A 70,323-nucleotide genomic window follows, 5' to 3' on the forward strand; every position below is an offset into this window, starting at 1 on the left:
GCTAAAACATATTTTCTCAAAATACTATTGTAACTCAATTACTAACAATGTGGATTAGATTCATGTTCATTCCATGGGAGAAACCCACCATAAAGTGAAGTGAGCATCTCAATGAAAAACAAATTCACTATTATTAGTGACTTTCAGTAACAAACAATCCGCAAAATCATACTTTATAAAAGTTTGAGTTTATAATGCATGAATGGATATAATCATTTATAATCACTATGCAGCATGTATATAACCATGTCAGGAATTGAGTTTACTGTCAAAATATATCATAAACAAACTAAATTAGAACACAATTACCTTGAACTTTGTGTCAATTCTTCCATGAGATGGTGACTGAAGACCCGATAAACGGCAACCTTAATTCACAAGAATAATCACAGATGCTAGAGCCCAAGATGTGCAATTGAAAGGACTTCGATTCCCAAATTTCACAGAAAGAGAGAGAGATCTATCTCTTTAGCTGAAACAAATTAACATGCAGAAGAAATCGATTCCAATCAAATAATTGCTTAACAAATCGTTATAATTGCATAACTAATCTCAATCGAACTAGGATTCAGAAATCCTAATCTCTCTCTCTCTGAATGAAGCAGGTGACAGATCTTGATCTGATATTGTTGAAGATCGTAGAGGGGTGGTTCTGTCAATTGTTATCTAACAGAAAAATTAATAAAAAATAAAGAAAATGCCCGCACGGGCTTTAATGGTCCGCATGGGCCTTATGGCCACTCCGCATGGGAAAACAGCCATTGGGCTTTGCGGATGGTAAATAATTGATTAAAATTGTAGTTATAGGTAATTTGCTATAAATGTTTTTGGTTCTAATACCCATTTCTATGATTCCCTTATCCATACAACGGTTGACCATACTATTAAGAAACCAAAGAAAAGCGGTTAATTAGTAAGAAACCAATACTCGAGTAAAGAAGATTAAATTACACACCTATAATAGAAATGCCGAGCACTTTAAAAGCACTTCATCAACAGGAGGCTTTCCCCGGCCACCTGAGCAATCCAAATCCATGTTGAGCACTCTCTACTACTATAAGCCGAATAAGGAAATAAAATAAAATAAAAAGCATTTTACCAAATTCATATCAATCTCATGGATTTAGATCACGCAATGAAAGATACAGTCACATAATTTTATTTTCTGTTGCTAACTAAGGCTGTCAATGGGTCGCGTCGGGTTGGGTTCGTGTCGGGTCAAGGTATTTCTCGTGTCGTAAGAAACAAACCCAAACCCAACCCATTTAATAATCGTGTTAAAAATTTAAACCCAAACCCAACTTATTTATTAAACGGGTTACCCGTTTCCAACCCGCTTAACCCATTTAATAAATAGGTCATGTCATGTTAGACAAAATGACCCATTTAAGGGTTAACAATGCGACCCATTTAACTAAAAAAATGCATAAATTGACGAAGAATATAAATAATTATATATAATTCATAAATAATTAAATCCAATAATTATAAAGCTGTTTAAGGATATCTCTATTTGTGTTTGGCCCAACCTCTAGGTTACTTGACCTAGTGGTAATAGGGTTAAATTAGAAGGATCTAGATTCCTATTCAATGTACGATTACTTTCCTTGTACGATTGAGATTCTATGAATTGTAATCCTCTATATAAAGAGGCCCCTATTATCAATAAGAAGACAAAGCAAATTTCTCTCAAATTCAGTTTCTCTACAACACGTTATCAGCACGAGCCCTAACCCTAGCTTTAGAAACCAAAACCCCAGAAATTGATCAAGCTACACCAGATTTGCCTTGCCTACGCTACTACTGCCCCCGCGTCGCAACTCATCGCTAACCCTACCAGGTTAGCCTCGCTGCCCCTGTGGCGCCCGCAAGCACTGCTTGCCTTCTACCTTCGCGCGCGCTCGCCTGCCCTCGCGACCGCGACTCACGCAGCGGCCCCACAACTGTCCTCGCGGCCTCACGACATCCCAGCAGCAGTCGCATCCCCGCAGGGGCCCCACAACTGTCCTCGCGGCATCCCCGCAGCTTCCTCGCTACCCCGCGGCATCTCCGCAGCGTCCTCGCAGCCCCGCTGCATCTCTGTAGTTTCCTCGCGGCCCCGCGACATCTCTGCAGCGGCCTCGCGGCATCCCCACAGCATATCTGCAACGACCCCCGCGACTCCGCATTCCCGTGACTCGCCCGCGACCGCGCGACCACAGCAACCCTAAGCTCGCTTGCTGCCCCCGCAGCCCTACGCTCACCCGCTGCCCCAGCAGCTCCTACAAGCCCCTGCGTTTGCTGCTCCCTCCTGCGCGCATTGTATCTGCTGCCCCCGCGGCCCTGCAGCACCAGCAGCCTGTTTTTCCAACATGCGCGTGTTCTCAAGCCCTGAATCAACAAGTAAGTCTCTGAGATTAAAGTTCCCGTTTTTGAGTTTTTCTCCTTTTTCTCTTCTTTTCTCGGGGACTTGCAACATCCCTTCTTCTACCCCCCTTTCTTCTTCATAGGGGAGACCAATAGCCGAACTGTGGGGGTTTGTGCTCACTCCAAGCTTGGAGCTTGTAGAGTCCTCCAAACTTAGAGTTTGTTGAGAAGAAAACGATCGACAACATACATCGTCGTTTCGATCTAATCCAAAAACCCCTCTTGGAATCGGATTTTCTTGGAAGCGACTACGCTCAGAAAATCCCTAATTTCTTGGAAGCGACTCCGCTCAGAAATTTTATATGTTTTCGTGGTAGCCTTACACGCTCCGAAACTAACCCTAATTTCTTGTTCTCTTTCAGGATGAGTAACCTGAACAAATTGGACTTTGCTCCATTGGGAACAACTGGCTCTGACTATCACAGGTGGGTTCGTGATGTCCGCCAGCATCTCAAGGCCGATGGAATCCTGGATACGATTCTTGAGCCTAGCCAGGACGTGCTAACTGTTGAGCAAGCTCAAGCTTTGGAAGCAAATAGAGCAGCCTTAGAGGCAAATAAGGCGAAAGCCATCATCCTAATGACTCGTCATATGAATGATTCGCTCCAGTACGAGTGTATGAATGAAGAAGACCCCAGAAGGCTGTGGGCCTCACTCGAAGAAAGATTTGGCAACGTCCGTGACTCCTTCCTTGCTTCCTGACCTAGAAGTGAGATGGCATAGCCTCCGCTCCTATGATTTCAAGTCAGTTCTTGACTACAACTCGGAAGCACTTCGCATTAAATCCTTAATGAAATTCTGTGGTAAAGAGATCACAAATGCGATGTTGATTGAGAAGACTCTCTCTACCTTCCCCGTTTCTGCATTGATGGTTGCTAAGAACTATTGAATTGATGTTACTGCAGGACGGATCACAAGGTTTCATGAGCTCATTGGAGCTATGAATATCACTGAAAAGTATGACAACATCCTTGTGAAGAACTATAATTCGAGATCAGTGGAAATAGAGCATATTCCGGAATCCAATTATAGTCGTGCCCCTAAGAGAAGGCGCCAAGAGCAAAACCCTAACATTAGGGATACTTCTGGACTTTCTGGTCAACGTGGGAAGTCAACGCCTACTTGGGAAGGTAATCGCCAAAATAGGCGAACACGGAACCGAAGAGGTCAAGGTGGAAAGAGAGAGGGAGGCAACGCCTCTGGCCATGTTGGTGGCTCCACCAACACTAAGAGCCATCCTAATGACGCTTTCAAAGCGCCTCAATCAATGGAGTTTGAGCAAAGAGATGTATGTTCTCAATGTGGAGTGTCTGATCATTGGGCACACATTTGTAGAGCTCGTGAAGAAATTGTCACCGCCTACAAAACATATTGTGAAGCAAGAGAAGCTCACTATGTAGAACAAGAAGATCAAGAAGATGATCTAGAGTGAAGGGTTGAAGACTACGAATCTGGCTGGGATCAATAGATCGCCAATTCTGTTTAAGTCTTTATTTTCCAAGAGATGTAGGCAATTGCCATATTATTTTTGTAGTAGATGCCTATGGTTTAGTCTTTCTTCAAAGTAGGCGTACTCAATGTAAATGTGATGTCTAGGAAGGTTTTGAGATAAGTGGTAATTAAGCGAGCTTTGCTCCATCGACATCTCCCTACTCACCTGGTCACATTTGCGTTGGAATTACCGAAAGAAGTTAGACGACTACCATTGTTTTGCATTAGCTAAGCATTTGGATTACATTCTCCTAATGGTTAAGAGACAATGATGTACTCCGTTGGCTTATGAACAAAATTTTGAGTTCTTTTCATTATGACTCCATTTTGATTCATGAGCATGTTACTTTGTGACTACGATGGCTGGGCCATCAGTATTAATTCAAGGACATGGAATAGCCCAAGTTCTCTTTGCCAAATGGCACCTTGATTAATGTCACAGAAACTCTCTACGCTCCTAGGGCAACTCGCACCTATGGATAGCCAACGGATTCCATGCGAAAACGCATGTAGAGAACAGAAATGAGTTCCTTTGTAATGCCTCTAATGATTGCGAACGAAGGCGCATCTTAGAGAAGTTTATGTGTCTCTCTAGTGGACTCTATGTCACTATTCGAGCTATTAAATCCAATAAAGTTATGAGAGAAGATCTCTTGGATTTAGACACATATTGGCTTTGTCTCGACAGGATAAGTCACCCTGGTCATGATATGGTGATCCGTCTACTAAAGACTTCACATGGACACCCTCGAGCGAAATGAAGCAAGAATCAAAAATTGGTTCCTGGACTTAGCAAGACCGCAACAATTGCAGCATCTGGCGCTGCAGCTGTCTTGGAGCGCCATGTGGCCGCCCAAGTCCCTTGTGACAACGCCATATATGGCGCTACCCATGGCCATGACGCCATGGATGTCAATCCCCATGGTTATAACGCCATGGATGCCACTTCCCATGGTCATGACACCATGATGGGTGATGTAGTCACAAACTTTGCTTCAATATGCGTCTCAAACGCTCAGGCCCAACCAAAACTCTCCTTGGTTGATTCTAAGGCCTCTCGCTCATTTTACAAAGCCACTTCCTTAGGAAAATTAGGACTGAGACCGTCCTATGCAAAGGATATGAAAATACTCATTATGTTCTTACATAGAATCCGTATGGATTCTGTGGACTGATTCCACCAACTTGCGGACGTTTAAATATCTCATGATGTTGGTTGATATGCAAACACGCTGGTCACGTGTTGTGCCATTGTCCACTTGTAATGCTGCTTATGAAACACTCCTAGCACACATCATATGACAACGGACTCACTCCCCGAATCATCCTATTCAGTCAATTGGATTTGACTATGCTAGTGAGTTTACATCGAAGACTTTCGATAGTTATTGCATTTGGGACTGATGTTGGACATCATATTCCCATGAGCACACCCCAATGGTCTCGCGGAAACGACTACGATGGTAGTCCGGACATTGGTAATGCGCACCAATATCCGTCTGGGGTGATGCAATATCGCATGCAGCTATGCTAATTCGTCTACGACCTACCGCCACTCAATGTCTCTCTGCGTTACAGCTAGTGACTGGGTACAAGTATTTTGTACTTACGCACATTTGAGTGAGCCATTTATGTGCCAATTGCGCCGCCACAGCGCTCTATAATGGGTCCTTACAGACGAATGAGCAACTCAGTTGGATTTGAGACTCCAACAATCGTCCGCCACTTAATGCCCTTGCTAGGCGATTTCCTTACCGCTAGATTTGCGGATGTCACTTTGATGAGACAGTCTTCCCGTCGTTAGGGGGAGATACGCACACAGATGTTCAGCAGGAACGACAGGAATTGTCGTGGCCTGTCCCTACTATGTCTCATCTCGATCCCTACTAAAGTGACGAGATCACACAAATATGCTGCAAACACGCCCGCAAGGATGGAAGTCCCTACGAGAGGACGTAGCACCACCCTACACAGAGGTAGGCATGGCGCCAATGCCAAAGAGAGTGGTACTCTGGCGTTATAGGCCATGGCCCCAGCTAGGATGCGTGGGAGGCCCGTGAGTTCGAATGATACTTTGGCACATTCCAACCCTTTGATCATCGACACTCAAAAATTCGTCTCATGAGAATCTTCCGGGTTATGGTTATCGTTGGGGGACGCCTCAACGTTAGAACCCTATTCCTGAGAATATAGAGCTCTATGAAACTTACACTAGTGTACATGAGATGTGGGATAGAAACTCCATCATAATTGATGATGTAGTCACGCATTTCGTTGCGCATGAGTTTGTTGAGTCTGATGATATCGAACCACGCTCCGTTGATGAATGAATGCCAACGTAGAGAGATTTGGCCCAAATGGAAAGATGCGATCCAGGTTAAGATGGATTCTCTAACGAAGAGGAAGGTTTTCTGAGCTAGTGATGCCAACACCTCCTGACATAAAACCTATTGACTAATGGGTCTTCGTTAGAAAGCGTGATGAGAAAAAGAGATGGCAATCTCGCCTTATGGCGCAAGGCTTCTCACAAAACGTCCTGGAATCGACTACGATGAGACATATTCTCTCGTAATGGATGTCATTGCACTCCACTACCTTGTCAGTTTGGTAGTTTCCAAATAACTGATCATGCAGCTTACAAATGTGGCCACTACGTATCTCTATGGGGATCTAGATACGGAATATACATGAAGGTTCATGGTGAACTTCATTTACCCAAGTCAAGTGGCTCTAGACCACGGAGCGCGTTTACAAAGAGGTTGAAACGCTCACTAAAGTGACTACTTAATTGGGAAGGGATATGCCCACGCGTTTCCATAACAAGTTTCGGATTCTATCGCGGTTCATGTTGGACATGATCTTCATTGGAAGCCCTTAAAGAGTTAAGGGAAACCGCTGAACACTAGAAATCCGAGTTTGAGATGAAGGATTTTGGGAGAACACGATTATGTCTCGGTTTGGAACTTAAGCATCGTGTTGATAGATGCTTAGGCATTTTGACAAGGTCAAGCCTTCAAGCACCCCCATGATCGTTCGTAGTCTTGATCCTGAAAAGGATTCTCTTCGTTCGAAGGATGATGACGAAGATGCGCTAGGGGCAGAAATGCCTTAGTTAAGTACAATAGGCGCATTATTGTACATAGCTCAATGCACAAGACCGGACATCTCATTTACCATAAACTTGTTAGCTAAGATATAGCTCTGCGCCAACGCGACGCCATTAGATTGGTGTAAAAGATATCTTTCAGTACTTGAGATGTACGATTGATATAGGCTTGTTCTATCCCTACAGAGAGATGATGGATTCAGTCCCATCACACACCAGGAACGCCGCCAACACTGGCCTGCGTCCTCTATCTTCATCCCAAAACAACATGTGTTTTGGAAGGTTTTGCTGATGTTGGGTATCTCTCTGACCCACACAAAAGTCTTCCCAAACTGGTTAAGTGTTCACCATGGGTAAAGACCGTGATAACTTGGAGGTCTACAGAAATAGACCCTAGTCGCTATATCTTCGAACAATGCAGAGATCATTGCTCTTCACGAAGAGATTCGTGAATGTATATGGATTGGATCCATAATTACGCATGTTCGAACAATTGTGGTTTGAAGTCTACCATAGATGAGCCTACGAGCATTTAGGATAATGCAGCTTGTTTTGAACAAATGAAGCAAGGCTACATCAAAGCGACAACACCAAGCTTAATCAGCAACAACAGACTCTCCTCAAGATCAAAATGAACTAGGTTCGATCTGAGGACAGTGTGGCAGACTTGCTCACTAAGTCATTGCCTAAATTCCACTTTCGAGAAACATGTTGGTAGCATCGTTTACGGAAGTTATCCGAACTCCCATGACCGTAGTCATCAGGGGGAGATGCAGACATCAGGGGGAGATGTCTACATGTATGGTCTCGAAACGTGAAGGGTGTGTTGTGCTCTTTTTCCCCTTCGACCGAGGTTATTTTTGTCCCACTGGGTTTTTGTTACTCAGCAAGGTTTTTAACGAGGCAACGAGAGAAGCACCGCGTTTGGACAACACAAGGGGGAGTGTTTAAGGATATCTCTATTTGTGTTTGGCCCAAACTCTAGGTTACTTGACCTAGTGGTAATAGGGTTAAATTAGAAGGATCTAGATTCCTATTCAATGTACGATTACTTTCTTTGTACGATTGAGATTCTATGAATTGTAATCCTCTATATAAAGAGGCCCCTATTATCAATAAGAAGACAAAGCAAATTTCTCTCAAATTCAGTTTCTCTACAACAAAAGCAAAATATTTCAAATTGTCTAATCATATGATCAAATACTCCCAACATCCAAAATTTCAAGAAGTATAGCATAATCGGGTTATACGAGTTCACTTCGTGTTGGCATGTTGACCCGTAGCCGACCCATTTATTAAATGGGTTATGGCAGGCTGACTGTCACACCCCGAACTTGAGGCATGATTAAAGTGATGGATTAAGTCGAAAATGTAAGTTTGCTAGAAATTTTTTTTTTTCAACCTGAAGACAATTAGAAGGAACTAAAGACGTAACCACCAAAATTTTGGTTGGGCTGTCTTTAGAGGAAGAAATATTTTGTTAGCAACAATGAGAAGGAACTTGAGAATTAAAAATCTCATGAAGTTTAAATATATTTCCTTTTCAAAGATCTAGAAGAATATGTACAAAGCTTGAAACACAACTTTAACAGAGCACTACACTTTGTACAAATCAAGTTTAGTTTCAAAATCATCCGTCACTTATAATATCGAAAGCTGCACCAGATTATCACTTCATAGCCAGCCAACTATTCTACCACCTCGCAGCATGATAACCACAACGTCAAACAGCTCCAATCAAATAAGACAAGGCATCCCAGCCAAGAGAACAGAGGTATCTGATCAATAAATAAAGCACGACCAACGCACCAACACAAAGTAAAACCAAGCAATCTTCCACTCAAGAAAGCTCCAGAATATCACTTAAATGTCCACTCATGGACTACCTGAAAACAACAAGAGTATAGGGCATGAGCTTCACAAGCTCAGTAGGTATGACAAAACAATTTTTATAACTAAGTTTCTAACCCAGCATGCACCAGAAAGTGAAAGACAGAAAGCATGCTCTTAATTACTTTTTAGCATCAGAAAAATAACTACAAACTGAGGCTAAAGCTCAACAGTTGCTGCTGCATTTGTGAAAGAAAACCAGAGATCCAAAGTAATATACATTGACAAGGAAACACTACTCAAATATACCATTGCAGCTGAAGATGTCATATATTTATCAACTTGGATAAGTCACTTTGATATAAATAACCAAAAGAGAAGAAGGCTGAAATTAAAGACCACTTGACAGCAAGTCCAGTAGATAAAGAAAACTCATTTGAATTCAGATAGGAATAACGTAAAAACCATAAAGCCTTTTTCTCTTCAAAGAACTCTTTAGGAATCTCTGAAATCCTTTCTTTCTCGGCTGTAACTTTCCAGAACAGAAACTGTTTCCAAAATACTGAAATTTGGATTCTCAAAACCCTTAAAATCCTGGTTAGAGCCCATTGCTCGTATTAAGGCCACCGAGCACACCCCGTACAAGCAGATCCTGATCAGGTTTTGGGTCTTTCACCCTAGGGAGGCACAATCCCTACTTAACTTTTTCCCGGGCCTAACCAAAAAAAAACATTAAGAATTCAATCCTTTCTTTCCATGAAACCTTTCTGTTTCTCCAAACCAAACTGATCGTTCAAAGGATTTTTAATAAGAACTCGAAATCCCTTTTCAAACTGTAATAGGAAGCTGCCCAGAAATGGCACTTTAGCTTAAATCTTCAAGACACAGAACTTTAATAGATCAAGTTCTTTTTGTGAGGATCAAATCAGTAAGTACACATAAGCTTGGAGTTTCAAAGTAATACTTGATCAACATTGCTATAGACAGACCTTTAACAAAAGGAGATATATAGGATTCATAAGACTGTAAGTAAGGTATTTCAAAGAATAAGACTTTGTTTTCAGTAAACCAACAACGGAAAAAGATGGTTAAATTCATGTTTGACCCAAACCTCTATAAGGAATTTCCGCATTTTCAAGGAAAGACTGAACAATGCAGGATCAATATATATATAGCATCGTTGCAGCAACCAAAGCTTTAGAAGGAGAGAACGAGACTACCAATAATAACAATGTCAAAAGACCAGGACAAGAACACGATCAATTAGCAAGAGCCTTTACTAGTTGGAGAATTACTGATCATTCAAAATGATATATTGAAGATCAAGAAGTAATAGTCAAGGACAGCAGACACCGGTTACTTTATAAAAGCTACCAACCATGATTATATAGAAGATTGAGAAGGGAATGAGGCTCCAACAAGAAGCATATGTAAAAGGAATCAGCTTTTCTAGTGTTATAGCGAAACGCTCAAGTTATCTGTATATATAATGATGAGCAAAGATACCAACTGAAAAACAAACAAAGATGTAGAATTTTGCGAATAACAAGGGACATGATCAGGGAGTAAAATTTGATCTCAAGTAAATAATCCATAGAAAATTTAATGAAAAGCCAAATCAGTAAACATATAAACCTTGTATAATGAAGTAATGGTTGGTTTCCATAGGCATAGCTAAACTTTCGACGAGATACAACAAAGGAAAAGTTTACCCATACTTTGATTCGAAAGTATGAGAGATCAACTTTTTCATTAACAAAACTGAAATTGGCATCAACTTAACATGTAAAGTCTCTTTATTGTAAGCAAACTCTTGTAGGAAAAAAAAAGGAAATTTGACTAATTGTGCACAGCTAAAAGATTTTGTTCAGATCAGAAAGTCATTAACAAGGCTGTTGGTAAATGGCTAATTTAATAAGAAGGCGAAAACATCATAAGTACTTACAAGCCAAGAACATCTTTATTCAAACAGGCAGACCCTCATTGAGTGATCTATTTTTGAGTTCGTAAACTTGTAACTTCAATGTAGCTGTAGTCAAAGAACGAAACTTTGATTCAAGTAAATTCCACAATTTGAGAAGCTTTGTTTCAAACGGTGTGCAAGGTAACTCAAAACATCATTCGTAACATTCAAAGGGTGTAGAAAAGAGAAAGAAAAGAACTTTGTTTTAATATAGGCCCAATAATGAAAGTTTTGGTTCCAAGTTTGATTCAACGAACTTGATACAAGAGTGTATTCAAATCAGACTTTTCATACTAAAACACAACGTCATATGTACCAAATTGAGAACTTGATACGAGGAAGCATCTAAGGAAAAGAGTAAAATTGAGGATATAATTTGTTGTGCACAGAGTAGAGAATTTCTGCAAGTATGGCTCAAATGCTAGTTTCAAACAGCTTTTTCATTTGAGCATCAACTTTTAAAAGGCAAAGACATGATGCAGCTTTATTTACCGTAAAGCTTTGTAAGAAGAAAACACAAAGATTACTATAATTTATGTTCATACTTTGAAGAATTCCAGCAGATTATGGCTCAAAGGCTTGTTCCATGGCAATGTCCAAAGACCAAGAAACAAAACAAACAAGTAGTAAGAACGTCAAATATATTGCTGATGGACCATTCCAGAATTTCAGATTATAAACTACACCAACATTCCAAAGAAGAATACTTTTACCCATAGGAATTCGATCAAAACTCAACTTGGTAAATCATTGTCTATACATACAGTAAATCAGTAAATCGGTTGTTAAAATCCTTGTATGAAAAGGAGTGGAACTGTATTGGAGACAAAAAAATGTACTTGAAACCAAGCTTTCCAAAGTTAAGCTCGAATGCAGTCCCACAAATCACCCTTTAAATAAAATCCTTTACTGATTGCAAACAGGACTTAGAAGACCAAGATATCATGATCATAAGAATTTGTTTACCCAACATATAATTGCAGATCAAAAACAAAGTAAGACTCTACATAGAGACATATGTATCTGTACTAAAACAACCAAAGTTCCACCAATTTGTAATCATAACAGAATCTCATAAGAATTCGTAGAGAAAATACCTCATATCAATCACACCCAATACATACGAGATTAGAATCTAAGCTATAAAGAAAGTTTTGTCTTCCCTACCTCAAATCTTACATGTCAGCAGCCAAACGAACCAAGCAAAAGCCAAACCAAGCTCAAATGCAAACACCCAGCTTGTACCGTAGAAATCCAGTCATCTAAACGAAATTTATGATAGAAATCACACCCCAAATCATTGAGAAATAGCTGAAACAGAGAGACTACAGAAAGAAAGAGTATATTGAAACTTACGGAAAGAAGCTCCATATAGAGTCTTGAACAATGAAAACTCACGGTTAATTCTCCTCTCTTTTGTCTTGGTAACTAGCTAGTAGTCGGTTGATTGTCAATGAGAGAGTAGACACATTGGTACCAGAAAAGAAGAGTACGTGCAGAGTAAAGGAGAAGGAGAAGGAGGAGGAGAACACGTGTCTGGTTGGAAGAGAAGAATATAAGGACAGTTTGATGGACGGAGGAGATTAAGCAAAGTGTCTCCTTGCAAATCTGGATGCTTCCAGTACTAAACTAGGTGTGCAAGAAAATTTAACACATGTTCTTAACAAAGATAATAACCCAAACTAAAAATAATAAACCAATTTTAACAACACAAGTAAAACACAAAAACGAAGGAAAACAATTTCCCAATAAATTTAATTAAGACTAGGTCATCACACTGACCCACGGCTGACTCGCTTTTTAATCGTGTGGATTCAACCCGCATTATTTCGTGCGGGTTTCGAGTCGTGTTGGAATTGATAGCCCTATTGCTAACAGTCTGACCAAGAGAGAAATTTCTCCAACGATCAGTATACGCTGTACATATTGCTTAAGCATCCCAATAGAGGACATATGGAAGAGTATGCATTCATATTGAAAGATTACAGCTCATTTTAACCAAAAATTGCCTGGATCTTTCAGCTTTAGACAATTTGGTGCAATATCAAATAAGAGGTACAATGTATGTAACACTGAGAAGCAATGTTAATGCCAGTGTAATGTATTCAATTCAAGGTCCTGGCCAGTATCTACATCTAGGAACCTCCGTATACACTTAACAGAGAAAATAAGTTAAAGGAAAACCTTCAGAACGACCAAACATCATTGCATTGTGATGCATCAATTTGCTGTCACTCATCGTCCTTCAATCGCTGTAATAGTAGCTTCATTCATGGAGGAATTAGTCTGAACATACTGCGGTTGAGGATGAGAAAATGAGTTTTGCATAGTGAATTCAGGCCTCTTAGGTTGTGGACAATCTTTCTCACTATTTAGCATTAAAACAATATCTTTCATGGTTGGCCTATCCGCAGCATTATCCTGTACACAAAGAAGCCCAATGTGCACACATTTCAATACTTCTGATGAGGAATATGAATCACCCAACACTTCATCTACCAATTCCAATCCCTTACCTTCATACCACAAGTTCCATGCCTGAAAAATATCCACAAGTCTCATGTTATTGTCAAGAATTGTTAAGACTGGTTCAATTAGCTCCAAATTGGTCTAAGATATATGAGATAGCTCGACAGCTTATAAAACTCACTATTTTAGATTGAACTTACATGGGCTAGAAAGCCTAGTTGTTGGTCATATAAAAAAAAGTTGTTATTCTTCTTGCTGCTGATAATCTCCAATTCCAAAACCCCGAAACTATAGACATCAGATTTTTCGGAAAATATTCCACCCATGGCATACTTTGGAGACATATAGCCACTATGTAGAAAAATCATTAATCAGTATGAAACTGGTTTTTGGCTTAAAGTAAAATACCATGTAACTGAAAAGAACTGATTCTTACCGTGTTCCCACAACCTTCTGTGTACTTTCTATACATTGTGTTCCTTCAACTATGCGTGCCAGTCCAAAATCTGAAATTTTTGGTTTCATTTTTTCATCCAGGAGAATGTTGCTTATTTTCAGATCTCTATGTATTACCTTCACATAGGAATCATGATGGAGATAAAGAAGCCCTCTAGCAATACCCTGAATAATATTAAAGCGTCTATCCCAATCAAGCTCTCCTCTCCTCATCGGATCTAATTAAATAATAAATCCGACCATTAGAATGTGATCAGCTATGTGATTCATATTGCCATGCAATGCATTCAGTGATTCAGTAATGAACTTGATGAAAATAATTTTCTTCAAAGGACTTATAGACTTCTAACCTTTGTCTTCTGATTAAAACTAGAAATCTAATAAATTAACGCCTTTATTTGTTAGGAAATGCAGATAGTGTAGGAAATGCATCGTGAATAGATAAAATGCATTCAAAGATTGAAGGAGAATATGTGTCCACTACTAGAAATCTGTTCATAGACATCGCATGTTTTAAATCGGTCAGACTTGCACACGATGTAAAAAAGTAATCTAACATCGTTTTACGAAAATACCGATTTAAATGTATATCATTAACATCGGGTCTTAAAATGACCGGTGTTAAAAGTTTTGTTTGAAAATTGCGGGAACCTACTTTTGCAAAAAGCGCTAAGTCTTTTAAGTGAAATGAAGGAGCGGGGACTAAAACTTAAAACTTTCACACTTAGAAAAATTAAAGCCCGATCCCAAAACTGAAACAGAAAACCCTAATCATAGTCTCGCTCGACTCCTTCATTCTGAACTCACCCCAAACTGGAGCTCCTCCCAAACTCGACCTCCATTCTGGACCCTAAGCTCACTCGAACTCGCCGCCATTATTACCCTCATTGCTTCCTTCATCTACGTCCTCTCTCCCTCTCTAGTTTCACAGCTAGCTAACTCACACAAATCGAGCCATGGCTCCTCCCAGTCTTCTCGGTCCTCCCGAGCTCCACAAACCCTCACCCACCACCACCGCTCCGCCGCCACCCGAACCCGAATCCAAATCCCAAGGCCTGGAACTGGAAAGTCCGACAAGGAAGGCTTCCATATGGCGGCGTTTTGGCTCCACAAGCACCACCCCAAAACTCGCCTGCAACCTCGCGTCCTTCTCCGAGATCGGTTACTTGAAGGACCTGCCGGAGATCGTGTACCGGCTTCTGGAGGGCGAGGACGTGAGGAAGAAACAGAAGGCGGAGTGGCGGGAGAGGAAATGCGCCGGAGGCATGAAGCGACGCGAATCCGGATCCGACGGCGAAACCGGGTTGAGCTCCGAGAAGAAGAGAATCAGAAAAAAGAGAGGAAAATGGAGAGAGAAGAAGACGATTCAGTGAGCGAGGTTCTCAGAGATCGATTCAGACTCTCCACCATCTCTATCGCCGATGCCGAAGGTACTAAAATCTTCACACTCACTAATTCGACGGCTTTTGATTTCGTTTCTGGTTTTTCTTTTTCTCAGTTTTCAATTCTAGTTCTCCAAGCAGCGAAGAGAAGGCATGGAGATATCGGAACCCGTGGTGGCTTGCATTTCCGACTTGGCCTTCAAATTTACTGGTATTTTACGTAAGCTTTGCTGGTTTGCTTTGAAATTGAGAATCGAAAGTAATTTGGTCATAAATTTTTACAATTCTTATGGCGCATAGCACTAAAATTTACTAAATAGTTAGGTTATTGTGTTTGTGTGATTAAGGCTCCATCTGGAAATGGAATGCCTCTTTAGATTGGAGTTATGTAGTGACTGCTAGTGATGATGAGTCTATTTGCTTGTATGATGTCTCCACTGCAGCGTAAGGTATAAGCCCTTTTCTTGTTGATTTGAAAAATGTAGACTTGTTTAGGATTTAGGATTTAGGGTTTAAGGTTTACTCTTTTATTTGTATTTAACAGGTGCTTGAAGACCATTAACAGCAAAAAGTATGGGGTTGATTTGGTTTGCTTCACTTATCTTCAATGTTTTCATTTGGGCGAAAATTATTGTATGGATCTGTTGAAGTATGATTGTTTTTGTAGAGTTTGAGAAGCGCAAGTTTCTGGGTGGCTTTAAGAACAGTGGGTTTGTGGAGAAAGTCAATTCCAGCTTGGTATGTTCTCTCTTGCTTTCTTCCAATCTTTGTACCACTTGAATTTGTGAGCTATGCAATTTTGGTTTTAATTGCTTTATTCTAGTATCTGTATGGTCACCTTGTCTTGGCTGAAATGTTCTTGCATATAGAAGGATTGGGCATTTGTTCTAGATAGAAAAACGAAGAGAAAAACAAAGTCATACTAATCGATACACAGTATTTGCGGTGCTTACTAGTAAGCAGTGAGAGTGAAAGAGTTTGATTCAACTCGGTGGGTGCTCGACTCCAACCAGCTTGGTAAGCGTCTCTCTATCCTCAATCTGTTTGAACTCTAACTCCGTATTCAGATTTCATAAAGCCCTTGTGATTATCATTTTGTTTTTCTCTTTCTTGTCTTGATTCTGGGTTGGGGCAGATGGGTTTTGCTCTGCTGGGTTTGGAGCTAGTGTTCCTTATGGGTTTTTAATCTTTCGTAATCACTTTCTCACACTTCAGAATTGCTTTTATATTACGTATGAATTTCTGGATTTTTAACAACATTGAAGCTATTTTTGTTACTGTAGGAACTTTGAGGAAAGAGAAATGTCCAGGTTTCGATCACTGTTGCAGGCAACCAAGAAAGGTATCATAGCTGCTTCTTGGAGTTGTTGTGATAGTTTTTTTCTTTCTCTTTTCCGTTTCTTTTCTATGTGATAGCTTCTCTGAGGGTTTGTATAATTGGCTAGTATGTGATGTTTCATTGTTATATCAAGAATCAGTTCAAATTGTATAATGAATTTCCATTGTTGTTTTATTCAGTTTATCTCCCTGATACTCTCTCTCTCTCTCTCTCTCTCTCTCTATATATATATATATATATATATATATATATATATATATATCAAAAACATGGAAGCAGAGGTGCAATCATTAGAAGAGCTTTCAAAGCAGCTATTCCTACTTTTCAAATTTTCAAATAGGATAAAGATGCATGCTTTTCTCCTACTTTGAGTGTATATGCTTACAGATGTTAAGTAGCTTCCTATAGTGATGCCATTTGTGCATATGTATATTCAGGGAACTAGCAAAGGATTTCGTTGTTGCTGGCACTGCATCAGCGTGCGTATATGGTGCTTGTGAGGCGATGTTCAAGCCTGACATGGTTTGTTTCTGCACTCAACTAATCAAGATTCTTTATTTGAACTGCTTGTATTTTTCTGTATATCAGGTTTTTTAGTTTTAGATACTTTAGACCATCATATATGTTCAATACAAGTAACTGTCAATAACTTGGCTACTCCAGAAATGTCATAGTGCCAATCGTAATTTATACTTGGATTTTTTATTTAACTTTGAGTTATTTATTTACTTTTGGAATTTTGTACGCTATGGTGGGAATTCTTATCTCTTTGATCTGAATACATTATAATTCCCATTGGCTCAGGATGCTGGACTTTTTTTACCTATACATGGTTCTGCTCCTGATATTGCTGGACAGGTTGGTTTTCGTGCACATCAAATTATCTTGCTCTTGGAGTACAATGCGATTTAAATATGAAACGGTCCAATATGCTGGATAAGGCTTTTGCCTTTAGCAATGGTTCTCAGTGCTGCTATGCTATGCTTTCAATGCCTCTTTTTTCTTTTTTGGTTTTGCTTGATATTTGTCTGAGGGTTTGTAAATGTTTATTTTGCTTGAACTTGACAGATCAAAGTTTCAAACTTTGCACTTATTAGTGCGTTTATGACGGAATTGGAAGCTGAACACCTGTTATCCAGGTTTATATGTGATCCTTTTATTGGAAATTCTACATGATTTTCAGATTATTTGAGTACTTATTTTATCAAGTGTTGCTGGATAGATTTCAGTCTAGATTGTGTTCAGATGCTCATCAATAATATCTACATTTGTAGGATTTTGATGTATGCTGCAGATAAGTGACACATGACCTTGTTTCTGCAATTTGTATGCAGAACGTTAGAGTCAACTAGCTGTCAGTTTGCTGATCAGGTGGAAGCAACATTAGTTAACAAAGGTATTATTTTGTTTCTGTTTCTGTTTTACGTTCCAGTTACTTCCAAGTCTTTATATTGCTAGTGTTGGCCTCTATAGATAGTCCATAGGGTTTCCACACTAATTATCTTCATTAGCTTGTTTACCCAATCATTGTGCCTTGTGTGTTGTTTATATATTTCTAGTGGGCGGTAAAGACGTGGAAATCATATAGCCAAAATCAAATTGACGAGGTGCGCATTGAAGTGGCTGATTATATGCAGAGTTTGATGTAGGACTGTGACTGCCAAGATGTTTTTTGAGTAAGGCTAGCTAGTTTTGGCTTTGAAGCAAATCTTGGTGTGGAACTTTTGTACATTGTTGCTCATATGTTTCCAAGCTAGCTTTTGTAAGTTTAGGGGTTTATTTTATGAATTATGTTGAATCATGAATTTGGAAAGAAAATTAATGGAAAGCCCCTAATTTTGGATGATGAGAAATGCAATTTTTTTCCCAGCAATAGCTAAATGCAAACTTTTCACATCATGCTTGTCAAAATAAAGTGAAGTATATTAAAGCATAATAAAACAGTAATGCCAAGGAAAACGAAGTCAGTTGAGAGATTAGAAATCAGTATCAAAAATGAAATCGATGTCCTATGATTATCAATATATCGAATTGTAACTCAAAACTGATGTAATCAAAACTACTGCACATCGATTTCTAATCACCAAACCGTAATCTATTATGAACATACAAATCACCTACCATGGAGCAAACCGATGTGTGGGCAAAAGGTGAACATCGGTTTTACGAACAAACAATACTCATGGGAACTGATGTCTACAAGTGTACCGGACATCGCTTCTGGAATAGAAATCGATGCAAATGTTCAAGTAGGTATTGTTCGACATATACTTTTTTAAGCATAAAATGTGAAAATATGAAGAATTAGACATACCTAACATACAAAAATATGATGATTATAACGATTATACATCGATTTGTTTTTTAGAATCGATGTTGGTTGTTGTCTGGGACATCGGTTGAAAACGCGCTTATACTGATGTCTATACTTTTCTCTACACCCACTAAGACATCGGTCGAAAATTAGTTTAACATCGGTCCAGAACCGATGTCTATGAACAAAATTCTAGTAGTGGTCGTGGCAATTCAGTATTTCAGTTCATGTGAATTCACTCGTTAGTACTTGGAGTAGGCAGTTTTAATTCTAAAATGTAATTACTAGGATTATACTGAGCTTTTGGCATCTTACTTTAGTAAGAGTCTCTTTATAAAGAACTCAGAGAACAATTACTGGTAACAGAACAAGATATATAGCACTATAAGAAACTGCTGCAATCATAAAGTGGCAGTGAAACTAACCGAATAGGAATGTATCCAAGCTTTTGTTTCGCATGAACTCATAAACCAGTAACTTCTCGCCCTCTTTGATGCAGCAACCCATCATCCTAACAAGATTTTTGTGTTGGAGATTGGAGATCAACAACATTTCATTCTTGAACTCTTCAATGCCTTGTCCTGAGCTACTAGATAGTCTTTTTACAGCTATTTCCTTCCCATCTTGTAGTATACCCTATACAAGGTCCACAAGTTAATTAATCATGGTGTTCATGTTTGTATTCTTCTACATCTTACAATGCTATATTGCCCTCAAGTAAACAAATAAGTACCTTATAAACAGGACCAAAGCCTCCTTGCCCGAGTTTGTTTGTAATGCTGAAATTGTCTGTAGCAGTTAACATGGTATCAAAATCATAGATCAATAGCTCTGATGGATCATGTTTCCCAATATATTCTCGAAGAATATCCCTGGAAGTTGGAATCGATCCTGTTCATTGAATGAAAAATTTTGTTAATTTGCATGTATAAACGTCTAACACCGAATCAGAATAAAACAACAATAAGTCATGGATATCAACCAGTATATAACTATATATGCACTTAAACAGTTCTGCAGGGAAGTTATACTAGTTTGATTAGTACTTTAGTACTTCAGGGAGATACCTATAAATGTGCTAATGCATCAGAAAAATTAATCTCTTCTATCTCATTCTCTTACCCTTTTGGTTAGCTTGCAATTTGTGCAAACCGAACAGTATGGCAACCAAGATAATCATTAAACCAATAGCTGTAAGGATGGCAATCAACTTAATTGGCTTTCCTTCACCTGCAAATGAATCTACAAAAAGAAAACAAACATGAGAAAAAGATGAGATATTGCTAACTACAGTATTGCGAGGATTGTTATTATTTACCTAGTTCTTTGCGTGCTAGGCGAACATAAAGATCAACACCTCCCTGGGAGAACTCCACTATATCTATAAGGTCTTTGGACCAGACCAAACACCCAATATTATTAACAAGTGCATAAGCCAGGCAAGAACAATTATTTAGGCACTGTATCATGCAGCCATTGATGTCATCAGTATTCAAAGATGTAATATACTGATGATAATCTGGCACTTTTGCCCCTGTCATCTTCCAAAACCCATCATCATTATAACCTTGTTTTCCTTGCAATGAGAATGACTTCTTATCTGTTTGTCTTTCACAGAACAAGTTGGTTTGCCTTACGCACCCCATGGTCCAGTTTCCCTTCCTCCATTCCTGGTCTGAACTTGGCACAAACCCTTTCAAACACTTGCAGATTGGAGATTCAGAGCTGTTGCAAACCCCAAAAGGCCCACATGCTCCATAGATGTCACATGGATTCTTTAGTGTCTCGAGGTAGAGTGACCAGTTCCTACCATTTTGTACATACATAAACTTAAAATTTCCCTGTGAAGAGATGTCTCCATATGTTGCCAAAGTGCCAAATGATTTATAAGAGAAATATTGTGTTCCCTCTTCTCCTGTAAATCCACTAAGATATCGATCATCCATATCTGGCACGCCGATGAACTTTGATTTATCCCATGGCCCACTTCTCCAGAATGGAGTTGATCGATTAATCCAAATGATCACTTGTGCTGGCACCTCTGTTGCCCGTCCGCCTTCAACTGTATATATCCCAGCAGATGGATCACTCTCACTTTTCCAGGCAGTCAAGATAGTGCCCTTTTTAGATTTAGTATTGTATTGAACCCGCTGGGTTGGTAGCATCGTGTCTCCAGGATAATCAAAGCTCTGCCATACTACTCCATCCGCCTCTGCATCATCTTTGACAATAAAATTTCCGTTGTCTAAAAGAAGTGCTGCAACTGAACTAGTATTATAAGATGATGACACCTCACTAGTTACATCGGTAGACCATAAAGAGTTCTGTTTCCCATCAACAAGCTCCAGACTCCCATTGCTGCTAATTCTCAAACTCGCCAACGAGCCTGTAACTGCAATGGGCTTTTCCCTGTTGGCCACCCACACTACTTTACGGGGAAATATATTCTTGTGCCATATCCCCACATACTTACTAGCAGAACCATTAGGACTGAAGAAGCCTAATTCGAAAATGCTGCTAGGGGAGACAAGAGTGTCGCCCTGTGCTAACGGTTGGAAAGGAGTGATGTTATAAACTTGAGAACAATGATAATGCGGTGGAAGCAAGACTAAGATGAAAAAGAAGAAGATTGAGAGATTGAAGAAGCAAACACTTTCAGATTCGATCAATACCCGGCCCATTGGATATAGGGTGTGAAGGAGTTATCTCATACACTACTTCAGCACAACGATGCTGTGACAGAAGCGAGCTGAAGAAGAAGAGGAACAACCTACGGGAACCTAAAGCACCAAAGTTTGTATTCTAATACCCATTGGCATACCAACGCGTTCCCCAAGAAAACATGACCTACATATGACTACGGACGACGACTATTGCTTTTACAACTCATGTTTTATCATTTTTTTTGTGCTTGTTCACGTAAGTTTTTTGGTTGTAGCTAGTACTTTGAAAGAGACTGGACAAAAACATTAACACGCATGCAGTCTGAACTGGTATTTGCTATTTTGACGGCCTACTGTTCATAAAGAAGATTTCTTGTATATATTCTCCACCGATACCGATGACGCACTACCAGATGCGGCCGCAAACTGCCAAAAACCCACTTTATATGAAGGTACACGTTTTCCGTTTGGTGAAGAGGGCAATTACAGCTACATTTTTTGGCTGATTTTTTTTCACATTGAAAAGTCAAATAGTAACGATGCTGACAAACGGACGTCGGTATATAAAGCGTACAACAAGGCTGATAGTTCCAAATAGTCATCTTATAAACTTGGGCGCAACAAGCCTGAGTCTGAAACAGCAACAGCCGAATGCAATCAATGTTTTTGGTTCTAATACCCATATCCATACAACGGTTGACCATACTATTAAAAGCTTACTTCATCAACAGGAGGCTTTCCCCGGCCACCTGAGCAATCCAAATCCATGTTGAGCACTCTCTACTACTATAAGCCGAATAAGGAAATAAAATGAAATATAAAAAGCATTTTACCAAATTCAGATCAATCTCATGAATTTAAATCACGCAATGAAAGATACAGTCACATAATTTTATTTTCTGTTGCTAACAGTCTGACCAAGAGAGAAATTTCTCCAACGATCAGTATACACTGTACATATTGCTTAAGCATCCCAATAGAGGACATATATGGAAGAGTATGCATTCATATTGAAAGATTACAGCTCAATTCTAAAACAAATATCTAAATTCAATTTTTTCTCTCTTTTCCCGCCAATTAAGATAATTGAATAAAAAATTGATTAATTATGATCACAAAATGCAAAATATAGTAACATACTATAACATTATGAATCTGTGAAGCAAAGTTGCCGTCAGTTATCTTCCTAACATCACTGTTATGGTAGTTTCATTTGTGAAGCAACTATTTTTATGCTGTGGCCTGTGGGATAGAATTTTTCCAAGCGTAATTATGCTGTGGGCATCTGTCTCACTACTTAGCATTAAAACGACCTCCAGCATGGTTGGCCTATCGACGGGTTCATCCTAGCTGTACACAAAGAAGTCCTGTATGGACACATCTCATTACTTCTGATGAGGAATATGCCTCGGCCAATTCTTCGATCATCTACAAAGTCGAGCCCCTTGCCTTCAGTCCACAAGTACCATGCCAGACCAAATTCATATATATGATGGCTAGAATCATTGGTGTGCTGTATTTACTTCCATAGTCCTCATTATCTGAATGTGACTGTTCATATATTCACAGTTTGACGAAGATTTACAGTGCGAACTTACATAGGCTAGAAAACCGAGTTGTACGTTGTTCATGGTTATAAAAGTTGGTATTCTTCTTGCTGCTAATGATCTCCAATACCAGGACCCCAAAGCTGTACACATCTGAGTTTTCAGAAAATATCCCGCCCATGGCATACTCCGGAGACATGTAGCCACTGCAGAGGAACCTCGTTAGTACATGAACAGAAATCTGGTAAGCAAAATGACCCCAAAATTATATATTTAATTCCAAATGTAGCTAAACCTAAGTTATGAATATATGCTTGATACCTTTTTAAACAGCACAGAACTTTTGTTGTGATTTGGGTAAGAACAAGTATGAAAAATAGGTAAGAAATGATGCTTACAGTGTTCCCACAACCTTCTCAGTATTCTCAAGATTATTCGTCCCATGAACAATACGTGCCAATCCAAAGTCTGAGATTTTTGGGTTCATTTTCTCATCCAAGAGAATGTTGCTGACCTTCAGATCTCTATGTATCACCTTCAAACAGGAATCATGATGAAGATAAAGAAGCCCTCTAGCCACACCCTGAATGATATTGAAGCGGCTAGCCCAATCCAGCTCTGTTCTTCTCATTGGATCTATCAAAATAATCAACACATCCATTAGAAATGTAAACAAGAAATAGAAATTCCAAAAAACATAAAAGATCAGAAAACTAACCGAACAGAAGAATGTCCAAGCTTTTGTTTGGCATGAACTCATAAATCAGTAACTTCTCATCCTCTTTAACACAGAAACCCATGATTCTTACAAGATTTTTGTGTTGGAGCTTGGATATCAACAGCATTTCATTCTTGAACTCTTCCTTGCCCTGCCCTGAGCTACTGGATAGTCGTTTTACTGCAATTTCCTTCCCTTCTTCTAGTTTACCCTGCACAAGGTCCATGAAATACTCATTGCATTGATGTCTGTTTCTGTAGTTGTACAAATGCAATAGCTTCCTTCAAACAAAAATGTATGAGTAATCACCCTATAAACTGGGCCAAAACCCCCTTGCCCGAGTTTGTTTGTTATGCTGAAATTGTTTGTAGCAATTACTATGCTGTCAAAGTCAAAGCCCAATATCCCTGATAGGTCATGCTTTCTTATGTAGTCTTGAAGAGAGTTTCCTGGAACCATACCAGTCAATTCAAGTCCCCTTGTTGTTGCTTTGATGTTTCCTGATTTTCCATATATAACAATCAAATTCCGCGTCACAGCAAACAACAAAGAAGATTAATGAAGTTTGATACAAAGTCATGCAGAGAAACTATATTGATTTAATTATACATTTAGAGTGGCAGGGAGAGATCATGTTCTAATGCATTAATCACATCCATGCATCTTGTTCTCTTACCAATTTGATTAGCTTGCAACCTGTGCAAAGCGCACAATATGCCAACCAAGATGCTGATAAAACAGACAGTTGTAAGGCCGGTAATTAACTCTATTTGTTTTTCTTTACCTGAAAAAGTGAATGTGTAATGTATAAGTATGATGCATCAAAGAACAGATATACCTATTAGTGTTCTGAATGTCATCATTTACCTCGAGGTGCTAGGCGGATAAAAAGATCTTCTCCACCAGAGGGGAATTCCTATATATCAATAAGGTCTTTAGACCATACCAAACAACCTATATTGTCGACAAAAGCATAAGCAAGACACGAACAATTATGTAGGCATTTTATCTTGCAGTCCTCGGATTTGCCTTCCACCTCCAAAGGCTCATATTCATGAAAGTCTGGTACTTTTACCCTTACCATCTTCATAAACTCATCTTGTTTTCTTTTCGATGAGACAGATGACTTATTCGTGTGGCTCTCACAAACTAACTTTGTTTTTCTCACACACCATCCTGTCCAGTTTCCTTTGCTCCATTCGTGGTAAGACTTTGGTTCAAACCCTTTCAAACACTTGCAGCTGATTGGAGATTCTGAAGCTGTTTTTGTGAATTTTGGAGGTTTCAAAACTTTGCAAACCCCAAAGGGTCCACATTTTCCATAATAGTCACATTGATTCTGCAGTGCCTCCCACTGGAGAGACCAGTTTCCACCATTCTCTGAACGCATAAGCTTTGTATTTCCATCTGAAGAGAGCTCCAGATATGTAAGATATTTGTTAAAAACAGTAAAAGAGAAATGAATTGTTCCCTGCTCCACATTTTCATCCAGATTGAATCCACTTAGATATTGGTTATCCATATCAAGTACACCGATAAACTTTGATTTATCCCATGGCCCAGTTCTCCAGTGGCGAGTTGATCGGTTGAACTTTGATTTATTCCATATGACCACTTGTCCTGGCATCTCTGCTGCCAGTCCACCTGCAGCTGAGAATATCCCAGTGGATGGATCACTCTCACTTTTCCAGGCTGTCAAGAAACTGCTCTTTCCAGATTTTCTATCATATCCCAGCACCATGTTCGGCAGCATTGTGTCACCAGGATAATCAAAGCTCTGCCATATGAAATGGTCAACTCCCATATGATCTGGGACAACGAAGTTTCCGTTGTCCAACAGAACTGCTGCTGGACTAGTGTTAAATGATGTCACCGAAGTATTCACATTGATTGACCACACAGAATTCTGCTTCCCATCTACAAGCTCCAGATTCCCATTGCTACTAATTGTCAATCTAGCCAAGGTGTCTGCACCTGCAAGAGGCTTTTCTCTATTGGCCACCAATACAACTTTCCTTGGAGATATATCCCTGTGCCATATCCCCACAAACTTGTTAACAGAGTTATTAGGACTGAAGAAGCCTAACTCGAAAATGTGGCCAGGGGAGACTAGAGTTTGTCCCTGCGCTAATGACTGGGAAGTAGTTATGTTATAAACTTCAGCAGAACAATGCTGTGACTGAAGTAAGCTGAACAACAGAAGGAAGAGGAAGGATGAATTTAAAGCGCTAAAATTTTCTGTTCTAATACCCATTTCCATCCAATAGTCCACAAAAGCAAATGCTCGGACAATATATGACTACTGGCTACAATTGATCCAGACTAGCTATGTTAATAACAAGTGGCCGGCTGCAGACTAGTTTCCTTAACAAAAACATATATTGTTAAACTGCAGTATCACAAAAGAACATTACTTTTTTGTATTAAGAAAATGGTACGTACCAATGCTTTCATCATAGACAGAAGTCTTTGGAGGATTGCCCATATATACTAGTAAACTTCATTGTCACAGAAACGACACTTGTTTTCTGTATTAAGAAAATGGTACCCTGAGAGTCATCGGCAGAAGACTTTAAAATAGTCTTGCAGTCCTGCAGCAGAAACACAAGGATCCAAACATGCAAGTTAAAAACTGAGAACCAACAATTTGCCATCTACAACAGACGCACCAGCAGTTTATACTTTATACCCACCTTGTTTATTGGCCCTATCAGCAGCAACTTGAGGTCATTAATTCTTCTGGTGAGACTCCCAATCAAGATTCCACTTCTCACATGTGGCCTGTCGTCACCTTCATAACCTAACATCAAACAATCAGCAAAGGAGTGCACTATTCCCACACCAATGATCAGCCACTCTTCAAAGCTTTGCTCTAGAAAATTAAATCACAGTTAAATCTAATACACTAATTTGTAAGAACCCAAAGATGGAGGAATGGAATACACAGAAGGAAGCGTACTACAAATTTTTCAGTCGTTATTAAATCCAAGCTGTCCAAATCTGGAAGTCAACAAAGCCAATAATTTCTGCAGATCAATTGTCTAATGTAATAAAAATAATCCAGTTGCTTCTTTTAATGTTTGTTTTCCCTTTTGTTCCAAGTGTGAGATGCTTCTATGACTAGTTGCTCCAATCTTGATTTTATTTTTCTGGAAGGGCCTACAAACATAGATTCAGTTCTCATATAAATCACAAAAGGTTGGTCGGCAGACTGCAGAATCCTACACACACAATAAACTAACTGTATGCATCATTTTTTAATAAATAAGTTCGAAAACATGCTTTGCAGTTGAATGATCAAAGAGCTCCCCTTCTCTAACTAATTAAATATGATACAGCATTGTGATGCAATAATTTGCTATCTCCTATCGTCTTCAATTGCTGTTATGGTAGTCTCATTTGTGGAGCAAGTATTTTCATACTCTAGTTGAGGACGATATACTGGCATGCGAATACAGGATAGTGAATACAGGCTCCTTAGGTTGGGGACCATCTGTGTTACTACTTAGCATGAGAACTACATCTGCCATGGTTGGTCTATCTGCAGCATTGTCATGTACACAAAGAAGCCCAATGTGCACACATCTCATTACTTCTGTGGCGGAATATGAATCACCCAATACTTCATCAACCAGTGCCAATCCACTGCCTTCATTCCATAAGCTCCATGCCTGACAAAATTGATAAATTTTTGTGAGACTTGTCAAACTGTGCTGTAACTCTGTAAGCCTATAATTTAGCTTCACATATATAGTCTAAGCTACATGAAAGAGACTTCTATAAAGCCGGTTTGTCATATTAGGATTTAGAGCAAGAAATTACATAGGCTAGAAAGCCTTGCTGTTGGTCATGTAAACAGAAGCTGGTATTCTTCTTCCCGCTAATAATCTCTAGTACTAACTACTAAGACCCCGAAGCTGTAGACATCAGACTTCTCGGAAAATATCCCACCCATGGCATACTCCGGAGACATATAACCACTGCCCGGGAAACTCATTAGTATGTCGCAGAAGTTTCTTTTCGCTTTCTAACCTTATGAAAGTACCACAAAGAGTATACATCTAATGCCAATCAACTACTCTTCAGTTAAATTTTAATCGAAATGGGTTGATGAGTCAATTAAGAATGCAGGGTTGTAACTAGGACTGTACCAGACCAATCACCACTCACTAATATACAAATGTGCTGACAATATGTTTTAGTTGTGAAAGAACATGTGTGAGAATGGGAAAGAATGATGCTTACATCGTTATGATGCTTACAGCGTTCCCACAACCCTCTCAATATTTTCTAAATCTGGTGTCTCTTGAACAATGCGTGCCAATCCAAAATCTGAAATTTTTGCGTTCATTTTCTCATCCAAGAGAATGTCGCTAATTTTCAGATCTCTATGTATTACTTCCAAACAGGAATCGTGATGGAGATAAAGAAGCCCTATAGCTATGCCCTGAATAATATTGAAGCGGCAAGGCCAATCCAACACTGCTCTTCTCATTGGATCTAATCAAATAGCCAATACATGTCACATCAGTAATGTCATCCAAATGTCTCAAGCACAGTATAATATTAACATTGATGCTCACTTGACTGCAAGGCTTTTCTTTTCTTAATTTTGTTGGTTAAAACTAGATTCTAGCCACTACTAGGAAATAGAGACACAGTTCTATGGAAACATTGATGCTCACGAGACTACCCTTAGTTTTTCAAGTTTCTAAAATCTTACTTTAGGTCCCTGCAAAGTCATAAGACCATGTATGGGTAGGGTTTTCTTTTCTTTTTTTGTTGCTTAAAACTATATTTTTTAGCCACTACTAGGAAATATAGACAGTTTAATGAGCTGTGATAAGTTACATAATAGATAGCTGAACTGAACAAAGACAGCCACTATACATAAATATTTCAATAGTTAATAGTCAAAAGCAATAGATTTGCAGGGGTGCCTTCCATAATTTGTGTTTGTACAGAAATTTAATGGTTATTTGTGCATAAATCGATAAATTCCCTCATACTTTAAATCATATCAGTTTGCTGTTCAGTCACAGTCTTATTTTAGTATCACAGTTGTAATTCAAAGACAAAAAATAAAATAAAATAAAAAATATATATATCTTTGGTATGTTACAAAAACATGAACATTTCTATTGAAAGAATAAGAAAAGTAAAGATGAGATAGATAGCCGGACACAAAGCTGTAGTGAAACTAACCGAATAGAAAAGTATCCAAGCTTCTGTTGGGCATGAACTCATAAATCAGTAACTTCTCATCCCCTTTAACACAGCAACCCATGAGTCTAACAAAATTTTTATGTTGAAGATTGGAGATCAACAAAGTCTCATTCTTGAACTCTTCTTTGCCTTGGCCTGAACTACTAGACAGTCTTTTTACTGCTATTTCCTTCCCTTCTAGTAGCTTACCCTACACAAGGTCCATAAATTAATCATTGTATTCATGTTTGTATCTTCCACCAGTTGTAATGCAATATTTTTCTTTGGGATAAAAGAAAGATTACCTTATAAACTGGGCCAAATCCTCCTTTTTCGAGTTTGTTTGCAAGACTGAAATTGTTTGTAGCAACTAATATGCTATCAAAATCATAGATCAATAGCTCAGATGGATCATCTTTTCCAATATATTCTCTTATAGTGGCTCGTGAAGTCTGAATCTTATCAGCCATTTCATACTTCCCTGTTTTTACTGTGGTTTTTCCTGATTTTGCAAATATAACAATCAAACTGTGAGTCGAAGAGAAAACAATAAAGAATTCAGATCAATTAGCTCATCTACTTCATTACAGCAAGCTACATAATTTAGGATATCAACCAGTAAATGCATCAAAGAGATCATTTGCTCATGGATTACTATTTCTCTTACCTCTTTGGTTAGCTCGCAACCTGTACAAACCAAACACTATAGCACCCAAGATACTGGTCAAACAAATAGCTGTGAGACTGAGAATTAATCTTATTGGCCTGCCTTCACCTGAAAAATGAATTTATAATAAAAAGATCACGCTAATAAGAGTTGTGCAAGCACTATTATCAGTTACCCAGTTCTGCTCGTGCTAAGCAAATAAAAACATCTACTCCACCAGAAGAAAACTCTTGTATATCAATAAGATCTTTGGACCAGACCAAACAACCTATACTATTAACAAATGCATAAGCAGACAAGAACAGTTATTTAGGCATTGGATCTTGCAGTTTTCAGATGTGACTGGAGCACCGAAAGAAGTATAGTATTCATGCAAATCTGGTACTTTAAGCCTTACCATCTTCAAAAACCCATCATCTTCTTTTCCTCTCAACGAGACTGACTGATTTGTTTGTCTCTGACCAAACAATTTGGTTTTCCTTGCACACCCTCCTGTCCAGTTTCTTTTGCTCCATTCTGGTGTGACTTGGGAACAAACCCTTTCAAACACTAGCAGATTGGAGATTCAGAAGCTTTGCAAACTCCAAAAGGTCCACAAGCACCATAAATGTCACATGGATGCTTTGGTGCCTCCAAGCCAAGAATCCAGTTCTTGCCTTTATCTGAAAGCATAAACTTGGTTGTACCTTCTGAAGAGATTTCTTCAGAAGCCAAAGTTGAGGAAAATAGTCCAGCCCAAGTTAAGTACTTTGGTCCTTGCTCCACATTATCATCTAGAGTAAATCCACTTCAGGTATCCCAATAAACCTTGATTTATCCCACGGACCACTTCTCCAATAGGGTGCTGAATTCAATCCATTATTAACCCAAACAAACACTTGTGATGGCGTCTGTGCTGACAATTCAACCAAGAATCTGCCAATTGATCGATCATTTTCACTTTTCCAGGAAGTCTAGACATTCCTCTTCCCAGCTTTGCTATTGAATCCCAGCAGTTGAGTCAGTAACATAGTGTCACCAGGATGATCAAAGCTCTGCCATACTAATCCATCGGCTTCTACATCATTTTTCACAACAAAATTTCCCCTATCTAACAGATGTGCAACAACTGAACTAGTATTAGATGATGGCACCTGAGCAGCAACATTGGCTGACCACAACGAATTCTGCTTCCCATCTAAAAGCTCCAAATTCTCAATTCTACTAATTCTCAAACTAGCCAAGCCATCTGAAACTGCAAGAGGCCTTTCTCTATTGGCCACCCACACAAATTTTCGGGGATATACATTCTTTTGCCATAACCCAACATACTGCTTACTTGAATCACTAAAACTAAAGCAACCCAATTCGAAAATCCGGCCAGGGGAGACTAGAGTTTGTCCTACTGCTAATGGTTTGGAATTAGTGATTTCAAGAACTTCAGCACAATAACACCTTAAACCAAGCAAGCTCAAGAACAAGAACAACATCAAGAACATAATGGAATTCAAACCCAAACGATTTCTCCTCTAAAACCCATTTGCATCAGACTAAGTTTGTCAATGATAAAAATTTAAGCATTGTTAATTTAGTTGCCAAACATGGGATTTATACAAACTGTCATCATCACAGTGACAATAATCTCATTTCAAGTTGTGTTATGAGAACATGCAAGCTACCTAACCATGCTCTGGATTTGAATGGAAGACTGATGAGAACCACAAAGTCGACGTAACAATCGTACCTTTTTGGGTGCAGCATTCAAGATCAGACAAAGATGGTCATCGCCAACTTCGTTGGTCGATCATATCAGCAAGTTTAACCCGTGTGGGATTTGATATTTCCATGTGATCATCATCCTCATCATGCAGAACCCAGTTTTCATGTTTGGCTTCAAAGTTCAAAGAACCAGCAAAGCTGCATGCTTTGTGTTTATGTTGTACGAACTGAATCAGTTACTTGGGTCGTCCCTGAGTTTGACTTTGACTGGACCTCGGTATTAAGGAAGACCCATCTTTTCCCTAAAAAAAAAATAAAAAAAGAGGAAGACCCATCTTTGTTTCTTAGACGACGCGACACGCGTCTTGGTCTAGGTGGGCCGGTCCACATATCAATGAAAAAAAATTATATTTTAAAAAATAATTTTTTATTCATACTTTCAAAATTCGCATTAGGATCTCCTTAATTAGACCTCTAACTTATTTTTACAAATAATGTAAACTCATCCCTAATTTTCTCATAATGTCCCTCATCTAATAAAATTAATAAAACAAAGCTTTTAAAGAGAGCTTTCATTCTTATCACCAAAATTGAAATTTAAACTTTTTTTTTTTTTTTCAAGTGATAGAAGAAACTAATTAAAATTCTCCACTGAGATCACAGCTTAACCAAAAAGATGAACAAAAAAAAGGAAAAAAGATATTGAAACATTCCAAATTCTTGAATGTGTACAACATATCATCCCTAAAAAAAAGAAAAAGAAAAAGAGGCGGTTTTGTTAAACGTTTTGTGTAGAGATGTGATTGCTCCAAAAAAAAAAAAAAAAAAAAAAGGGCTTAATCACTCTATCATCGCTGCTACAAAAAAAGGGAGGTGTCGGAAAATCGAAATTCATAAGAAGTTAATTCGTCAAATACAGATTTGGATTGAGTTATCATCGATCTGTCAGGTTATTGAATTGGAGTCGGCTTGAAAATTTTTATTACTAAACGGTTTTGAATTTTGGTCGATCTGCCCCGAGTTTAGTCCTTTTATAGGTCTGCAGCTACATCACGGTGTAATCATTTTGGCCACAAACGATTATTTTAACATATGTTGTCGTAGTTTTAGTGGTTAATACCTTTACTTTTAAAATTTCATGGATATGTTTAAAAGTTTCCACTAATTTTATATTCACGCCCCTTGAACGTTTCGTGTAGCTTTCTCAAAAAAACAAAAAAAAAGCAGCTTCCTCTATCATCAGAGGTTCACGGCTACAAAAATAGGGAGAGGCACACTCACTTCTGCACCCTCGGAAAGTCTCGGAAGTCGGAAGAAGGAAAAAGAAAAGGATAGAACCCAGCATTGCCGAAGGTCTTGAGGAAAATGGTGAAGGAAGGCTCAGCAATAATCTCTGGTACACTTGCTCTGTCTCTGTCTCTGGCGGTCTAAACTCTCTGTAAAAACCATTGCATTGCTGAACTGGCTTTCTGTGTTGCACTGGGTTTTGATGGGTTTATGGCTATACTATAAGGCTAATACCGGATTGGAAAAATGTGAAATTCACAGACCAAAGAGTGAAGTAGGTGTGGACAAGAAAAATATGTATATATATATATGCAGACTATATGCATTGTCATGCTGTATAATGTGGCTGCCCTTCAGTTTGGTCTTGATCTCTTTGCTATATGTATTCCTTGAATTTTGAAATGGGTTGAAGCTGTTTCTTCCGTAGGACATTTTTTTGGTGAGATTGTTCACATAGAGATGTGGAGTGCATTCCGTTCTGCGAGGGGATGATTGGTTGTTAATGTCTCTATGTGAATACGTAAACCAATTTATGTATAGCTAGCATAGATGATGCCACGGCAGAAAATGAATTGATTGGTTTCTCGGTTTTTGTCACCAAGGTGATGGTCCTTGGAGTATTCTACTGACTATCTTTGGGTGGCATCAAAATAGAGGACTCGTGTGCATCTTAGGGTGTCGGCTGATTTTTAGTCAAATGTATAGTTTGTCTAGAAAAAAGGTGGTTATGGAAGCTCAGTTGTTGTTAGATTAATGGATTATGTTTTTCTCTGGAGGCAGTGAAAAAAATGTGTACCTGGGGAATCATCCTTCTTTTCTGAATTCAGAGGTGTGTGTGAGCTGTTGTGCCTGCAGAAGGGTAGAGAAGGGGATACTTCTTCTTGTTACACTCTGTTTCTCCATTGGACTCTTGTTATATGCGATGCACAGATGATAAACTCAAGTGATATTTTCAGAAATATATCGGTGAATGAAGTTACCACTTTGCTGGAAGCAACTTTCATAGCTTGATCTTAGGAGGATGTGTTGACCTTTCTCTTGTGTTCCAACAGTTATGGCTGTGCCCTTGTGCTGTAGATTTGAAATGGCTTAGGTATATCTATCCAATCATGAAACGTGACTACCTGTAATTCAGGTGCTTTGGTTTCCTCAAAAGTTGGTTCCAAGTTTTTGTTCTTGGTGTCTGTTATAACCTTATATTTAAAGCTTTTGAACAATTGTTCAAGTAAGCATAGAGCAAAAATAACTACTGAATTTTTTTTTTTTTTTTTTTTTTGGCACTCCCCCTCCGCTGTATAACACGTTGATATATCCACATTGAAGTCTTATGATCCCAAAAACTTTAATACCTTAGTTTCTGTACATTAGGGATGATAGTGATCCTTTCTCTTTTCCCTTCAAGTTTAGATCAAATGGTGTGGGGTGGATGTGTGTGCTTTTATTGATAACAGATAAATTAAGGTGTTCTTATCTTGATAGGGTGGTATTAATCCCTTTATTACAGGGTTAAGTTAAAAGAAGTACAAAAGCATTTATTCACTTGGTGTAAGATTTAGTGGATAAATTTCACTGTGATACAAACTATACAGTACTCGAACTTGGTTATTTGGTTTATACTGAATCATATATATCTATGAAGACAATAATTGCTTGCTCCCTAATTTGTGGTACTTCATATTCTTATGTAGCAAATTCTTCCATCTTTAAATGCCTGTTAGGCATATTTCAACTGCATAACATGTTGAATGCTAAGTCTTAATATCATCATAAACATTTTACATACATCTAATAACAGCTTAGGGCAGAAATTTGAATGCCAAATATATTATATGAAACACATGGAGCTGATTTGCAGGACCACTATTTTCCTAAAGAAGAGACCTGCAGAACATTTCTTAATTGTAGCTCTTGAGTGGTACCTTACAGTTATGTCCTAGGATGTTTTACATTGATCAGATGTTAAGCTGACGAAATATTAAAGAGCTTCATGAATCTGCTCTAAGCGAAATAAAATTTCAATGCAATGGTGCTCATTGTGAAACAGGGTATGCATTAGGGCTAAATATTCTAATTAGATTCACTCCTACACAAATTATTTTTGCATGAAATATTGTTTTGCATCTTCATTCTTTCTTTCTTTTCAACTTTGCACATAACAAAGCTTTTACTTTTATAGGTCATAACTTCCTTTTATTTCCTGTTTCTCCTCGGATATTGTAGAGCTTTCCTTTTAGAATCTATTTAATGTATAGCGGTATACTCTTAATGTACTCAAATTTATTCTACCCTGGAGATGCAATAATCAAATCCTGTATCACTTTTTGACTCTCAGAGACATGCAAGTATGCAACTCAAATATGAAGATCGCAACCGGTTTTGAGATAAAATCACTGTTGTCAATACGTATGAATTTTCAGAAGACCACATTTCTACCTTTACTGGTTTAACTGTTTAAGTCACATATATGAATTTGGAGAAGGTTTTGGTATCACAAACTCTTGGTTGTAACTAGTGTCTTGATGCATTTACTTGATATAGATCCACCTGCATTCACATGGATAGGTGATGCATAGATTCAGACCAAAAAAAAAGGTGATGCATAGAAATTCTCAAGAGCCTTTTTTTTTGGTATAAAACTCAATTTTGTACATTTCTCTATATAGGGATAATTTTATTCTAATATTTCTAGGCTTTTCAACATAAAAGATACATAATACCTCTACATGATGAAATAGAAATTCCTGTTTTGTTATTTAACTAATTAGTTCTTGAATTTGGATTTGGTTCAATTAGCAATTGATCATTAGAGGTTTAGCATAGTGACAAAAAGCAAGTTTAGTATGCTTTTTTGTCGCTTATAAACTGCATGAGTTACCTGAAATTACATGCGGTTATTTATATCTGTTTGATCCTTATTGTTGCTTGTTATGAACTTTTTCTGCCCTCAAATTCATAATTCTTTGCATATTTTGTTTATTCTTTCATGGCATGAGATTTGAAAAGCATGAAATGAGGGCATGGATTGTTGTCTATAATGTTGGAGGAGCTAGATGCAATCTACTGTATTTTAGGTGCTTCACTCCCTCAGTCAATGTTATGATCCACCATTGTAGTGTTCTTTTTTGATAGAGTAAACACTACATTTCCTGATTCATACTCTTGGAGTCCATACACGCTTCAGCTAAAAGTATTTCTTTTGTTCAAAAGAAAAAAAAAATTCTAAATGCTGTTTCTCGTCTCAAGGTGAATATGCTCCATCATATATGTTAGTTTGCTTGCTTGTTGGTGTTGATTTCTCACTCGCTATGTGTACAAATTTTGAATCCTGCAAAGTTTGCTAATTATTTACAGAGTTAAACATGAACTTCTTGTGCCATCCTTGTGATTTTTTAGAACTTTTTCATAGCAGCACTTATTTCATTTATTATTTATCTATTTCTTCCTGAACTTAGGAATATAGGAATATTCCGAAAACAAAGTGGCTCCTGCTTAATGGCTCTCCCCTGGATGGATTTTCTGTCAAAGTGATTTGATTAAAAAACATTATCAGTGCTCTTGTGCGTGTGAAATATGAGAATTTCCACCAGTAAGAGAAGCACCACTATGTTGTTGTTTTGGTGGGTGGGGGAATGTGGGCATAATAACTTGTAAATTTATTTCTGGTTTTGGTAATTGTAGGGTTTGCTCTTATTATCTTCTTGAAATTATACTGTTGAATATTGCTTAATTTCTTGTTTAGGATTTGAAATTTTTATCCTTGCCCTGCTTTTCAAAGATTAGTTTCTGATTGTTTTCCTGTAAGGAGGAACTTTTTTACGGCATTGTAATATTCGTTAGACTAATAACCCATGTATTTTCGTTTCATATTGACGTTTTGCTCGATCATTGTAGGAATCAAGATTCAGGACCAGACACAACTATGTATGGTACAACTTGAATTTGGTGCACTGAGAAAAGTAGCCCCTCATATTCCATTGACTTATGATGTGCCCTTCAGGGAGCAATAAGTGCTCCTTGACCACAACATCTGTAAGTGTTGCTTTCATTTGTTTCATGTCATATATAATCAGTTTTATACTTATTGGTACAATCTGGTCAATGGGGACTGATGAAATGCTTGAATTTAGGTGCTTTTAAAACAAATGTAACTTTTTGTTGTGTCAGATATTCCAACAGCTTTTGCTATAGTTACTTTAGAAGCAACATTTTAGTTGTCAATGTTTTTAAGTGAGACATCCTTATTCTATTTAAGGTAAGTGACATCCCTGGGCTTATTATTCCTGAGATCCAGTTGTTTACAAACAAATCTTCAAAAAGACTTGATAGCATTGTAAAGATTTGAGTACTTCCAGAAGACTGAACACTAGTGTTCATAACTGACGCTCTTATATAGCCAATACTGTAGGTAAAACATTGTCGGCAGTTTGAATGACTTTGTCTTCAAGAACCCAACTCCTATCACCTGCATAACAAATATGAGTTAGGACCCCTTCTTGAGAATATTCTAAAGCAAAGGTCCTTGGTATTGGAAGAAAAGCTGAAGCTTCACTTTACACTGTCGTGATTTAGTCTTCCAAGCATCATTGGTGCTTTGAGTGGTTTCAGAAACAGAGGCAGTGATACCATTGCATCATGTAATCATGAAGGGGTCCATGCTGTAAGAAAACTTTTTAGTCCATACATTGTGCAGTGATTCAACAGGTAAATGAATTACTATCCCTAGCTTTCTGACACACAGTGGCAGAATTTATTGAACAGTGAAACATTTTTCCTTTTTGCAGTCACTTTCTTGATAGACCGTTTCCTTTTAGTGTTGGATATGTCTGAAGGTGGATGAGCATGTAAAAATTTATTAATTTTGATACTGGCTAATTGAAATGACAAGTATGAAATACCAGGGATATTATATGATTAGCCAGACCATTAAATTAGATGGCCAAAAAATTGAAAATAAAGGAAAAGGAAATTGTTAAGCTGCTATTGTTTCTGTTTAGTTGCTTGAAGGCCAGTAGAATTGATTGTTCAGCTTCTTCAAAAGAGTCGCTATGATCTTTATATTTTCATGCTCAATTCCTTCTGTCATTTTTCATTACTAGTTTCTTTTTTGCTTTTTTTTTTCCTTGCCAATTTATTCATTAGTAGTCTAAGATTAACCTATATCAGTAATATATGTACACACAGTCATGCAGATATATCTATATATAATACCTAATACTACACACACACACAAACACATACCCAGTCTGCTGCTTAGACAAGATTCTGCAGAGTGGGATCCCTTTCTGCTATGATCCCACTCAAGGCTGCTTGAGAAGCCTTTTGTTCTCTTTGCCCTTCCTCCCATTTAGGCTTGACTTTAAGGTCTATCTCTTAGTTCTGGGCTGCCCAGAGCTTGAGTGATAAATTTTAAACCCTATGCCATAAGCCATAACAGCTATTTGACACCATTGATATACACATGTTGAGACCACACAAAATTTGAGCTTGTTGCATGGGCAGCCATCCCGCTAAGCGGGATCCCATTGAAGAAGCTCCTTGTATTGTATGACTTTATATATGTGTGTGTGTGTTTAATTTTTATCCAGAGCGAGGCCTCGCTCTGAAATTAAAGTGTGAGGTTAGAGTTTAGGGTCACTTTTCGGTCTCATATCCACATCTCGACCGTTCGGTTTTTATGTACTAATGTATAGATCATCTCTGCAAAATTTTAGCCAAATTGATGATCTTTAAGGTATCTAACTAGCTTAATCCAATTGACGAACTGAATCTGTCCAACCTGAACTGTACTAGCTTTAAGGCAGTTATCAATGCCTTAATGACCATCAATTTGGCTGAAATTTTGCAGAGATGATCTATACATTAGTACCTAAAAACTGAACGGTCGAGATGTGGATATGCGACCGAAAAGTGACCCTAATCTCTAAAAGCGCACTTTAATTTCAGAGTCAGGCCTCGCTCTGGATAGGATCTGTATATATATATATGAAGATTCTTCTAGCTGGCATGACTATGGAATTATTTTGTTCAATAACTCTTTGTAAACCCATGATTTCTGATATCATGCTTTTGCTTTTGTTCTCCATATTGACATAGTTTGGATTCTTATCTTTTACTTACTTTCTTGATATCTTCTTTCTTTTTTCCTTTTTTGTCCCTGGAACTTTTTACTTGGACGTGGTGGTTGTCTATTTCACCTGATTAATAGGTATATCAATGTATGTATTTACTAATGGCATGACTAGTTTCTCTACTTGGACAATTGCTGATGTAAAATTTGGATTATGTAATGGAACTGAACTATTGTATAAATGTACTTCAGACTATATTAAATGGAAGGTAGTGAAAGGAATCTCTTAATGTCTCTCCAAATTCTGCCTCATCACTTTAGAAGTAGCTAAAGTGGATCGCTCTGTAGGTTTGAGCCCCTTCACCAATGTAGCAGTCGTCAGCCCTTTCCAGTAGCTGTAGCCACTTGCCACAATATGGTACAAACTAGTGCTGCCCTGGATAGCCCAAAACTAAACTATAATCTAGTATACCTGGCTGGTTTAGTGGATGTGTGGCAGCACCAAGTGAGGCAAGGCCGTGCAGGCAATAAATTGGGCATTGCAACTACAGGTTAATTGTCTCTTTGTTTTTCTTTGTTTTTAGATTTCCCTTTGATCTGAGTCTAATGTTACTGTTAGACAAGCTAACCCTACTTTGTATTGAACTTGTTGTCTGTTTTCGTTGGAAAATTATATTAGATCTTGTTTTTGAAACTGGATTCATGAAATATAAAATCAGCCATATTTTACAAAAGTTAGTATTCACATCCTCTGGAGGGCTGGTGTTTTTCCAGTCCCTTTTACAACTATGATTTATAATTCAAGTCTGAAATAACAGTACATGAGAAGGCTCATGCGTGTTAGGTTACGGCATTTTCCCACATCCCTTAAGGGCCTCTTATTTTATACTAGATAGCGACTGTGATGAGAAGGGTATTGCCTTTTGAAATATTCTCTGTCCTGGAGCAAGTATTGCCAAAGGGTCATAAGTAGATTTTCTTTGCACAAATTTTTCCCAGTGGGGGCCAAAGTGGGCCTGCCATTCTTCTTGTTTGGTGTAATGCGGTAGATATTGCTTGACCCCAAGATTGGCTGTTTCACAGAATTCTAGAATTCTTTTGTTCTGAATTAAGATGTGTTCTAAACCATCAGTTCCAGTTGAAGAGGGAACTGCAGAGGTAAGGAATGCCACTAAGTAAAAAATATGTTCCTCCGGTATAACTACGGAAGTTCTGTTGTCCCACCTGAAATAGGAATTACATCAAACATTAAGACAAGCTATAGGGAAACTTTGGAGATAATGGGACATTTGATGTAACTGTTACTTTGATCTGTTAACTGGATAGATGAGGATGGGGCCATTGCTTGTTTCTGTATGGATGTTGCCAAACACTCCTCGAGCAAAAGTATGAATTTTGCTTTTTGGTATAAGAAGATTGAGCCATGGGTGTGGAACATCCCACAGATCTTTTGAGCGTAGTTTCATCTCAGATATATGTACCCTGTCCAAGAAATCTGTGTATGTAACTTCTGACTCAAATAGCATGGAAGGGATGTAGCTCAATTCAGACAATGACTTGTCAACTTCCTGCATGTCAGAAAGAAATATATGAGTGGAATTCAGTTATATATGTTCTTATAGATATTCATTTAACAATTATTTTCTCATTATTAAGAGAGCTTACAGGATATGCTGCTCTCCGAAGAAAAAAAAGAAAGAAAAAAAAAAAACAGTATCTAGGTGGGCCATTGCATGCTTCACCTTATTTATTACATCGATCTTGTCCAGGTTGAAGTATTTGGCCATTTCTAGGCAGAATAGAGTTCTTCCATCTGACTTGAACTGGCTGGCCTGAACTGGGTCTTTTGGATTGAAAGATGATCTCCAACTGTTCAGCAGACCACTCCTGTTTATTATGACAAATCCTTCGATGTAATTAAATGTATTTTCGCCAGATATTAGATGCTCCTGATCTCGGGTAAATGCTGTGAAATCTGAATACAGCACTCTAATCCATTTTACCTGTTCAAGATGGAGATTGTAATAACAATTAGTGCTTGCTACTCTACCTGGAAGCTTTAATTGTTTACACATTAGCCTAAATGATATGTTTTTACCCTTGCAGGTGCTGCTTCCAACAATATTCTTGCCCGGGTTATGATGCCAAACTGACCAAGTCCTCCAAGAACAGCATGAAATAGGTCGTCATTCTGCTTCTCTGAACAAGTTACAATCTCCCCTTTTCCTGCACTCAATTTTGGATATATTAGTAAGCAACGATGACGGTTCATGCAATAAACAAATATGAAATTGTTTATGAGCTATAGCCTGAGTTTTTTCATCAGACCAAACTGAAACAGTGACATTGCAACTTCAGTTTTAAATTAAAGACAGAAGTTGCAGTTACTATAGTGTTCCTATATCATTGTCATTTTGGATCTCTGACATTGGTCTCATCTTCTGGTGGTGTTATATATCACCACAAAATCATCCCCCCCCCCCCCCCCCCCTCAAATTTTAGTTTAACAAACCTGTAACAACTTCCAGCTGGCGGACATTGCTGATCTGGGGGCCATGTCGGAATGCCTGCCCACTGATCCCAGCATTAGACAGAGTACCACCAACAGTTAGATGTAGGTAGTCTGTCCATGATTTTGGTGCTAACCCATATTTCAAGCTTTCATGCAGGATATTTATCCACAACTCACCACCAGAGACATCTGCGTAAGGAAAATTTCCAGTGTAAACCTGGATTTCGGGCCCCTTAAGTGATTCCATATTGACGACAACTCCTCCGTGGGCTTGTGACTGACCCTGGAGTGAGTGGCCATGGCCTCTAGCAGCAGCTGTGAGCTCTGAACGAGGACCAATATCCCAAATATGCTTGATTAAAGTGGCTATGTCCGAAACCGTTTTTGGATGTAGTACTGCCATAGGGAGGAACTGGTACCTGTTGCCAAAATCTCGGGCTGCATGCTGAACTTGGTGAAAGTTGAAATGACCTTCAAGTGGAAGTGTGTTTAATGAAGGCGTATTTGGAGAACAAAGGTTCACTCTAACAGTTACAGAGCTCAGAAACAAGATCATGAAGCTTTTTATGATAAAAATGTTCATTTGTTTCAGAAGGTGAACTGGTGGATGCCTCATTTTCGGTTAGAAGATATGGAGGAAGCTGAAGGTGTAAGGAGTTTTGATCTTTTAGTTTCTTAGTGAGAAAAGGGTAAAAGGCGGAAGGAGAGGTGTAGAAGCGCAAGGGAAGTGGAGGGTTGAGAAGGAATTTAAAGGGAGAAGGCTTGGGTGGATGAGTCAACGTATCGTCAATTATGAGAATCCGTATGTAGACCGCCTACTTGGGGTAGAAGAGTTTTAGGATTTTCTTTTAGTTCTCATTTTTGGTCTCTTTTGTTTATAAGAGAAAGCCATGACACAGATGCCAAAGTTGAAGAGAAAGTCACAAGAAAGGAAGATTTCACAAATCTTCCAACTGTTCCTAACAGTTGGCAACCACAATGCCACCTTTTCCCTTCTTTAAATTTTATCATCACCTAAATGTTTCCCATTTGTAGTAAAAATGAACGCCTCTGCCTGAATTCGTACTGCTCTGCTTCGGATGATTGGATGAGAAGTTCTGGTACTGCCCATGTTCATGTCTTGCGCACGTGAATGATCAGATGAGGATGCCGTCCTTGAAATCCATTGTTGTCATGGTGTTAACATCCCGTATCTAATCCCAGATCGGATGAGAAAGATTGAGAGGAAGAGATGGAGCTGTGGGGTTGTTATGGGTCCAAGTGACACGTGAAGTAGAAATGGTTTTGTGCTTTGTGGGGAGGGTGAAGTGGTATTATTGATTTACTTTGGGACCCTTTTTGGCTCACTTTGACGGGTGAAGAAGTAAGGACTAACAGGAGTAGAGTTAGGGTGGGTAAAACTTGTACGAAGCACCAGCACTGAACTCAAACACTACTCGTCTGCCCATCAACTCCTGCTACTGCCCTCAAGCCTTTAGTTCCCAGAAATGGACAAGTTTGAATGATTCTCTTGTTGATATGATCTTAATTTCAATTAAGTTACTCCACTGCAGTTTATCACTTTTCTCTGCAACTTGTGTTCGTTTTTTTTTTTAAACATGCAACTTGTGTTCTTTAGCACCAATTTGAGACATGCATCTCTATGGGGAGCATTTCATTTCCCCCTTCCCCTTTTCATGGGCATCTTAATAATAACTTGGGGACTTTTCTCGTCAGCTATCTATCTCAGATGTTACATTGTCTGACTGTGAATTTGAACCTAGATGATCGTTAATAGGTTACCGACATTCATAATCTGTTGAATTGCCCAGGAAGATAAAAACTCACCTAGTCACAGTATGTTATACTGTGAATGAGTTTGATTTTAGTGTTCTAAACAGTTTATTTTTGGCTGTGTCTCTTATTCTCTATAATAAACAAAATACACTAGTCTAATCTGTCTCAAATATAAGAGAAGATCTTCTGCTATAGCACCATAATTTGTTTTGCAAATGGACAATATATTACTATATAAAGCTAACAAATATTTTAGATCTAATCAAGCCTCTTGTGCAAAACATGTCTAACTAGTGTCGGAAAATCTGTTTTCTGACTATCGATGATCCAAGCTAAACCATAAGATTTTTCTTCTTTGGCTTGGAGCATTCTGACATATCAACAACCAAATCTTCTTTAGCTTTGTCTCGTGTATTCTGAGAAATTATTTTGTATATCTGATACATTGTATTGCGTCAGACTCTCAAAATAATTTAAAAAAAAAAAAAAAACTCTTATGTTCCCAATAATGGTTCCACATTTGCAAGAACAATCACCTTATGTACGAAATAATCTCTTGAGTTTAAAACTGTTAGTGTCACGACCTAATCCCAAAGATTTACTGAATCAGCTGGCAGAGGCAGGCACCTTAGATTAGCATAGACATATGTCTTTTCCTGGACTAATGCATTCACCGAAGTTGCTGCTCTACTGGCTGAAATCACTTATCGACTTAAGATTGGAGCTTAAACCGATGAAGGATTTGGGTTAGTAAACGCACCAAGTTTCGGTGAAGTCTTAAAATGGAGTCATAATCTGAATATTTAGGACTGGAGGAAGAGTTTATTTTTGCTTGCCTTGTGCTAAATGTTGTAAGCAAGGAAGAAGAAACCAAAGAATCAGTAAAAGGGTGCATTGGACTAATGAAAACGACATAATAATGACCTCTAGACCAACAACATGATAAAAACCACATTTTGGATGACATGGTGACTTAGATCGGTCTGGTACAAAGTGTCCTGATCAAACACTCAAATCTTTGTTAGCATTATAAAATGAAGATTCTTATAATTTGATAGAGATATTGGCTCTCAATTCCAATTCCAATTCCTCTCATCTCTCACTATGTTTGCCAAGTGTGAACTCTTTTGTAATCTAGTCTTCTCATATGTGGTGAAAAACCTAATCCTTTTATTGCATGCTTTCTGGAAGGAGACCGACCCACTTGATAAAGAACTCAAAGTCTTGAAATTACTTGAGCATTTACAATGTGGGAGAGCAACTTAAATATGTATTACTGAGGACCCATTGTGGGTCTTTGTTGTTCATCCCATGTTTGGCTTTTACAACTTAAATCAGTAGATGGACTTTTTTGTATACTAACCACGGGTATTTGGTATCGATAACTACGTTCACCTATTTAGTTATGTTTAACTGTCGTTTGATCTAAATCTAAGGATGGAGAATCGAGCGAAATATAAATAAATTTTAACACCCTTATTATTATCCACCCTGTGATTTATATCCAACAATAGTTGACCTACTTAGTATACTAGCCGCGAGCATTTGGTATCGACAATTCTATTTACATATTTAGTTATGCTCAACTGTCGTTTGATCCAAATCTAAGAGTGGAGACTCGAGCAAAATATAAATAAACTCTAACTAACTTATTATTGTCCACCCCAATGATTTATATCCAATAACAGTTGAACACAACTGAGCACATAATTGATTGAGTAGATGAACATGACTCTTGGTATTGATATGAATCATCTACTTGTTTGATATAGTTAGATGAAAATTGATGTCCAATATCACCATTGATTTTTTTTTCCAGGCACGTACTATCATATGAAGTATTTTGATTATGACTTTACACTAGATAATGGAAAACGTAAGCAATTTGGACAAGAGTCTCCAAATTAATTTGGATAGGTGTATATTTCCTTTTAAGGAGCAAGATGGAGTTTGCTTGGCCAATGTTTCTATTTGAACAATTTTGAGGGAATCCAACATTGAGCGGCCAATTAACCTGTTTGCACATTTTTCAGCCTAATAATATCATTTTTTTAGGTCTAAGATTCTTTCAAGTATCTCGTTCTGATATCAAAAGACAAGATATTTCAGAACAATTTCTCTCTAAAAAGCATTATGCTTTCTCTACTTTGCTGGCTTGAGAGTCGGCAAGTTCCATCACTCTTAGGTGAGTCTTCACCCTTGTAGTGATCTTTCTTTGAACTAGATCAAAGATATATTATCACATTTCGCATCCTCCCATATCTAATCACATCCTCCTAATTTTATTTTTTTTGCACATAGTACCTTCATACTTGTCCCTTGTAGTCTCTATTTGGATCTATATACCTAACTATACATCTAAAAGTTTTCCTAATGTTCATGTTCTTCACTATAGCTTATGGATTCCGTCAGGTTAGGTGTTGTGCATACCGAGTTTTTGAATACCCCAAAACCTTTAAACATATGCATTTTAGTCTGTGAAACATTATTCGATGTGTCAGTACATATATCGTGATCTTAGGTAATACACCAATAACATTGTTGGGAGACATAATATTGAGTTAAGAGTACCAAAACCATTACAAATTAACAAGTGTAGAGGCCTGAAAAGTAGGGTTCTAATGGGGCGGCCAGATGGAGGGCATCCTTTACAGTTTACACTTTGGCACTTTGGGGGAGCTGCTCTCGAGCTTGTGATTGGGTAGTCGGAAATTGAATGTCATCAAATGAGAATGTGACAAGTGGCAGGAGACTGCCACGTGCCCCCTAGTCCTAATCATCATGCATGCCATTCAAGTTGAAGAGCACTGAATCGATTCCAACCTATGAGATTATAAAATAAATATTCTTATCATGTCCCCTAACCCACCCTTTATTCCACTTAAATCACTGTCTTCTTGTCCCTTCTAATCCCTGCACTAAAATAATCCCATCCCAAATCTCTGTTTATTTATTTTGTCGTTTCTTTCTGGGTAAAGAGTGAAAACCTTCTGGGTGTCTCTCGAATATCTCATCCACTTCCTGAGGTAAGAGTTTGAAGTTTGGATCCGAGACAGCTGCTCATTTTGATCTGGTATTTGTTCTGGTTCTTGGGAGTTCGATTGCTAATTTACGAGTTTTTGACACCCTCGGTTACTTTTGAACTCTCGGTGAGCGAATCACCCCTCCTAGGTGATCATATCACCGGTTATGGCTACGGTTACGGTTACTATTACATTTACACTGCTCTCGTGACATATGCAGTGCAGCGATGTCGTTCGGCATCAAGTCACATGGTTACCTTTCATTCTAGATGCGTATGTGCATCTTGCTATCTTTTATTGTTTTCCTACATTACAGATGCGTCTGTGCATCTTGTTATGTTTTTTCGTTTTCTTTCGATGTTTTTTTGCATCGCTCCATGTACTTCTCAGTTTCACTTAATATAGTTTGTCGTCTTTCCTATAAAAAAAAAAAAGTCTGAAGTTTGGATATTCAGATATTGCATTGTCAAAGGATATGAATATATATTAGTCAATTACTCGATTTCAAATAAACTATTTTCGACTCAAAGAAAGCGGAAATATATTTAAGAATGAGTTGTACAGTCTGTTTTTATCGTACATGATTTAATACGATAGGTTAATTAAAAACGAGAGTGAAATTTAGTTTTCAATTGTAATCTTCTAGAATTGTAGCTGTATTATTAGGCCACGACTACAACGTTATTCTTAGAAACTAACTGTTTTTTTATCTGTTGTTTCTCGTTGTCAAATTTCTGGTGGCCCTTGCCCAATTTTGAAACTTTTTGTGACATGGTGCAGAAGGCGATGCAGTTCTTCTTATTGTTCATTACGAGTATTTGTCATGACTGTTAAGATTGTCCGATCTTTGTGGTCTACAAAAAGGGACGTTTAGTGTGGTTAGAGTTTGACTTGTTTTGTCTCATGATGTCTAATATCACTGATTTTTTTCGCAATATTGATTCTGTCATTCCCCTCCTATGAGGAAAATATTTTGAACTACATTTTTTTTTTCTATCAAATAAACAACTCATATACAATTCTATCAAATAAACAACTCATATACGATAACTAGTCTATTGTGAGTCTAACTCACAACCTCCCATTTATAAATGGAAGACTTACGCAACTAGATCAAACGGTAGAGGACTGAACTACATTTATTTTAACTTCAAGAAAATAAAAAAAATCTAGTACCATCCATGCTATATATATATATTGAAACGTAATTAAACATATTATATCAAATCAATGCATGATATCAAAGCTATCCATATATTTAAAAAAACCTTATCATCTTAAAAAATAGAAAATATGGAATTATAATTACACTTGCCTTAGTCAAAACTGAATTTGTATGATGTTAAAATTGATGTTGTAGCTTTATGTTTAAACAAATGCTAATATGACAGTAGTCATTGCGGATGATTTCAAAAATTGAAAGTGGCCTGAGATTTGCAAAGAAAAGACAATGCTAATGCTTGGCTGGTGGCTACTCGACACCAAAACTGGGAAGCTGTCTGTATTTTCATTATTATTGTCTGAGTCAATTTTCCTTTATGGCATCTTTACCATATTATTTAGTACATAAGTCTCTTAAATAATCATGGAGTTAAAAAGAATTGATCATCTTATGGACCACTCTGTCTACCAATGGAAGACATTGCACGACTTGTATCTGTGCATAATCTATCACCTGTAGCAAACTACGTAGCTAGCTTATTAATATTTCATCTCTCTTAATTTTATATTCGTTTGTGTTTTAAATTTCTAATTTCATCACATATATGTTAATTTTTTTCAATTTAATGATTCATAACGAAAGCTTATTTAATCCATCAATTTCTTCATGAATTGTTAACGTGATGAGCCCGCTTAAACTAGCTTTTTGGTCGTGTGTCATCCAAAAAACACATCATGTACATCGTTAAGACTAAAAGTTAGCTCAAGTGAACCTGTCACATCACCAATTCATAATGAAAAAATTGACGAACTAATTGAATGATGACTATGATTGACTAAATTGATGACTATGATTAACTAAATTGGATAGTATAAGGGCATGTGTGGTCAAATTAGAAATTTAAGGGCACAAATGATTTTAGATATAAAGTCCAGTGAGGTGATCTAAATGTTATAGATGAGAGATCCCACATTAGAAAAGTACGTGACAAATGAAGATATAAGTTATAAGTGGGTAACTCAAGTTAAACTGCGACAAGCGTGGCCCGTGGCTTAATAACAAAAGATCTCGGTAACTAACTGAGCAAATGAGCTAAAACTATCTTTATTAAGTACCGGCCGGAACCAATGCTTGTATCGCAGTGCAACTCCAATAGCATCGGAATCTCGGAACTTGACGTTGTCGTGAAGAGATAAAGAAAATTACTTTTGAGGCGTCCATGTTTAGGTTGTAAACTAGGAGCCTCTAATCATCACCATCGAACTACGTTGGAATTGGCTAACTTATTTTTACCTATATATTTTTTTTAGTTTTTATATATTATAATTTTTTTTTTTAGTGTAAAGGATAATAATAAAAATGGTAGTATTACAAAAGAACATGTCACGTAGTAGCCCGTCAAAATAAGTTTCTCACACAACACTACACTTATATATGCCCTGACCTCTCATAAACACAGAAAAATTTCAGAGGATATAAGGTAAAATTAAATTAAAAAATCAACGCCATACTCAAATCTAACTATGTGGTTACCAATTTTCTTCAAAGCAGCACTCATCACCCTACAACTTGATTTTTTTGTCAATAAATGTAAATAAATAAAAGTTGCAAACCCAGCATCAAAAGCACTAGACCATAAGTCAGTCCACAATCCAAACCTGAGCTCAGCACGAAAAGAAACCCTAACCACAACTACCATCCAAACAACTGTAGCCGTTAATGGAGCCACTGCTGACAACCTTAGAACCAAGGAACTCTTGCTTCCAAAAAGAACGCGCCACCACCACCTTTAACAAACTTGTCACAAGGAGTGTGTGCCAAGACACTATCATCATTGAAAGGTAACGCAGTCAGCCCACACCACCACAGCAAAAGAGCATCAACGCTAGCAATGCAACCAACAAGACCACCAGAATTCTTCTCAAAGCAAGAAGCAAGTTCTTGGAGAAGAGTGGGGCTAGAAGCATCGGTGAAGAGGATCAAATATGTGAGGACACCCCAAGGAGCTAGAAAGTATGGCTAAGGTCTAAGAAGCCTAGCCATTGAAACAAAGATAAACTCCCTCACCAAAATCAAATAGATGGTGGAGAAGGAAAAGAGAAGAAAGAAAGGAGAAGGAGGTGAAGAGTAATTAAAGAAAGGTCTCACCGACATTGTCAAATGAAAGTAACAAATGTCAACATTTCACTTTTAAGCAAAGTTTTTTTTTTTTTTTTGATCGACTTTTAAGCAAAGTTAGATTTTTAACTATTTTAGTTAAAACAAAAAAAACAATTGTTTCAATTTTTCTTGGAATATCAAAATAGCTAGGTGTTACATAGCTAGTGATCCTTTTTATTTGATGCTACGGCAACCATCAAGTCAATGTACGCGTTGATGATCGAGTTCATTAGATACCCAAGATCTTCTCCTTTACATCTCCATCACATAATGAAGCTTTGCTAGCTAGCCTACCCATCTTCGTGCATGTTCTCCCTTTTCATTTTCATGAAAGCTGCACAATGTTAAACAGTCAAAATTAATTAGGGTGGTGTGTGTGTGTCTATATATATATATATCTATATATATATATATCTATATATATATATATATATATATATATATATATATATATATATATATTCGTACATACGTGTTGGTCATCAACAAAAAGTATTCATACATACGTGCCCGGACTGACAATTAACATATTTGCATGGGGGCCGGATTAGATCTGGTTTCCCAATAACATCATGCATCTTTGAATCATTGGCCTCATTTTTCACTATGGTTCCATTATGTTTTTCTCTCTATTATAGAGATGATTTCATTCCAAGTTGGCAATTTAGTGATATAAAGTAATTAAATTGCATTAAACGAGATTGATAACTAGTCTAGTGAGATATAAATCAGCTAAAATTTAAAATACTCATCAAACGTTGAATTGAAAATTTTCATTATAAAAGTTCTCAATAGAAACTCTCTCAAATTTATATCAAACAACATTTTTTCTAGAGATATCGTTGTTTTATTTTCTAGGTATCTACCATAAATTTCAGTACTACTAGTGTTACATGTAGCAGCAGCTCATGCAACTACTTGCTTGTACTAGCTAGCCACCCTTTTCTTCAATTGATAAAATTGAAAGGCGTGCGCGTGATTTGAGCATCAGAAAACCTCTCCAAAACAAATGAAGCCAGCCAAATTGATATTTGCTTGACTTGAGCACCATGCATGAAACATGAAACAGATGATATACAAGTTAAAAAAACAAAGGGACCTAATACCATCGACATCCATCGATGTGGTTCAAACTTTGAATGTCATTTTCTAGAACTAATGATATAGGATGAAAGTTTCCCGCAAGTCTCAACACGAAGACTAAAACAAACATTGGCCCCAATCTCAAAATATTTCTAGCCTAACAAATTCAGTGGTTGAGCTACATTGAGGTAGAAAGGAGATGATGATTGATTTTTTGTTTTGTTTTGTTTTGTTTTTTTGACAATTCAACACGCTAGATAATTACAAAAGACTCTATAAGCTAGTTGAACCATTGAGGTAGTATGTTACTTTCCATTACTTTTGTTCTTCAGTTTCCATTTGTTTTGTTTTTTTTTTTTTTCATCTCACTTATGGAGACTGAAGATCCTCATATGATCTCCAGTTTTCATTTGTTCCGATAGGGAGAATATCACAAATGGTCACTCAACTTTCACATGTTCGACACTTTAGTCACTCACTTTTTAAATATATTACTTTGGTCACTAAACTTTAACTCTATTATTCACTTTAGTCACTCCGTTAATTTTTTTCATTAAAAATAACTTTATTTGTCACAATATCAATGATATTTTCGTCCAACCAATCGTGGAAAATTGAGAAGTCTAAATTGGAATGATTGGGAGAGAAGTGACTGAAGTGAGACAAAATGCCCCTTCAGTGACTAAAGTGATTGACAGAGTAATAGTTAAGTGACTAAAGTGATATATTTAAAAATTGAGTAATCAAAGTTTCAAATAATTAAATCATAATTGAGTGACCATTTGTGAAATATAATCGTTTGTTTAATTTTGTAGCTATCAAAAATTTCATCTCTAGTACCATTTACTGTTACTTATAGTAGCAGCACATGAAACTAATTTATTACTTGTAATACGTAGCTGCCCTTTTCTGAATTGATGATTCAAAGCACGCGTGATTGGGGCATTATATAACTTCCGGAGAAAAAATAATTGAAGCCAGCTCTTCAATTAATTTTTGCTTGACTTGAGCACATGCAAGACAAAATATCATAAACAAGAATAAGAAGGGACGTAATCCAATCAACATCGATCGATGGATGTGGTTCAAACCTTGAACATCATTTTCGATCTGGAACTAATAATCTGGCCTGGATATGATAGTCTCCCACAAGTCTCAACATGAATACTAGACGAGACACTTGCCGAATCTCGATCTGAACAACTTAGAGCAAGTTCACCCGTTGGGTGACCAGGTCACCCACTATTCACTACTTTTTAATGTTAATTTCACTCTCTGGGTCACAAGCATAGTGTATTTTGTGCCCTGGGTCACCCTGTACAATGTTCTGGGTCACCATGGTGACCTGCACAGTGTATTTCGTGCCCTGGGTCACGGGCACAGTGTATTTCGTGACCCAGAGAATGAAAATATACACTAAAAAGCAGTGAATAGTAGGTGATCCGGTGACCCAACGGGTGAACTTGCTCTTATAGACTAACAAATTCAGTGGCTAAGCCACATTGAGGCAAATTAAAAAGGGTCGGGGTCATGTGCAAGAATTAATCGATTATTTTTTTTCGTTGCGCAAAAATCTCATTAGAACACATGATCAACAAGTTGAGGTAAAATTCTGTTTTCCACTATTTATATGACTTTACCGAAATTTTTGAAGAATATGATGTAATTTTAATGTTTTTATTTTTCTTAATTATGGAGACCGAAATTCCTCATAAAATCTTCATTGAGAGTGTGAGTGTATGTGTTCAAATATTCTCATATTTTTTTCAAATCTTTTCCTATATATATATATATATTATTATAGAGCCCTTCCACTAAGGGATCCTTTTTTTTTTTTAGTCATTTTAAGGGATAGCTTATTAAATCTATTTTTTGATTGCATTTGGCATCTCGATCGCATTTTAAGGGCCCTAGCCTATATATATATATATATGTTGATTCTTTTTATTAATCAAGAACAATGTCTGTGGACTTGAGAACGTATCTCCAAGTTGAAACTCTCTTTTGACGGCATTAGAAGTTTCTGAATTAGCACACAGATTGGCATTAATAATTTGTTTATGTGACACTATTTCGTCTATTTCGTCGGCGGTACATACTTTTCAGGCAAGACACATGTGCTTCATGTAAATGGGATTGGTTAGGTCCAACTCCAATATGAATTGGCCAAATGCTTCAAGTCCTGAAAGTTACATCCATGATGGTCGACCATGATTACTTTCCTCTCAAGCATGAAACTAGTGAACAAGTCCACAAGGTTTGAATACATTGGAAGTCTTCGATCGTTTTCCAATATATTATGTGCACTCTCTCTTGTCTCTGATGGAAAGTGACCATTACTAATTATTCGATTCAAAGCAAACTAATGAGTCATATTTGCCAAGGGTACGTAATCTACAATATTGGTTGGGATCGGTTCTGGAGCGAACTTTGCCACAAGATAAAGACAACACGTACCATTCGAACGGCTCCTGTGTTTCATCCGATCGAAGTCTGCAGATCAGTTTCGGAACTAGCTATATATCGGCTGTTGTCATATTTATACGTCGAATACCAATACAAAACAGCTTCCATAATTGACATGCTTGTCTATAGTGATTATCGATCGACACTGGCAAATGACCTTATTATTAGGGTTTGATGGGATTTTCTCTTTATAAAAATTCACATGCATTTTATGTTTTTAAGCACTCCACACGTGGAGGTTTAAGAACTGTTATAATTATATATATATATATATATATATATATATATTATTTAAGAATTTGAGGATTTTTACTATTTTATATTAGGTCATATACTAATTCAATGATCTCAACCGTTGATCCTTTAGATTCATATGCAAGAATTATGTCTACAAAAAATCAACCAAATTCATAATCAAAATTGTGTAAACAAATGTAGTCTGTTAGATAAAATTAAAACGAATATTAGGCTAATGAAATGATTAAACGTTTTCCGATTTGGATAATTTCTTGTATGATTCATATGTGTATATGTAACTAGAGAATGAGTGGTTTTGATTGTCAAAATATCCTCACTTTTCAAGTTTAAGGAGGTCATCTCTCTCTCTCTCTCTCTCTCTCTCTCTCTCTCTCTATATATATATATATATATATATATATATATATATATATATATATATATATATATATAGACACACACACACACAATTTCTCAAGTACGGATATCCTTACCTAAGCTTATGGAACGGATTTTCAGTTTTTGGCCATTTTTTCGATCACATATTCACATTTTAACCGTTCAGTTTTTAGGTCCTAATGTATAGATCATCTCTACAAAATTTCAGCAAAATTGATAATCGTTAAGGCATCCAAAACTGCAATTTACACGAACGAACCGAATCTGTCGAATCGAAACTGTTCGTGTACATTGTTGTAAATTGCAGTTTAGGTAAGGAAGTCCTTAACCAAGAAGGAATATATATATATATAGGGCCATTCCACTAAGAGATCTCCTTTTTTTGGTCATTTTAAGGGATACTTTATGGAACCCACTTTTCAATCACATATCGGCATCTCAACCGTTTAATTCTTAAGACTCCATGAATATATCACTTTTGTAAATTTTCAGCTAAATTGATATTCGTTAAGGTATCGAACTAGATTAGATCCATGAACAAACCAAATTTGTCCAACCTGAACAATTCATGTTTATAATTCTAAATCATACTTATGGATGCCTTAACGATTATCAACATGGCTAAAAATTTGCATAAGTGATTTACTCATATTGATCTAAAAACAAAACGGTCGAGATACCGATATGTGATTGAAAAGTTGGTTTAATAAGTGATCCCTTAAATTGGCCAAAAAAATGAATTCCTCACTAGAAGGGCCCCACACACACACACACATCTCCTACTTAATACACCTTCCTCATTCACAATACACCATACATATTCACTAAATACACTTTATATATATATATATACACACACACACACACCATCTTAACTTGAAAAAGAAAAAGGAAAAAGAAAACCTCAATAAGAACAAGTTCTTCCTTAATTAGTCAATGTTGAAGACTTGAAGATTAGCTTTTAATTGTCTTACGGCATAAACCTATGCATCTTCTCATTTTCTGTCTCGAGGCTATCTCTGGAACCAAATGAAATCACTGGAACTCGAGTCTTTGGCTTGGACTCAATGATATGATGTATGCAAAGGTGAAGCATTGTTGAAGAAATGGATACGCATGAGCGAGTTAAGTAAAAAAGCCACCCTCAAGTATAAGGGGTACAAGTAATAGTATAAGGATTTAAGAAAGGTTGTCGAACCCACGATGATTGGATTTCTTTAACTAGCTAGGGTGTTAACCTAAGGAGAGCTAGAATATGCAAATGTACAATCACAAACCTAAATTCACAAGGAAATCTAGGCTCATGGTAAGTATGTGCATTGTGGTGGTAGTGAAATTGTTTGTTGGACAGAGTGGTGAACCAACTTAAAATAAATGCTCAAATGTAAAGAAAACTACTCTAAACTAAACTAGTAATATAATTGATGATTAGGAGTTGGATTGTCTACCATTAACCTCCCTTGCAAGTATTGAAGTTCAAATACAAGTGATGCTATTCTAATTTCTCAATTACCCTATTTGCATTCGGATAAGACTACAAAAGCTTAAACTCCTTTAATGTTATCAATTCCAATGGGATAAGTCTAAAATTAACTACCTAAGAACAAATCATATTACTGGTTAAGTCTCAATTCATTGTTCCTAGATGCATTAAGCTTTGAGTTTAGATAATCGTGCAAGCAAGCCAATCTTAGATCTAGGTGATTTTAACTCACAACCTTCACATGCACATAGAGGATGCTTTCATGCTATCAATGCTTAAGGTTAACTACTCTCTAAACATTCTTTCGTGAGATGACAAACACAACACATTCAAAGTAGTTAAGTTTGGATGAATGCATTCACTTCTTGAATTAGCATATGAACATGAAAATAACAAATAACATCAAATGTAAATTAAAACATCAATTCATACAAGTTTCGCTAGGGCTTTCAACCCTAGTCCCAACAAAGTAACTACTCACTCATAATCATACAAATTAGCATCAAATCTATAAAGTACATCAAGACAAATTAAAGAGTTAAGGAAAGAATGAACCTAGTTGAAGCTTGACAAATTAATGGGTAGCTTCTCCTTCGTTTTCCTCCTTTAATGCTCCTTGAGTCCTCCTTGATGGTCAAATATATGGATGGATGAAGAACTTCTTGTTGATGGTGAATGGAATGGTGATGAAGATATGATGCTTATTTGGCTAACTTTAAGTGGTGGTAGTGATGGAGTATTGGTGGTGGTGGTGGTGATGGAGGTTGAGGAGTAGTAAGGGGAGTATGGATATTATGGGTTTGGATTTTGGGAGGTGGAGATGGAGATGGAAAGGAGTGTAATGGAGTGGTATGGGTGATTCTCTTCTTGAATGAGAAAAGAGATGCTTAAATAGGGATGAGAAATGTGTAAAATGATGATGGAAAGCAAAGGGAGCAGCTAGCTTCATGAATGGAGCAAAAAGGAATAGTGTTGGAGTGGTATTAGTTCCCAAAACCAAAGGGGAAAAAGTATGGAAGGAACCAAAGGGGAAAAAGTATGGAAGGGATAGAGTGAAAGAGAGAAGTAATGATGAGCTATTAGAGAGAGTAGAGTAGGAAAAGATAGCTAACGGAGAGGGAGAGAGCAGCTAGCTTTCTTAAGTGCATGGAAAACAAGAAAATGAATGTAGAGATGGTTTTGGATCACCAAAGTCAAGGGGACAAGCATGGGGAAAATGTGTGCATGGTAATGCCTATTATCCAAAGGATAATGAGATGGATGTAATGATGTTATTCCACCTTCTTGGTCCTCCTTAATTGTGATAGGAAAAGCTATGACACCATCATATGTGGTGGTGGGCCGCCATTTGTGGTGGTTCGCCGGAATTCAGAATTTTACTTTTTGTTCCACATTTGACCATCATTCTTCCTAGCTCCAATTCTCCACTTCAAAACCCAAAATAGATGTTTCCTCGACTCTTGCAATATTCCTAGATAAATAAGAAAATGATTTAGTGAAAGTTAAAATTCACTCAAAAACAAGTTAAATTCAATATTTAGAGGAATGTATATGTATATATATATATATATATATATATATATATATATATATATATATATATATATATAATTATGGTCTAATAGAACGCATTACTTCCAAGGTTTTGAGAAGATGATCTACAGTTGACATTTGTGAACTACTGATGATGAAATTAGAGCGAAACAAGACAATATATACATCACCAGGGGAAATTTTCAGCAATTTTCAAAGGTTCAAATATATCAAGAATGGAAGTCTTTGTAGATCTATTGGAATTTTTCATACTGGTGAAGAATATTTTGTTTTTTTTTTATTCATCTTCAAACTCTTAAGTTCAATGTTGTTTTGTTTGAAACTTTTCATAGTCAAAGCAAGTCTGCAAGTGGATTTGTTAATGTCATCTAACATTTGAAATCCACTTTCGATCAAACTGGTTGGTGAGGTCAAAGTAATAAAACAACACAATGATGATTAAGATACGTCGTGATTACCATTTATGTATGTAGATTTTGTGACTAGGGTTCTAAAGCGGGATTTTATGTATGAAGATTGGTTTGCATCTTCATTCACGTAATTTACATACAGGAGAAAAAAAAACTCTAAAGCGAGATAATATGTTTCTTTGTTTTTGATATAAATGTCTCTTTTGGTAATTTAACCTACCCATAAAATTTGATATTGGGTGTATGGAAAAGAGGATGTGTATCTAGTATTTTGCAATGTGTGAATAAATTTCTCTTATATAGCTCTGTATGGATCGTAAAATCTTACAAGAAGTTTTGTACTTTTGGCCTCCCAACCCATTCTTGGTAATTGATTATTTGACATGATATTCTAAAGAGAAGTTTTAAATACACATCCCTTACTACTTAATACACGCTCCTTACTTAATACACGCTCCTTCCATACTTAATACACCACCTATTTAATTTTTCATTCTAATGTGACGAAGTGGTGTTAGCTCAGTGGTTAGAGCACCCACTACCTAATGACGAAGTCATGGGTCATGGGTCATGGGTTCGAGTCACCATGGGGGTAGGAGTGAAATCCTTTGATTCTCTTATATTGATGAAGGAAGAATTTTTCATTCTAATGTGTTACTAAATACACAACCCAAAGTACTTAGAATATCCTTAATTTCAAAAATTATGAAATATCCTATTATTTGACTATATTAAGGTTGCTATATATTTGATATGATTAGTATATATTACTATATTGACGTTTTGTAAATGACCATATCGATTACTTGTGTTAGTTATTGGAAAATCTATAAAGATTTATTATTGTTCCTTTCAAATAGATGCTTAGAAATAAGTTTTGTATTATTTGAGTTCTCATCCAGCAATCAAGTATAAAATTTAGAGCTGAACATTCAACCAAAACTATATTAGTAGTTTCTTGACAGTGGCGAAACTACGGACTTGTCACTAGAGGGGCCAAATAAATTAATAATTACAAATTTTTTTTACATGTGATGTTTTATATTAGATAACAAATTGATCGTAACTTTTTAATTAAAAAAAATTAACTAAAAAATGAGAGTAAAGCGAAATGTCATTAATGCCATCAATTCTGAAATTCTCAATTATATAGTTCTCACCCTATTTAATTATAATTTATTTAAAGAAAATTTTTAATTCTAACTTTATTCTTGTATTAAATGAGGGAGGACATGTATAGAAATTATTGTGTTCATCTAACTATTATACATAATTATTATTATTATTTTTTTTTTTGAATAAAGGGCTGGTGCAGTTGCCCTCAAGCCTTATTAATGAAACTGTCGAATACAAGGGGGAGACATTGAGCCTAAACCCCTGATTACAATAAGTATCTAGAGAACGTCCTGAAATACTATCATGCGTCTCTACCAAATAATTGTATTCAACTAGGCACCAACTAGCAATGAGCTTTCTACTGACGACTCTAATTGTTTTAACATAGCAGTGACATAACGGAAAGATAACTCGATATGTAACTCGATTACAACGTAACATAATTATCATACGCACAGCTTTCCTACTATGTTGCCGCCGGAAGATAAATCTGACGACACTTAGTCTCACCTTACCACTAGGAGGCAGCGACAATTTGACGAAGCAATGAACTCGCCGCCTACCTAGAGCAGACAAGGCACTTTGAGTGCATACAGAGGCAAAAAGCCCAATTAGTCCTACACAACAAATGTAGGGATTTATTGCTCGCAAAATGCACAAAACAACTAGGCAAACTAAAACAGTAAAATTAAAATTAAAGGAAGCAATAGCTTGGGCGAGGTCCACGAAGTGGACCCAACCCTCGTCTCTAGCCCAGAACGGGCCCACTAGCGGCCTCCAAGCCCAAAAGGCCAAATCAGCAACATATCCAGCCTTCCCGGCCCAAAGCAACAGCTGCGTTCCCCCGCCACCAAAACCGCCATCCTACCACCGGCGTTGGACCACCCTCACGCCTTCGTCGTCGTCCAACCACCGCCGGACAACTCCAAGCATCTCAGACCACCCAACACCAGCCGGCATCTGGACCCTCTGCAATTGGATCAGGATCGATCGTCTCATCACATTATCGATCTCAGCCAACCTTCGATATGCACCATCCGGCCATCGAAACTGGCCGGCTGACCATCGATTGCCAACAGACGCCGCTCTGATCCAGCAAAAGCCATCTCCAATCCCAGCCCGCTTCCCGGACTCAGCCACCAAATCACCGTCCGGCCTCACCCAAAAAAAATAATATAAGAAAAATATGACAAGTTTTTTTTCCTTCTAATACATTATTGTCTGTTTTGGTCATGTAAGTATGTAACCTACTTATGAAATCTAATTTTAAAAATATAAAATAATAAGAATGTGTATTAAGTAGTTAGAGGTGTGTTAAAAATTTTCCTACTCTAAATGTCATGGTCTACCAAAAAAAAAAAAAAACATCTACCTCTATCCATAGTCTCATCTTTGATACAGCAAAAAACTGACGGAATTTACCTAGCAGTAGCGAGTAGGGTTGAGAGGAAGCTAGGTCATCCTGGCTTTCTTTGCAATTTCTTCTTTGGTGCTTGTTATCAGAGACTATGGTGGCTCTTTCTCTTCCTCATCTGCTTGGGCAATGAGGCTTCTGCTCTTTTTGTGTTTCCTGGTGGGACTCGTGGGAGGTTTGGCTGGGGAAGGCTGATTTGGTTGTAGATCAGAGCTTGGTGGGGGCTGGGCTTTGGTGGAGGCCTGTGAAAGTGCTCCGGGTAGAGGCTGCCTTCTGGTGGCGAGGTGTCCGGATTCCGAAGTTGGAGGTCTGGCGTTCTGACCGTGGATGGCTGCGGATTTCCAGCGGCTGCATCTCGACTTATGGGTCCGTGGGCTGGGGATACTTGCTTTGGTTCAGGGCTACATATGCTAGGGTTTGGGCTTTTGTACTTGGACTTGGGTTGTAGCTTTTAATTTTATGTTTTATTTTTGTCTTGCTGGATGGGGGGTCTGCAACCGCTTTGCTTGTTTAGAACCTATTGATTTCTCATGGGTAATTTCTGACTGGATTTAATAGCTAGAAAAGATGGGTTTACTTAAGTAATGGCTCTTTTGCCATCCCCACAAACGTGTGTCGTTACGTATAATCTCATTGAATTATAAAAGAATTGACAGTTTCTTCAAAAAAAAAAAAAAAAAAAATAGTCTCATCTTTGATCAAATCAATGCCTGAGCTTGTTTAAGCTAAGATCCCAAATATATTTAACACCCTTCCCTTTGGGCTTCGCTGAGACTTCTGGGTATGTGTATCCGTCCCTAAGGCTGGCCGGCTGGGCTAAGGGTATTCCTCCAGGAATTCTTGGACTATAAGTAACCTGAACGTGTTGTATTCCCTATTATGCGATGTGGAGAGATTTGTGGTTCATGTATTCAAGACTTAAAACACTGATACTAGTGGTCTAGTTCTATGTGCTTTTGCAGAAGATTGTTGAGAAGTCAGCTTAAACAACATGATAAAGGAAACTTCAAGAGGAAAGTGGTATGCAGAAATGAACTTGGGAAGTTAGTTAAAAGGCTCCTCACCATTCCACTTGGTTGTAATTACAAATCAGTTCTGCACTCCAACCCAAGACACTATCCGAATTATATATCTTTATCTGGTACAATCGAAATCATCATCTGTAAGTACTCTGTCTATCCCAATATGATACAGAACACACTGAATTAATGCTACGATCCTTCATCGTCTGGCTAGATTTGACTGGACTTGGAAGGCCCTTCATGCTCGGAGATCGTTGCTGGATACCACCGGACTTGCCAATCCTTCTGGAACTTAGTGGCACTTCACTGTTGATGGAAGATATAAGAGAGATGTTGTTGTTCTTGCATGGTGAATAGCTCTCAGAGCAAGTATCCAAACTCCATGGCCTTGATTTAGGGGAGCTTAAAGACCTCGCTTTCAATTTAGCAGATTTTGTTGCGGCCATGTAAGTAGGAACAATAGGAGATCTTGTAAAGGAATTTTCATCTCCCAATGAACACTGCTTCCTGTGGTGTAAGGATGACTTTCTTGGAGAATCCATTCCTTCATTAATCAGATGACTATTCTGTCTTTGCAGGTTTCTAAGCCTAACTTGTTTTCCACCTCCAAACTCCTCTTTTCTATTCGAAGCCAAAACTGTGTCCAAGTCTTCAAGTTCTTTGCTTTTAGAAATTTGGGTATCAACCCATTGGTCCAACCAGTATCTCCATCTTCCATTTACCTTTTTTCTTTCTGATTCTGCTGATTTCTAAGAAAACAAAAATACATACACCTTTAGAAGAAGATAGCTTTGACAAGGAAAAAAGAACAGATCAATATAGTAGAGGAACTTACCCTATGGCTATACCAATATTCCTTTATTCTTTCTCTCTTAAGCATAGCCTCTTTCTTGCTCATAAACAAGGCCTCTGCCTCTTCCTTTGAAACAAGTCTGTCATCCCACCTTCTTTGGCTGTTTGAGTCCATCTAAACATTTGTACAGAATATCTATGTCACATTGAAGCAAAGAAAGTCACGTCGAAAAGGCACTGATTAAATTTATTTTTGAGATATCAGTTGGCCAAACATACCCTTATTATCTTGTCCCTCAAATTTTGGAACTGATCATTATATTCATCATAGTTATAAGTATCTCCTTCTTTGGTTTGGAATCTCCTGGCACATACGTGCGATTGGATGTTTATTATAGACTGCAAGCACTTGAGTGTAGTCATTGCTTGTCGTCTCACACCTTGTCCTCGAATAATAGCTTGGAGCTTCACTATTCCCCTTAGTGCCCTCAAAGCTTTCCTTGCCTGCAATGTCCTCCAACAAATATTCATCAGAAACCATGCAGCAGTGGTAAGTTTCATCAGCTGATCTTAGCAGGATACGATAAAATAATCTACGATGCCTGACTATGAATTGGTTACTAATGATAGTTCACTTCAGATTCACAACCAGACAACATAACATGCAAGACTATTTGACAACAGGACATTTCCAAAAATTCATCTAGTTAACATAATGTAATAGAAATAGAATTATTATACTTGATCTAGTTATGTAAATGGTGAATGAGTAACTAGGAAATCAAAAACCACAAAATACTACAATTTTCAGATAATCATAAACTTACACATCCTAAACATTACTTCTCCAAAATCAAAGTTTCTTGTTACCTTTTGTATTAACTCAAACTCTGCATACAGTTAATAGAAAAATTAAATTCTGTTATGATGCGAAATATAGAGAAAAGCATGTACAAACTCACAAGGTAACCGCGGAAGGCGGTTTGAATTTTAACAGCAGCAAGTTCTTGTGTTTCCTTCTCACATTGATGTTCCAATTCAGTGGCCTCATTTCGAGCTTTAAGACCAGTGAGCCACACGACCTCAGCAGCAGCATGAGCAGCTGCAACAGCAGCTTCAGCAGCAGCAGTGCTCGCAATGGCCACATTCAGAGCATGCTTGCTTTGTTCTTCCTCTGCCTCATTGAGTGTCCTTTCCTTTAATGGTGATGGTGGTGCTGGTGCTGTTATTGAGGGTAACCTTTTAATCTTAAGCCTTCCGAAAATCCATCTTCTTCTCTTCTCCTTCTACAGATAGTTGAGCAAATGAGGGATGGGACTCAGATAATTGAAACAGAACAAAATAGCAGAACAAGCAAAGTGCTTACATTATTTTGCTTTGTCTGTGTGTCTGAAACAAAGAACCTTTTAACTATACTGAACCAGCTCTTCTTTGCCATTGAAGAACCAATAGATCACATCATACTACGAGGAAATATGAAGCTGGTTTCAGAATCCCATTTGCAAAGAAGCATTTATCCATATGCACAAACAGCAAGAAAAGATTAAATAAATTAAGTTAATAAGCTTGTACATCATGGCTTGAAATAGAATCAAAATGCTAAATTCTATGCACAGATTTTGTGTATAAGATCTAAAATAGTATCTCACCCATCTTCTGAAATCAAGTGATTTTCAGATATCAATAAAGAATCACAGCAACATGAACTTTCATCTCTGTGGAGGGTACTTTTATAAAGTTCAAGAAGATCACTTAGAATTCACTCAACCTTATAATATCATATAGTATTGAAAAAGGTGTTAGGGAAGTCCATCAGAAATGGAGGAAGAGAAGCAGATGTATATTGGGGAACTAAATTACAAAGACTAAAGAGGATTGTCAAATTTCCAAGCTGATAAAAAATCTAAAGGGGTATGTTTGTTTGTCAATTGAACTATGAACAGCCCACATCTTCCCTCTTTCACATAATGGGAATTCTTCTGTGCAATATGTGGGCCAAAGAAAGCAATTGTACTGAAAAGTAGAGCAACTCTGTGTTCATGGAGGAGGAGACTCATAATGAAGTATGAGGAAATACACTTTTGATGGGGGCCTCTCATCCTTCTGTGCAACCTCCAAATTTCTCTACTGCAACAGACATGTTCAAATGTCTGTTGGAATCAAATTACTGAACTATCCTCAGATTTAACTGAATCACTTCTTATACCATGCAACAGCAGTGAGCAGTCCACTATGGATAATGAGACTCTGCTTGTGTGATGTTGATATTTAGAAGATTACCTAAAAGGATAAATACTTTTGATCATTGTATAAGAGTAACCATGAAAATGATTTGCTTTTTTCGTTCTATACATTTTGTTTTCCCTTGTTTGTATTTTAGGTTTGTTCTATATTTACTCCATTGAATGGTCAAGATCCAGAGGCTATTTGCTGAGAAATAGAGCTGGGATACATCCTTTTCCTTGTTGACTTGAAACCTGGATCCATCCTTTTTTGAAGGGAATGAGTAATTTTTAGTCAGTCACAGTGTTGTGTAGTGACAATTAGTGAACCATATGGGACCTCCTGGTTAAAGAGATTGTACCACTGGCAACTACGTTGATGTTATTCGATCACTTGGTCCATCAAATAATATGCGAGAGGAGATAGGCATAGAATGCTTCCATAATCCACACAGACCACTAGCCAGAGAGAGAATGTGAGGCAATAATTATTGAGGGATGTGGGGAGTCACAATGTGCAAGAGACGAGAGAATGTGGGGGAAGAAGACAAAGGGGAAACAAAGTGGCCTTGCACAGCTGTTCAAGGGCCCAAAACAGAGGAATGGTGGTGACTAATACATTCTCATATTTTCCGGAACAAAAGGGAAAGAAATATATATATATATATATATATACAGATCCTATCCAGAGCGGAGCTCCGCTTTGAAAATTTTCGTGTGAAGTTCGAGTTTTGGGTCACTTTTCGGTCGCATATCCACATCTCGACCGTTCAGTTTTTAGGTACTAGTGTATAGATCGTCTCTGCAAATTTTCAGACAAAATGATGATCGTTAAGGCATTGATAACTGCCTTAAAGCTAGTACGGTTCAGGTTGACAGATTCAGTTCGTCCATTGGTTTACGAGAGTTAGATACCTTAACGATCATCATTTTGGCTGAAAATTTGCAGAGATAATCTATACACTAGTACCTAAAAACTGAACGGTCGAGATGTGGATATGCAACCGACAAGCGACCCAAAACTCGAACTTCACACGTTAATTTCAAAGCGGAGCTCCGCTCTGGATAAGATCTGTATATATATATATATATATATATATATATATATATATTATTAAAACTATATCGGGTCTCATTGGAAGGTAAATGAAGATTCTTGTTTGGTTACCAACATGAATAGGGTTGAGAATGAATTAGAGAGGAGAAATGGAGGAAAGATAAAGTGAACATCAATAATTCCAAAAACAATCTATAGAAAAACTAACTATAGGATAGAGAAGCCTCATAGTCAAATTAACTGTATAAATTGGGGATTGCCTAGAGTTCATCTTTCATATTCAACTAGTTAGAGAGCCAGCGCTTTGCTACGGGTAGTATAGCTGCATTCAAGAAAATTATCAGTTGTCTTCTTTCTAACTGAACTCACTTATAAGGTCTTGGTGTTCTATTACATACTTGAGAATAATCCGAAGAAATAGGCGTCTTTGCTTGAAGCTACTATTTGCCCATGATTTTTGTGCCTTCCTTGCTAGTGCTACCCACTCCTTGACCTGAAATAAAGATTTACACCATGAATTTCCCAATAGTTGGGATATTCTGAGTTCCATCTCTTCTACCATCTAAACTCCAGAGTATATATCAAATCAGGCACCAAATGAGAACTAAATCAATTTCATAACCTTAATATCATCAAATGAACCCATCCATTTTAGAAGTTAGCAAAGACTATAATAGCTTACTACACGTTCACTACACCAATCCACAACCCCAACTTCAAATGTACACAACAAACTAACCTCATTGATAGGAGCATTTTTATGCGACATTTTAATATTTAACTCCCCATATTTTGCTTAGTTTTTTCTTTTACTTAATCATTTTTAATTTAGTTTATATTTTCTAGGTACATTGGAATAAATAACAAGGAAATGAGCTTAAAGACACATGAAGGATGTGAGACTTTGGAGATGACAAAGGCAAGGCACAAGGGATGCGGAAATGAGCTGAAATGAAGAAATAGAGTTTTCCTGGTCCGACTAGGAATCCCAGTCAATGCAGGAATCCTGATGAGGCTAGGAAACCTGAAGGCATTAGGAGACCACATGGCTTGAAGATATTATGGGATATTAAATCTGATTTTTGCATGGGAAATCAAGGAGATTACGTTGAGAAAATCAAGGGAGAGTTTCAAGGGATTGTGCAACAAGAAAATGCTCGAAACAAATCCAGATTCGTTCCTCAATTCCCTTAAGATATGTTGGCCGAAATTAAGGAATTAAAATCTGCAATTTTACAAAAAATAAATAAATAAATAAAAAATCTGCAGTTTTAATGTGAAAATCAAGAGAAAATCAAGGGGAGGATGTTAAGGATAAAGCCATGGAGAGATTTAAGGGAGAAAAGGTCCAAAATGCGTCCGGATACATTGTCTAGGTTCATGCCTAGACATTTGGCCGAAAATTGTGAATAAAATCAGATTAAATCATGGAAAATTCAGCAACAAAATATTAGGGATTGATTTTGGAGCTTTTTGATTGGTTGGATGACATAGCAGAGCTGACGTGGCATTATCTGATTGGTTAATGCTGTGTGGATCAATCTCGAAGACTTGGAGACTAAGTTGCCATCCTCCTATAAATAGGAGCATTCTCTACACAATTCTACACACGACAACACCACCACAACACACCACTTCTCCCACAATTCTAAACATTAGAAAAATTCCCTCAATTCTCTAGTCTTCAGAAGCTCTGCGTCTCAACCAAGGAGGAGAAGAAGTCATGCAATACATCAAGATCCTAGTTGCCATCCACCCTTGTTTCATCCCTAGAAGATTGTTTGCTTTCAAGGATCTTCAAGTTCTTCGTCTCAAGGCTTGTCATCCATCTTTCATGGTGTATTTCAAACTTTCTTTTCTTTTCCTTTGTTTGATTAGTAGAGTTATGAATTCTAGTTAACATGACGTTAAGGGCAAAGTTTAAAGTCCATTTATATGTTTTGAAATAAAGTTGTGATTTCTTTATGTTGATTTATATGTTTCTTATGTGAGATTGCTTGATTGATTTTGCTTTACATAAAACTTTTATATGTATGTGTTCTTTGGTAGCCAACTTAGGATATATGCATGTAATTGGAGCTAGATTTAAGTAGTAAAGGCTTTGGACAAAAGTCGAAATCAATTAAGGAGGATTGCAAATAGATGAACTTTTTCATACTAGGTTGTGCACTTTGGTTGACATCCTTTCTTTGTTCTTCATGCGTTGAATGTGTTCTTGATTAGCTAGCTTTCTAGACTATGATTGCATATTCAATAGATTTAATTTAGGTGCTTTCACTTAGATTAAATATTGAAGGAAAGTAAAAAATGGGAAATCGTTTGCTTTCTAACGTTTCACATGGTCAACTTCTTTCTCATGACATAGAAAATCAACTATAGGAATTGTAATTGGATTTCTTGCATATGATTGTGGTCTTGATCTTTATTCCTTGCGTTCCACCCTTGTATATATGTTTTTATTTTTTTTTTTTTTATTTAATTTTTGATTTAATAATCTTAAAACCCCCTTATTTGTATTCACTTGTATATACTAGAAATAGCGCCCGCGCTTTGCCGCGGGATTTGTTATTGTTAACCATTTTGTATGCAAGGTTTATTGATAAAATGTAATAGATTACAATATAAGTTTGGGAATGAACAATTGAACAATCATAAATTCCAACTTAAGCAAACTATGACCGATTTGTAAACAGAGAAAAAAAGGATTTCTAGTTATAAATGTTCAAATGTTGCCAAGAATTTCCTATTTGTAAACATTTTAGTTTTAAAAAGGGATCACAATCATCAACAACATAACCCAAAAGGAGGGGATATTTGACTCAAGTGATAAAACACATATATCGCGCATCAAACTAATCATATTTTAACACAAATAAAGAAACAAAATTAAAACTTCTAAATGAACTCAATGCTGGCAACTTGATGATCAAAGCAAACCAAAATTCCAGAATTGAAGATATTACAAATAGACGAAAATTAAGTCAATTAAAGAGATCAAAATTATTGGAAAATTATTGCAAGATCATGTCCACCAGCAAATGTATAAACCTTGAACGTATACTGAAAAGTCCTCCAGAGCATTTCTAAGTTTTTAACGCAACCTTTTAATTGCTTCTTATCAGTTTGGGTTCCAGTAGTCTACGCCTCTCCACTGGTCTGTACTTCTCTTCTTTCCTACATCAACATAAGGTCTATTTCAAAGTCAGTAAACCACTTTTCCTAATGATTCTTAATAAGTTTTCCAAAGTTCAAACACAGTAACTAAATATGTGAAACTTTTTTACCAAACTACTCTTTAGCGCCATCTCCATGCAACTTCTCTTACCCGGATGAGGATATTGAAGTCAGTGGGTCTTTTGACTCTGAAATTTCTTAATTTCTTCATCTTTTGTTCGCTCTGGTTTACCTATTTCTCCTTCTGATCTGCATGTTGCTTCATTTTCGTTAGTCATGGAAAAATGCAGATCGAGATAATGAAAATACATGAAATGTAATTTTCTGTATAGGAGATTGAGTTTACCTTGGTGAAATAACGCTCAGTCTTGTCAATGAGCAGACAAAAGGGGAGCCTATTTTCCAAATGTGTAGTTCTTTGATCATTGCATTTAACTTCTTTGTTGGGATTCCTTCAAACCTTGATAAAACCTGCACTTTGGAAAATGGCATATTATGTAATTATAATGAAAATGAAGATTAACAAACAATAACAACAAAAGTGGAAGATGATTTATACTAACCTGTGTCTCAATCAGTCAAATGTTCAAGAATGGATTCTAATTTCTTGTGGAACTCTAACAGCTCATTCATGTCTTTTGTTTGGAAAGAACTCCCTTCTCATGTCCGTTAAAGCCTTTCAATATTTCTGAACATCTTCAATTTGTTGAAAGTACGCTGATATGAGGCACATAAATTGAATGGTTTTAATTTTTTTCTTTCTACTTAGATTATTATAATTTTCAATGAAAGGGTCTATGGAAAACATAAATACCTTTATGTCATATCTGCTAGAGCACCAGGCATGCCTTTTTGACCTGCTGTGCTGCTCCCAGCTCCACCTACAGCAGCACAAAACTGAGCTTCTTTATTTTTAGGTGAGAACTGAAAAGGCCAAGTAAAACAACGATAAAATTCAGACATCATAAAGCTTGCTACAGATAGGTGTTCAATAATCAAAAACCAAGATATGAAAGAGCTTTTGGGCAAAAAATCTAAAGAACCATGAAACTTACCCTTCCATATACATTAATATCAAGGCCAATCTTGAGAAGATCAGCAACATTATTCTTCAAATACTTCAGCACAGCGTTCCTCTTCTTCTTAATCGCCCCTAGCCTCACCTTTATGCTCTTTATATCATATTTGCTGCATCAAAAATACCCAAAATCAGAATCCAAAACAAAACTTAAAACAAACAGGAAACCATACTCTACATAAACTTGGGCAGAAAGACGAACTGGGTATTGTGTCAATAACATCTATAGCTCGAAAAGGAAATCATAGTTTCTGGCATTTAGAGGTGTTATTAACTTGGTACAATTATAAATAAAGCCACAGTTTTTCAACCAACAACAGATAGTCTTCATTTTTTTTCCTTTCACGTAATGTATACTGTGGTATGCTTAACATGATCAAACAAAAGTCTGAAAGAAAATGCAATGCTTCCTTCATAAAAAGAGAACAGCTTAGGACAACTTGAAGATTCATTCAAAGAGTATTACAATGTTTCCCACCTAATGAGCCACAAAATTTTCTGAAAAAAAATGTAACTGAGAACCAAAAGACACAAAATATTTATAATTTGTGATGATAAAACCACAAAGAATCATGAAAATCAAACCAGGAATGTTAGGGAAAGGGAAACGTCTCCTCATGACCACTCAATGTCTAGCTTAAATAACATTCAAAAAGCAGGAACCAAACTTATACATTTATGTGATGAACCTAGAACTGATTAGCTAAAGTTGTTATGCAGATTAATAAATGTGTGATGGATCATAATAAGAAAGAGTTGAGATTTTTTATATCAATGAAAAAAAGAAAGTGAGAATAACTATGAAATGATAAGTAAAGGAAAAGAAGATAACCTGATTGTAAAAAAAAAAGCACCGACTGTCAACATAGAAATTGATCTTCACCAGTGATAAGCAAAACCTGCAAGAAGAGTAAATCAGAACAAATTGCAAATCAAGAAAACAAAAGATATGATAAGATTGAATGCAAAACGAAACAGGTTATGTAATATATATTTGATGTGATGGATAGGATTTCAAATTCTCATGGTTTTGACTCTTATCATATTCAAAGCTAATAGTACCTGCAGGTTCAGGTTAGGAAATATCCAACCATCAACTTAGTTACACTACTTCATCTTTTTTATTTGTAGACTAAAGATGCATAATATAATATTTTAAGTTTTTAACTGACATTACCATTCATAATTTTTCAAACTTAATTTAGAAGCAGATTGATAAATGAAAGATTTAAGAAATAGTTAGTAATGTACAGTAAGGCGATTCAGAATCAAAGAACATGAAGATCATGGTAATAAATTTATTGATTCTAATTTGTTTTCCATTATTTATTCTTTCCATCATTGTGTCCCCAGTAGATTAAGTTGACATTTTAATGTACTGAGGTTTTAATCCATGATTACAGCAAGTCCAATAGTTTCAAAACAATTCAAGTTCTGATATCTGGAACATAAAACAGTTTGAATGAATCAAATATGTAGATTAGTTCACCATATCAGGTTAGTTCACAATTTAGCTTATTATCTATCAATGCTTTTCTTTAATGCTAAAAAAATCTTGGTAATGAGGAAGTAGCT

General features: G+C 37.2%; 6 protein-coding genes and 3 long non-coding RNA genes across 20 annotated transcripts in view; 1 reads left to right on the top strand and 8 right to left on the bottom strand.

Annotated features, from left to right (window-relative positions):
• Positions 1-8,518: 8,518 nt before the first annotated feature.
• Positions 8,519-12,315, bottom strand: LOC133718339 (uncharacterized). Its single transcript, XR_009850258.1, has 3 exons — positions 12,153-12,315; positions 11,964-12,058; positions 8,519-8,889 (listed from the first exon to the last, which is right to left on the bottom strand). It is a non-coding gene; the product is annotated as an uncharacterized LOC133718339 (long non-coding RNA).
• Positions 12,316-12,814: 499 nt separating this feature from the next.
• LOC133717308 (G-type lectin S-receptor-like serine/threonine-protein kinase SD1-29) lies at positions 12,815-21,602 on the bottom strand. 3 transcript variants are annotated; one of them, XM_062143992.1, is made up of 8 exons: positions 20,075-21,602; positions 19,879-19,998; positions 19,490-19,647; positions 19,182-19,392; positions 13,702-13,939; positions 13,466-13,616; positions 13,313-13,334; positions 13,094-13,217 (listed from the first exon to the last, which is right to left on the bottom strand). In XM_062143992.1, exons 1-8 carry the CDS (start codon positions 21,435-21,437, stop codon positions 13,213-13,215), a joined length of 2,268 nt encoding a protein of 755 aa, XP_061999976.1. In that variant the 5' UTR covers positions 21,438-21,602; the 3' UTR covers positions 13,094-13,212. The 3 variants fall into 3 exon arrangements, with proteins under 3 accessions (XP_061999975.1, XP_061999976.1, XP_061999977.1); XM_062143991.1 differs by having other exon boundaries at positions 12,815-13,334; XM_062143993.1 differs by lacking the exon at positions 13,466-13,616 and having other exon boundaries at positions 13,144-13,334.
• Positions 21,603-22,340: 738 nt separating this feature from the next.
• LOC133716111 (G-type lectin S-receptor-like serine/threonine-protein kinase SD1-29) lies at positions 22,341-25,488 on the bottom strand. The gene is made up of 7 exons (XM_062142846.1): positions 24,766-25,488; positions 24,552-24,600; positions 24,361-24,468; positions 23,994-24,184; positions 23,685-23,895; positions 23,365-23,602; positions 22,341-23,172 (listed from the first exon to the last, which is right to left on the bottom strand). Exons 1-7 carry the CDS (start codon positions 25,486-25,488, stop codon positions 23,001-23,003), a joined length of 1,692 nt encoding a protein of 563 aa, XP_061998830.1. The 3' UTR covers positions 22,341-23,000.
• A 971-nt stretch (positions 25,489-26,459) lies between these two features.
• Positions 26,460-31,513, bottom strand: LOC133717309 (G-type lectin S-receptor-like serine/threonine-protein kinase At1g61460). Its single transcript, XM_062143995.1, has 6 exons — positions 31,280-31,513; positions 29,557-29,664; positions 29,195-29,391; positions 28,890-29,100; positions 27,930-28,184; positions 26,460-26,484 (listed from the first exon to the last, which is right to left on the bottom strand). Exons 3-5 carry the CDS (start codon positions 29,357-29,359, stop codon positions 27,943-27,945), a joined length of 618 nt encoding a protein of 205 aa, XP_061999979.1. The 5' UTR covers positions 29,360-29,391; positions 29,557-29,664; positions 31,280-31,513; the 3' UTR covers positions 26,460-26,484; positions 27,930-27,942.
• LOC133716113 (S-locus-specific glycoprotein S13-like) lies at positions 30,510-31,034 on the bottom strand. Its single transcript, XM_062142847.1, has one exon. The coding sequence runs from the start codon at positions 31,032-31,034 to the stop codon at positions 30,510-30,512; it is 525 nt and encodes a 174-aa protein (XP_061998831.1).
• Positions 31,514-32,473: 960 nt separating the features above from the next.
• LOC133714819 (uncharacterized) lies at positions 32,474-39,167 on the top strand. Of its 2 annotated transcripts, XR_009848823.1 has the most exons (4): positions 32,474-32,650; positions 36,433-36,570; positions 36,935-37,242; positions 38,861-39,167. It is a non-coding gene; the product is annotated as an uncharacterized LOC133714819 (long non-coding RNA). The 2 variants fall into 2 exon arrangements; XR_009848822.1 differs by having other exon boundaries at positions 36,935-39,167.
• Positions 39,168-39,290: 123 nt separating this feature from the next.
• LOC133714818 (cytokinin dehydrogenase 6) lies at positions 39,291-41,853 on the bottom strand. The gene is made up of 5 exons (XM_062141071.1): positions 41,121-41,853; positions 40,707-40,834; positions 40,351-40,611; positions 39,914-40,176; positions 39,291-39,832 (listed from the first exon to the last, which is right to left on the bottom strand). The coding sequence occupies exons 1-5, from the start codon at positions 41,734-41,736 to the stop codon at positions 39,487-39,489; spliced, it is 1,614 nt and encodes a 537-aa protein (XP_061997055.1). The 5' UTR covers positions 41,737-41,853; the 3' UTR covers positions 39,291-39,486.
• An 18,594-nt stretch (positions 41,854-60,447) lies between these two features.
• LOC133717510 (protein IQ-DOMAIN 11) lies at positions 60,448-63,384 on the bottom strand. Of its 2 annotated transcripts, none has more exons than XM_062144226.1 (6): positions 62,867-63,384; positions 62,584-62,680; positions 62,180-62,503; positions 61,497-61,721; positions 61,261-61,392; positions 60,448-61,174 (listed from the first exon to the last, which is right to left on the bottom strand). In XM_062144226.1, the coding sequence occupies exons 2-6, from the start codon at positions 62,653-62,655 to the stop codon at positions 60,560-60,562; spliced, it is 1,368 nt and encodes a 455-aa protein (XP_062000210.1). In that variant the 5' UTR covers positions 62,656-62,680; positions 62,867-63,384; the 3' UTR covers positions 60,448-60,559. The 2 variants fall into 2 exon arrangements, with proteins under 2 accessions (XP_062000210.1, XP_062000209.1); XM_062144225.1 differs by having other exon boundaries at positions 62,584-62,698.
• A 3,896-nt stretch (positions 63,385-67,280) lies between these two features.
• The window catches only part of LOC133713725 (uncharacterized), a 4,235-nt gene continuing 1,192 nt past the window's right edge, over positions 67,281-70,323 (bottom strand). For 2 of the 8 annotated variants that reach the window (XR_009848212.1, XR_009848215.1), the window contains exons 4-9: positions 69,581-69,647; positions 68,485-68,594; positions 68,234-68,387; positions 68,017-68,141; positions 67,822-67,919; positions 67,281-67,687 (exon numbers count right to left, since the gene is read on the bottom strand). This is a non-coding gene — a long non-coding RNA (uncharacterized LOC133713725). Of the gene's footprint in view, positions 67,688-67,780; positions 67,920-68,016; positions 68,142-68,233; positions 68,388-68,484; positions 68,595-68,725; positions 68,859-69,580; positions 69,648-70,323 lie in introns of all 8 variants that reach the window. The other 6 variants (XR_009848217.1, XR_009848214.1, XR_009848216.1 and 3 more) reach the window with 6 other exon arrangements.

This window comes from Rosa rugosa, chromosome 6 (genome assembly GCF_958449725.1).
Source record: "Rosa rugosa chromosome 6, drRosRugo1.1, whole genome shotgun sequence".
Taxonomy (NCBI): domain Eukaryota; kingdom Viridiplantae; phylum Streptophyta; class Magnoliopsida; order Rosales; family Rosaceae; genus Rosa; species Rosa rugosa.

What these genes read in the sequence shown, in the direction of transcription:
- LOC133717308 (XM_062143991.1), bottom strand. Translation starts at nt 21,437, where the DNA reads ATGGGCCGGGTATTGATCGAATCTGAAAGTGTTTGCTTCTTCAATCTC. An exon ending in ATTGCAAGCTAACCAAAAGG is followed by an intron (nt 19,648 to 19,878) that starts GTAAGAGAATGA and finishes TTCAATGAACAG; the next exon opens with GATCGATTCCAACTTCCAGG. An exon ending in CTTGGATACATTCCTATTCG is followed by an intron (nt 13,940 to 19,181) that starts GTTAGTTTCACT and finishes TTATTTAATTAG; the next exon opens with ATCCGATGAGGAGAGGAGAG.
- LOC133716111 (XM_062142846.1), bottom strand. Translation starts at nt 25,488, where the DNA reads ATGGGAGTTGACCATTTCATATGGCAGAGCTTTGATTATCCTGGTGAC. An exon ending in TATCCGCCTAGCACCTCGAG is followed by an intron (nt 24,469 to 24,551) that starts GTAAATGATGAC and finishes TCACTTTTTCAG; the next exon opens with GTAAAGAAAAACAAATAGAG. An exon ending in GTTGCAAGCTAATCAAATTG is followed by an intron (nt 24,185 to 24,360) that starts GTAAGAGAACAA and finishes ATGGAAAATCAG; the next exon opens with GAAACATCAAAGCAACAACA.
- LOC133717309 (XM_062143995.1), bottom strand. Translation starts at nt 29,359, where the DNA reads ATGGCTGATAAGATTCAGACTTCACGAGCCACTATAAGAGAATATATT. An exon ending in GATTTGGCCCAGTTTATAAG is followed by an intron (nt 29,101 to 29,194) that starts GTAATCTTTCTT and finishes GACCTTGTGTAG; the next exon opens with GGTAAGCTACTAGAAGGGAA. An exon ending in CTTGGATACTTTTCTATTCG is followed by an intron (nt 28,185 to 28,889) that starts GTTAGTTTCACT and finishes CTATTTGATTAG; the next exon opens with ATCCAATGAGAAGAGCAGTG.
- LOC133716113 (XM_062142847.1), bottom strand. Translation starts at nt 31,034, where the DNA reads ATGTTCTTGATGTTGTTCTTGTTCTTGAGCTTGCTTGGTTTAAGGTGT.
- LOC133714818 (XM_062141071.1), bottom strand. Translation starts at nt 41,736, where the DNA reads ATGAGGCATCCACCAGTTCACCTTCTGAAACAAATGAACATTTTTATC. An exon ending in AGATCGATGTAATAAATAAG is followed by an intron (nt 40,177 to 40,350) that starts GTGAAGCATGCA and finishes TCTGACATGCAG; the next exon opens with GAAGTTGACAAGTCATTGTC. An exon ending in TATCCAGTTAACAGATCAAA is followed by an intron (nt 39,833 to 39,913) that starts GTAACAGTTACA and finishes TTCCTATTTCAG; the next exon opens with GTGGGACAACAGAACTTCCG.
- LOC133717510 (XM_062144226.1), bottom strand. Translation starts at nt 62,655, where the DNA reads ATGGCAAAGAAGAGCTGGTTCAGTATAGTTAAAAGGTTCTTTGTTTCA. An exon ending in CACAGACAAAGCAAAATAAT is followed by an intron (nt 62,504 to 62,583) that starts GTAAGCACTTTG and finishes AACTATCTGTAG; the next exon opens with AAGGAGAAGAGAAGAAGATG. An exon ending in TGAGGGACAAGATAATAAGG is followed by an intron (nt 61,393 to 61,496) that starts GTATGTTTGGCC and finishes ACAAATGTTTAG; the next exon opens with ATGGACTCAAACAGCCAAAG.